Source organism: Lynx rufus, unplaced genomic scaffold, assembly GCF_022079265.1.
Source record: "Lynx rufus isolate CCGP_SWC_20201006 ecotype Redwood Valley unplaced genomic scaffold, mLynRuf1.p SCAF_10, whole genome shotgun sequence".
NCBI lineage: Eukaryota > Metazoa > Chordata > Mammalia > Carnivora > Felidae > Lynx > Lynx rufus.
Genome location: NW_025814824.1, coordinates 16,499,000 through 16,571,088, shown reverse-complemented (window position 1 = coordinate 16,571,088; position 72,089 = coordinate 16,499,000). Strand labels below are relative to the sequence as shown.

At 41.9% G+C, this 72,089-nt stretch overlaps 1 protein-coding gene across 1 annotated transcript; it reads right to left on the bottom strand.

The window, feature by feature from the left end:
• Positions 1–14,787: 14,787 nt before the first annotated feature.
• RORB (RAR related orphan receptor B) lies at positions 14,788–71,583 on the bottom strand. The gene is made up of 10 exons (XM_047096103.1): positions 71,561–71,583; positions 70,595–70,757; positions 65,189–65,330; positions 56,367–56,768; positions 36,821–36,942; positions 35,290–35,422; positions 31,651–31,758; positions 30,034–30,144; positions 26,996–27,108; positions 14,788–14,943 (listed from the first exon to the last, which is right to left on the bottom strand). The coding sequence occupies exons 1-10, from the start codon at positions 71,581–71,583 to the stop codon at positions 14,788–14,790; spliced, it is 1,473 nt and encodes a 490-aa protein (XP_046952059.1).
• Positions 71,584–72,089: the final 506 nt, after the last annotated feature.

Below are 72,089 nucleotides of genomic sequence, written 5' to 3'. Positions count from 1 at the left end.
TGGTATAATGCTTAGTGCATAGTAAGCACTCAATGTTTTTTTGAATGGTTGAGGGAAATAGACATGACTTTGGGATGTGAGGCCTGAGCTCAGCTTTTTTTCTGCTTAACTTCTATACGTTATTTTACTTTGTTTTGTTTTGTTGATCACAATGCCTTGCCTTTTGGCAGTTGTTATCCCTGACCTCTAGGGAAAAGCATAAAAATAGCTAATACAATCTATGTGAAAAACTAGTGTGGAAAAACAATTTGCTAGTTGTTTTGAGCAAATGTCTGGGCTCTTTCATTGAAGAGTTTATCTTTAAAGAGTATTTTACTGCACAGTCCATTGAGGGCAATTGGGCAAACGTTTGTTCTTGCCAGGGTGAAGGAGAATGTGTGAGTGAGGTAAAAGCTGGATATTGGACAGAACAGTCTAGATAGCACCCGGGACTCCTCTCCAAAATGTGAATTAGAAAGAGTAATCTGACTGCTACCTTGAATCTGTCTGGATAAGAGATTTAAAATCTAAGAAATAGAGAAGTATTTCCCATAGAGCGATGCCATTTAACTATCTGAGGGTTGAGTCTCCATGAGTTCATATAACATTACTTGTAGGAATGTAATTCTTAATTTCAGGGGGGGGGGGAACAGTATTTTGGAAAGGAGAATTTGGAGAGAGAAAACTTAAAACCCCCATCTCCTCACTAACCTGGAATAATCAATTTTAATTTAAAAAAATCAATAAGGATGAAATTTTATTGTAGTTGGATGATGTAGAATTAAGTTCTACACCAGGGGATTTTTTACAGGGGGATATTATTTTAATAATTAATATTTTTATGACTGGTTCCTCCAAGACTCAAAACATCTTAGGGCTCAGTTGCTTTAAGAACAAAACAAAAGCAACAGTTTCCATGTGTGTATCATGTTTTTATCTTGTCTAGTATGTGCACAGGGAGTTTCACTGTGTAATGAGCAAGAATTCCCTAATGATGTGGATGTGGGGCTTGTGGAGGGAGAGTTTCTGCAGACTGAGGGTCATGAGAATTACTATTTATTTGGGGAGAGTCTTTCCTGACTTTGCTTCCCCCACTTATCTACCCCCCAACCCTCAGTCAGCTCCATCCCACCTTAAAATGGCATTCCCCAACCCCCCAAGATGTCAGAGAGCTGCAGGGCTTCAGGTTTGTAAAGTGTGGTGAGGATGGAAAGTACCAAGGAGGAAGTTATTAACACATTCTAGATGATACTAAATAGTATCAGTATGGATCACAGCTCAGGTAAAACTTTCCTGCCACTTGGCAGATGGAAAGGATTGTTAATTCCTTTCTCCATCCTGCTGGTTAAATATTTTTAGCTGGCTGTGAGGAAGTATAAATTCTCGGTTCATGTTTGGATAGAGAAGTGGGACATTTCATATCTGGGAAAAGTACATGGAAGGATGACGGAGGGTTTGGGATTGGCCAGCCATATTTGAATCTCGGAATTCACACTTAATTCACTTACCTCTTAAATGCCTCCTATAGCATTCTTTAAACAACTTTATTTCTTCCCTCTACCCCGTTATTTTCTCATGCTGCTTCACCCTCTTTCCTTTGCATTATGAACAAGTTGTGTGATGTGTGGATTATTGGTTCACACAGGTGTTCAAGAAAAACCTTTATTTTCTTGAGATCAATTTTGAGTGTCATCTCATTGAGTGGGTGGGAAACTACAAAATATCATTGGAATGAACACTATATGAGAGGAAGTAACTTGTCTGTTTGTTCATTACTTCTTCCCTAGTTTTTATCAGCTGAATCGTGTCTCTTAAAAAACAAACCACAAAATATTTTGGCTTCTTAACCCCCGGTACCTCAGAATGTGATCCTTAGATATAGGGGCTTTATAGTGGTTATTGAGTTAAATTGAGCTCATTAGGGTGGTTCCCAATCCCATATGACATATAAAAAGGGGAAATTTGGACACAGATACATGCGCAGGGTGCATGCCAGGTGAAGGTGAAAGCAGAGATTGGGATGATGCTTCTATATGCCAAAGATTTCCAGAAAACCTGAGAGGTTAAGTGAGAGGCATGGAACAGATTCTTTCTCACAGCCCTCAGAGGAAACCAACCCTGCCGCCATGTTGATCTTGGATTTATAGCCTCCAGAACTGTGAGACAATACATCTCTGTCATTAAACCACCCAGTCTGTGGCACTTTATTACAGCAGCCCTAGTGAACTATTATTGTAACGATTGACACACTGGCTGGCCATGGTAGGTGCTTAATAAATAAGAGCTGAATGAATTAATAACTGGTGTTCCCCTCACAGGGGAGGTCTCTGCCAGGCCTAGAAATTGGGACTAAGTGCCTGTGTTCTAGTCAACATAATCACTGTGTATATCTTCATGATCCAAACCTCAAAGATGAACATTCTCGGGGCGCCTGGGTGGCGCAGTCGGTTAAGCGTCCGACTTCAGCCAGGTCACGATCTCGCGGTCCGTGAGTTCGAGCCCCGCGTCAGGCTCTGGGCTGATGGCTCGGAGCCTGGAGCCTGTTTCCGATTCTGTGTCTCCTTCTCTCTCTGCCCCTCCCCCGTTCATGCTCTGTCTCTCTCTGTCCCAAAAATAAATAAACGTTGAAAAAAAAATTAAAAAAAAAAAAAAAAGATGAACATTCTCTTCTTTGGTGCCCTGTGTGAGACAGAATCATCCTCCCTGGGACAGGGATGCAGGAGCCTGGGACTCAGCTTTCTACTTTGTAAAAATCCTTGAAGTAAGCAATTGAGAGCCTAAGGTGTGAGTTTGAACCCGAGGAGGGAAAATGGAAAAACACAGATGAATTTCTCAAGAACAGTCTTTCCACAATAGCCAGAAATTGTTCAATTCTTCACATAAAAGGTTTGGGATCAGGTCTTCTCTCCTGCGGGTCAATAGCACAAATCAATGTGTATTAAGTATGTCTTTTTATTGTGATGCTTTGACACTTGGGGCCTTGCTGCCCCTGCAAAGACTAAAGACTCCCCCCTCCCAGGGCTAACCAGTTCCTAGGATAGTGAATGATGCCCGGAAGTGATCCCTTCCAAATGTCTAGTGGCCAGTCGGAGCCCCTGCCCCAGCCACTTCTTTTACTGGGTTCTCACAATCTGCTTACTGTCCCCCCCACCCTAATTATCCAGGGGCCAGGTATGGAGGAGGACTAGAGACGGTTCCTATACCCCAGAGCCTGCTGAGATTATCCAGATCCAATGTTCTAAATTAGTCAATCCTAAACCTGCTCATCTTGCCTCATCAGTTCCTTGCCACGGAAACCACAAGAAAAGCTCTTTCCTGGTTTCTCCCCCATTCCTTCTGCCTTCTGACCAACCTGGTGCTTCCCCACATGGCATGGCATGGCATGGGTGCCCCCCTCTCTTGGGGACTTGGCAACAAACTCTTCAATGGTCACTATCTCCTGATCAGTTGGCCTCACTGTACCTGAATAATAATAAAACCTAGGTTTTAAAACACAGGTGTCTACAAAGGCCATGTTCTAAATGCACATATGACTACTACCATTGATATGGACAGAATCCCCAGTTGCCTTTCATGTCACTGATAAGCGTTACTGGTTGTTCTGAAGAGGTTCTTCAAATGAACAATACTTGTCGTTATGAGCAGGTTATGTTGTCAGAGATGTCTGGGATAACTGTGAATTTTTAGTGTGTGCAAAGGAAGACTGGGGGTCGGAAGTGAGAGATGTATTTTATTTAAGGCATTGATATGGTAAAGAGGCTTGGTCACACAGTGCTCGGCTTAGTCTCAATAAGCCAAACCAGCTTTTTTACTGGGGGTAAAAGATAGGACAAAGAAGGTTTTGTCTATTTTTTAAAATTATTATTATTTTTTTTAACGTTTATTCATTTTTGAGAGTCAGAGAGAGAGGGTGAGTGGGGAAGGGGCAGACACACACACACACACACACACACACACACACACACACATAACACACACATACACACAGAATCTGAAGCAGGCTCCAGGCTCTGAGCTGTCAGTGTGGAGCCTGACATGGGGCTCGAACTCACTGACCATGAGACTGTGACCGGAGGTGAAGTCGGACGCTTGACTAACTGAGCCACCCAGGTGCCCCTGCTTTTGTCTCACTATTAAGAAATTTATTAAATAATTAACAGTGTTTTTAAAACAAAACAAAACAAAACAAAAAAACCAGAATGGCAATGATGAATGAATGACGAGTGATAATGACTTCAAGAGTAGAGTTAAATAGAGAATAAATGACCATCTGTAGGAGTATCCTGTAGTTGTTTTTGTAGATAGTAGATTGGTCGTAATAAAATTGATCATTTATAGTTATTTGTATTATGTCTGTGTCCTCTTGTCTATCCACCTCTCTTGGACCCTAAGAGCAGAGTCTAATCTCTATCTGTCATGTTTCATGATTTGTTATTTCTGGTGAACAGTGCCCGGCATATAGTAGCGGAAATAAATATTTGTTGAATAAATGTTTGTTGCAGTACCTGGTAGGAAATGAAATGAGAGACTTTCTTGGATGCCTTTCACATTGGTGTCGGGACTGCTAAGTGTTTCTAAACCCTGGTTTCCTTTTCCCTCTGGCCATACAAGTGGACAACATTCCCCACAACCTTTACTGTTGTTAAGCCAGGGGCCTAAATCTGATTGGTGGAATGTGGGTAGACCAGGTCCATCCAAACCTACCGGGTAATCTCGAATGCTCTCTCTTGCTTTCCACATCTCCTGGCCACACACAAAGTAGCCAGTGACTAAGAAGACGTGTAAGATGAGATTTGGCTTACCACTTTGCTGCAACGGGAATGCATGATTACAACTGTAATAATTTCCATCTCTTAAAAAGCAGTAACTCCACTAAAATTTCTTACTTGTACAGTGAAATAGCTAAATAAGTGATCTGTTCTCCAGATTCTCTTTCTCTCTTTTTTTAAAATAATGTTTTATAATGTTTATTTATTTTTGAGAGAGAGAGAGAGAGAGAGAGAGCACAAGCAAGGGAGGGGCAGAGAGATAAAGGGAGACACAGAATCCGAAGCAGACTCCAGGCTCCGAGCTGTCAGCACGGAGCCTGACATGGGGCTTGAACCCACGAACCGCGAGACCATGACCCGAACTGAAGTCAGACGCTTAACCGACTGAGCCACCCAGGTGCCCCAGATTCTCTTCTTTTTGACTGAGACTTTGTGATTTGATCAGACCAGACTGGGGGATTTGAGAGGGGTATACCAAGCCCGGGCTATTATGTCCAATTTGTTTTACAAATTGGGCTCCCTGGTTTTTCTGTTTTTGTTTCTTTGTTTTTGTTTTTGTTTTTGTTTCTTGCACAGCTGAGTCTTCTGTGAAAATCTGGGAAGTTATGTCTAACCTCTAATAGCCACTCAGGCTCCTTCTCTTATTGCTTTTGGTTAAATCTTTCGAGAAAAGAGGGGAAAGAACATTCTTCTGGTGCCCTTTGCCGAGGGACTGCCATTTACACTTTCCCTGCTTATGGTAAAAAAAAAACATGTCTAAATGGGGTGCCTCTGCAAGGAGGTGATTTGCTCAAGGGTGAAACCAGTGACATGACAGCAAGTAGCTGGGAAGCTAAAATCACAAAAGGAAAATGGACTTCAATACATGCAGTGGACACATGTATTCAGTGCTTACACAATGCCATGCCCTGCTTCATGAACTCGGGAGATTGAAAGATCTGTGAGACATAGCTGTAAAAAATTTTTACAGTATCTTATTTTGTAGTAATAGTTATTCAACCAGTTATGCTTACCAAGGTCAAGTTCTGAAAACAGTGAGAGAAAACTTGTGTAGCCCGGTGGCTTGGTCATGTGAGACACCCCCTGCCTCCCACCCAAGTTGGCATTAGGGGTCCGCTTCACGTCGGCTTCTCTGATTGGGTCAGGCATCTGCTGCCATGTAGAGTATGGTGACAAACCCTGGCCACTGCTTTGCTCTCCCAAATGTCTCATGCACACTAGTGTGGTGTGACGATGGGGACATGTCACCAGTTCTTACTCTTAAGAGAATCTATGGATGGAACAAAGCTGTGCACACAAAAAATGGCTTACTTCATAATTTTTGATAATGCTATCAAAGGTTAGTAACTCATCCTGTGTGGTCCAACCGGAGTTGAAAAGGGTGAAGTTTCATTTTGTGTTTCACTGCTCCCTCGATCTAGGTTTCTGGAAAAAAAAAAAAAAGATGATTTTACAGTAAAGAGTTTTTTGGTCAATTGTTGGTGCCAATTGGCATGAGCCTGGGATAGATGGAGATAATATATGTGCTGTCTCCGACCAGTCATTTGAAGACCTGATCAGAAACCATGAGACAGACATGGTGCTCTAACAGAAAGATCGGGGAGGTTCTGTTTTTGTGTCCTCTGATCAGGGCCCCATGGAATCTGGAGGTCTGGAAAAGAGACGTTGCTTGAAACATGCTGCAAGGACTTCCACTGTTTCCAAAGACTGAAGTTGGGAGGAATGTTACCGAAGGCTCTCCAAGGCTCATCTTGTTGCGTGGGTCAGTGCCTTCAGTTTTAAAATCTGTTAAATCTTGCTTTAAGCTATTATTCTTGGAGCATTTCAGCTCTAGCGACGCCAACATGCAACAAACTCCAAGCACCTGAACAATCACCAGCCTCTCTCAGAATTGCCTTTTTCAGCATCTCCGAGAGTCTGTGATTATCCTCAATTACTTTCTACCACATCTCCGCATAAAACTCAGGGTGTTCATATGTCGGAGCATTGAATTTGGTGATGGAGCAGCGTGGTCTTGCTTTGTTAGAAAAAATCAGACCGAGAGACTTCATCATTAGTTATTATCTGAAAGCTTTCATCAGACATAGGGATTGTCACATTTATTGTAAACCTGCGGCAAGAGGTTCCAACAAAGTGTTTGTGGAGGCGTTGCTATGGCTTTGCTAGTTGGGGCTTTCTTTCATGAAAATTCTAGAAAAGGACGGCCACCGTCTTTGAGAGCTGCTGTTCTTATTTCTTTAAATTTCATTATTTATTTATTTATTTTTATTTTTGAGAGAGACGTGGGGGGAGAGAGAATGAGCAGGGGGCAGGGACAGAGGTGGGGGGAGAGAGAGAGAAACTTAAGCAGTCTCCATGCTCAGCATGGGCTCAATTCCATGACCTTGGGATCATGACCCGAACCAAAATCAAGAGTTGGACGCTCAACCGACTGGGCCACCCAGGTGGCCCGCTGCTGCTTTTATTTTAATTGTAACTTACAGTGAAGTGTGGGTCTTCTCTCAATGAGCACTTCTAACTCAGGCCAGGTCCATGACGGCAGAAGAATTGCCAGAAAGAAATTACCCATGATTTCTTGGAAAAGGGGCAACTCTGTAGGTGAGGGCCCATGGGATAATGTTTTGAGAGCCAAATTTGTCTTTTTCATTCCCTCCTTGTTCCCTGTCAGGGGAAAGAAAACGACTAGGCACGATTTTCATCTTTTTCTTCTTTTAATTTTGTTCAGCATTAAAGGAGGGAACTTCATAAACATTGATTGTCATTTACAGAAAACATTCAGAAATCATGTGTGCATTATCAGGGAATGCTAACAGTATTCAACTAATAATTTACAGGACATAAAATAAGGACAAAAACCTATTACATTCTAAAGTAATATAAAACTCTTTTTTTTTAATTGTTAGGGAGTGCTGTTTTATTCTAGTATATTTATAATAAAAAAAAAACCCAAAACAACAACTCAATGCTTACTTCCTAAATGACTCAGGCTGCAGTTTTACTCACGTACACAGAAATTAGGGCTTATATATTAAACAAGGAGAGAGAGATCAGAAAATTGTAGATTTTAAAACTATATGTCACTGGGTTTATTTGTGGTTTGCCTTTTGCCTCTATAGGCCAATAATAATAGTAATATACGGTAATAGTGTAATTAAGCTCCAGAAAAATCAATGGTGACTATGGGAGGCATTATTCTTTTTAAAAAAAGTACAATTAATATGCTTTTTAGAGTGAATGCTTTTATTTTTATGTATGTTTGGCAATGCAACTCTTGTGCATTGCCAGCAACGGTGTGCATGCTAACAAGAGATGTCAGGTGCACCTCACGGCCGCCCCTGAAGGTGCGATCCTGGTCGGTAGGTACAGCCGAGCCCCCGACAGTCCCCGGTTCCCCAACCGCTGGGGGACTTGGAGTTGTTCTTCACTTTAGACGTGCAGGTTGGAGCTAACATAAAAATTAAATTTCTGAATGTTGGAAGCATATGAAAATCATTTCTCTCAATCCTAAAAGCAGGGAAGCATTGTCAGGGATTTAAAAAATACTGGAAAGTCTCATTTAAATCTAAATATCTTTTTTTTTTTTTTTATTATAAATCGATCATCATAAAATACTAGCCTTTTAAAGTCCTATTTGGGATGCAGGAAAAGCATCAGGTTCATCGGACTTGCTCCTGCCTGTGTTGTTAGAGCTCATATCACCTTCGATCTTCCTCCCTCTTGGGCTCTCCCCTAACCCTCCCCCAGGTTCTTTACAACATTTATTTGGTGAAGGTCAGTTATGGCTTCAGCGAATGAGTGATCTGACCTCAGGCTACTAATACGAAATAAACGTGTATAAAAATATTTTGTTCATCAGAAAGCAGAGTTTGTGTTCCTTAAGCTAGTCCATGCAGAAAGGATTTGGACAAAGCCATTTGCTACAAGGAAAGATGACTTATTCAGGCAATGTGTTTTTTTGTTTTGTTTTGTTTTTGTTTTCTTTTTAACTTTCCTTTTTCACGTCGTCTAGTTCAGATAGCGTTTGCAGGTCTTAGAGGCCAATCTTCAGTACAAATTCTTTGGAGCACATCTAATCGACAGCCCTGTCCCTTTCTCAGCTGTATTACAAAAAGAAGTGTACACATGACACCAATGGCCCGTCAAGATGCTTAACCTGTTTACAACCAGTTTCTGAGAAGTACATAACACGCAGAAAGGAAGCAAGTACATATTTGCTCTTTGTTGGTTTTCCCCCTCTAAAAAAATTGTTACAAAGTCTTAAGCTTAAACAGAGACATAGAAAAATCAGTGTATTCACTGTCTCCAGTTATTTACAGCAAAAATTACAGAGACAGCATACATTGTATTAGACCTTCCACAAGCATATATTAAAAGTAATTACATTTGAAAAAATATTTTTATTTTTCCTCTACATTTCTACAATACATACTCAGTTTTCTGTGGGTGTGGTTTTCATTCTTGTGTGTGTGGTTCCTCGGGTGGAGGAGACAGGACTGTGCTTGGGTGTGGGGTCTGTAGCTTTTCAGACATACCTAACGTGTGTCACGACAGAGGCACGCAGATGTCCTCTGTCAGCTACCGCCAGGAGAGTACGGTTTCATACAGGGATCGCGCTGCCCAGCTGGGGTGTAGACACCCCGTGCCTCCCTCAACTGGGGGCTTTTTCAATTCTGGTAACCTTGTGCTTTAGTTTTGGCCATGAGAACAATCACTGAGCTGCTTCTTCTGACCCACTGGAGGTCGTGCTTACAGTCATGCAGGAGGCAAAGATTACTATGGCCAATTCACTTCGAAGGGATCTCAGCAGCTTAGGCAAAAAGTGCACAGACAGATGACCTCCATCTGTTGCATAGGAATCTGAGGTCCCGCACTTCAGAACACGGAGGGGACTACTTTATCACGACTATAGGATAAATTCTGCAGATACGACTAAGGGAAAAATGAAACTTGTCACAGATAGTGAAGCCACACATTTAAAGAGACACACCGAGACTCAAAAACGTAAAAGTCGTGCATTTGACGTTCAGAAAAAAGTGGCAAGAAATCTAACCACCTGGCTCTGTGAAGCTAAGAGTTTGGGCAAGGCAAATAGAAATGTCCTTTATATGCCATCGTTAAATGAATTGTCTTCATTTTTAGACTGCTGTGTTTTCAACGGAACTCTTACTATGTCCTCCGGTAGTGATAGTCAAATATGGAAACCAAATTGAGTATCAGTGGGCAAGAGTTCTGCCCCCCCCCCCCACTCTAATTCATTCTGAGTCCTGTCTGGCCAGACTTGCTGCCAGGAAACAGGCCCTTGGATTCAATTTTGTGCTAAACCAGAGGTTGCAAACTGTGAACCTTTTTCTGCACAGAGATGTATTTGTCTGTTCTGCATTAAGCTCTGAATCAACTGACATCACTTACAACTAGACATGTTATAAGATTCAGAAGCTTTAGCCACACTTGTGCTTTAGCTATCGGATGTCCCTTTTCAGATGGGGCATTTCCTTGCCAGCTGGCCATTGGACCGCTTGTGCTCATTTGCATCGGCTCCCTGGCCCTTTTAGGCTCTTGGATTTTTAACCCTTGCTTTAAGGGAACACGTGCCTCTGGTCCTGAGACCTGGCCCCTGCCTGCCCCTCCAAAAATAGGTGGTCAACTCTTGTCTAAAGGCCCATGTGGTTTCCCATATCAGGTTGCTGCTTTTATTAACAGCCGGAAACAGAAAATTAAATACTACTTCGTCTAAAGCAGATGGTGGGCTTTTTTGTCTTCTTTATACAGGGGGCTTTGTGCAAAGTTTCACTACAGATGCATACTTTCAAGTTATTGCTGTTCTAGTGAACGGTGGCTCTGTCAGGGCACAGGCATCCTTGCCTGAATTCACTGCCAATTGTAGTAACTTCATTGGAAGCGAAAGTGTATGGAGAAAAGAGAGCCAGGGAAAAGTTATTTCTTCTAATTTCCAATAGCAGTGGAATTTTTCCTTGCTTCTATAATAAATGGAAACAAAGAACATGGAACAGAACTGATATCATTTGCATCTGACTGATGTTTTTGAAAAAAGCTGGTTAAGTTTTAGGTTGTCCTTGGGACGGAAGAATCGCTTTTGCATTCAAGCCTGGTATGCTTGGGACTGTAGAGAGTGAGCGTGAGTTGACTAGCCATGTGCGTGGTTTTCTACAATTTAGCTTGACTGTTGTGAAGTTATGTGTCGAACAAGGCAGCTACGATGGGAAATGTACGGGTGTCTCCCCGGAATCTCTTATTCATGTCCAGAGTTGACTGTGATTTAGGGTGTCACAGATTGTGTCCAAGAAGTTGAATTACCCAAGAGACCACCACATTCTCTGTTTATGCCTACACTGTGGTCCTTTATTCCAGAGTCCTGAAGACCAGTATTTCAACAAGGGAAATCCAGAAAGGGTATGCTTGTAAGGGACACCTCTACTCTCAGCTTTCAGTCTCTGGGGAAAAAAGAGCCACAGAATAAGGGACACAAAGATGACCCAAGTCACGGACAGTAGGAGTTTGTGTGGCATATTAAACCAAATCTGGAATCCCTTCTTCTCTTACATTCCCTCCAGAATCACAGTGGAATTTGAATTCACACAGCTTTACCTCCCTTGTCAGATTCAGGTAATGCCACTCAGATTTCTTATTTTCCTTGCTCAGGACTTGTACAGGAAGCTTGGGGCTGCTGGGGAGAGACATATTCCTATTAACAGGGTAGCTGGATTATTTGGCTCTTAGCAGATTTCAGAAAATGAGACTAAGTTGTCCTTATTCATGTGCAACTTTTTAACAAGTCCAAACAGTTAACAACACAAAGTTACTGCCTACTGTTCTGAAAGCCTTGTCAGAGAGGTTCTCTCCCTGGCGTATTTAATTTGTGCCATTTACATTTTGTTGTCATTTTCCTGTTTTTTTTTTCCCTCCTTCTTTTTTTTTTTCTTTTTCTTTTTTTTTAATGAAACATCCCTGAGTGGTTACAGTGCAATATCTGTGCCAAGCAGTGATTGTCATTTACGAAGCAAGAAGTGAAGCGTACAGATCATGGGTTCTTTCTTCCAGTGCCCGTTTTACCATGAAGGTGTGGTGAACATTTGGGAGTCTTCGTAGGGAAGGGACAGAGATTGCATGTGGTAAGGAAAGGCGATCTTAGCAAAATTTCAAAACACCTCGAGATGTAGTCACAGGAGATGTTCAAAAAGGCAGCTTTTCAAGGTGTTTGTCGTTACCACTGAAAATGTGATTGGTGGTCTTTTAACGGACAGATTTGGCAACTGTGGCGAAAGATGGAAATCTCTTTTCTCAACCGAAGTGGGCTGAGCGTGTGTTCGTTTCCACTGTTTTGTTCTGGTTCGGTCGCTAGCTGTTTCCTGTCCCCTAGCTTCAAAAGGTTCATGCGGTCCCAGTGAAATGCTTGCACTAGTAGAAATGACAAACACATTCAAATCGAGTACCTCCTGAGGCAAATGTGGGGAGCAATCCTTTTCCTACATCACCCATGGGGCAGGGAGGAAAAAATTCTCAGCCACTTCATCAACAGAACCAATTTAAACCCTCTAAGGTAAATTGGAGGAAACAAACGATTCCCTTTGCAACTGAGCGGGAATTACAGGCGGACGATGGAAAACACTAGGCCAACAGAACAATGAAAACAAAGTTTGACATAAGTTCAAAGCTCAAAGGGAAACACCAAGCAGACACGTTGAGCATTGCCTATCACAAGCCAATCATAAAACATACATTGCATTTGGAAACGGCTTGGTTTAATTGAGCGCCTTCCATTACCCTGTTTTCCTAGCAATCAGTAAAGTAATCTTTCCATTAGAAGGAAATATGACTCTTGGAATTAATTCTTTATACAAAGAGCTAGCAGGAGTGACATTTACACCAAAAAGAACTGAGTCTCTACAGCCACATAATAAGCAGTCTGCAGCTGTCTTCTTAGACACCGAAGGTAATTTGGTTCAATGTAGTTAAATTAATTGAATATAACAGTAGTTGAGAAAGAGAGTCATTATTTTAAAGCCTTTTTGTTTTTCCCCATTGGTTTAGCATTCATCAATCATGAGGTGGGAAAAGGCTCTGTTTTCTAGAGAAAAGACTAGCACTACTGTCTGATCATCAACGAGGGGTTTTGTGGCCTTGCGGAGACAGCTCTCAAGACCACGTAACTTCAGGAGAGCGTCAGAGATTAAAAGGAACTCAAGGTTTCCACCGATGGAAACTTTACCGAGCAGGTGTGCGTGTGTGTGTTTGACGAGGAGAAAAGGGCGGGTCCTCGGGAGCTAGCTGCTGGGCTTTACTCACAGGAGAGCGTGAATGTCACTGTGTTACATGAGGCTCTGCTCCGGCTTCCTTTTTAAAAACTCTTAATTTTGGATCGGCTAAGACCAAAGGCATAGGGCCTCTGGAGCACAGGCAGAACAAGCTGCTTGGGATTTATGCTTTTCTGGTATTCAGTTTGCTTGGGGAGCAGGTGGAGAGGTGAGACTTATACTAGGAAGTCTTAATACTCCAAGCCTCATATCCCCTCTTGTATTCTGTTTTTGACAAGTTGCTAAAAGAAAGAATCCCAGGCCAGACGGATGATCTAATTGCAAACTGCATAGGAAATAGTTTGGGCTTTGGGGTGTATTAGTTCTACGGAATAACTCCGATGTGTTTTCGTTATCTGTCAAGTTCTTGCTCTGTATTTATAGTACAGCACTTTGGAGTTGAGAGAAATTAGAGGACCCCCCCCACCCCGCTAGAAGGACATATCAAATCCTGCCTCCCCTTTTATTGCTGCTTTTTCTAACAAATGTAGCAAAGAGAGTGAATATAAAGAACCAAGCTCTTTCTACCTCTTCGTTGCCAAAAAAAGCCCCCCAAAACAAAAAAAAACCTCAAAAAACAAAAAATATCAAACCCAGACACAACAGGTTAGAGAAAAAATGTCTACATGAAATGGCATCGGGGCCCTGGGTCCTGGTTTCCTCTGTGACTCTAATTTTATTAGAAAAAAATTGCTGGTGGTCAAACCTACAGACTGCATTTCTCTGGTGACAACACAGTGAGCACCAAAATCAGTTTCTTTACCCACTTGAAATCCAAAGGAAAAAAAAAAGTGTTTTATGTGTCCTGGTGAAAAATAGGAAATAGTGATTGTTTGGTCAAAAGAGTCCTGGACTCCACAACGTTATCTGTGGCCGAATTCTTAAAACAGGAAAATGGCTCCAAATATTCCCCCCACCCCCCCCCCCACCCGCCGATATTTACCATCCTGACAAGGCTTTGATGTCATTGATAGAAACAGAGTTCTTATACAGAGGCCGTGCATTATATTTATTCCTTTGTAGACGTTATCTCTGAATTGGTACCATCCTGCCATTGACGATAGTTGAAGATTCTGGCTGGGAAAACAAAATCCTGATTGTCTAACATAAAGGTAACATATAACACAGAAGGTAAATAATATAAGAGAGCCTGACTGAACCTCCTTTGTTAGTATGTATGGGATTTTAGGTCACAGTGCATGTGCATGTATAAGTAATAGTCATATATAATATTCTCAGATATTATATGCTTATTACATACATGCACAGCGCTTTCCAAGACAGCTACAAATTTACACATGCATCAGCTATCTAAAAACATAGAAATAGGTAAGCCTATTAAGTGGAATTTTCTTAAATTATATTTGAACAATTAACAGGAAAAGTAATCATGTAAAGTACCGCTCTGTTCTTGTACGTATCTACAATAAAATTCTATAAACAGTTGTCTCCCAAAACATACCCGAATAAAATAAAAAAAAAAAAAAGATAACACCCAGTGTCCTATATTTGTATATTTATGGTCATTTCAAAAACAAACAAATAAAAGAGCCCCACTCAGGTGCGTATTTACATTCTTCAAACTGTAGCGGTGAAAAATAATTCTATTAAGTGCAGGACATTCCTAATGTTGCAGTAGTGACATTTTTCTTAAGTCTTCATGAACACATTGCTTTTGTCTTAATGGTGACGCATTCCACGACTAGGAGACAGTTCTCTCGTTGCCTTCATTTGCAGACGGTGGCACAGTCAGGATTAAAGAGCTCCTTGTACAATGGAGGAAAGAGTGTATTCACTATGTCTGGATGTGATTGTTTAAATACCTGCAGCTTCTCCCCGTGCAAGTTGCAGACCGCCGTGATGGTTGGTATCTTGGCTATTAACTGCGGAGTCGGGAGACCAGGGTCGGGTGTTGTGGGGGGGGGGGGGGACGGGGAGTAGGGGGGTGGGGAGAAACAAAAGGGGAAGCTCATTAGTGCTCTGGCTTCTGAATCAGGGTCCTTCCTGGCCTGGGATGAAGGAAAATGGTTTTGGGAAAAGACGTTCACAAAGAAAGAAGGCTCACTTTGAGCTTCTCCTTCTCAACAAAACAAAACAAAACGGACCTCCTACCCCCCTCGGGAAAATAGAGAAGGCAAGCCAGCGGGGCCAAGCTTCCTGAGTCACTGCTCTTAAATAAAATGTGTATGGGAGGTAGTCGAGTTTAATCGATACGAGTGGGTGCTTTGCAGCCAGGCTGACTGAGTCAGAATCCTGGTTCCAAAATAGCTAAATGGCTGTTTGGCTGTGAAATACTCGGTCTCAGCTTTCTTATTTGTAAAATGGGCCTACTCATATTGTTGTGTGCACTGAGGTAATTCATATAAAAGTGGTAAGAACACTATAGGTGTGAAATGCAATTGGGACCTAATATTATCTATTATTTCCCAAAGATTTTTATGATATGAACACGAGATTCTCGGTTTTGGAAGGCGATGTTGTTAGGAAAGGTAGGACCTGAACTGTACAAGGCGCGATCCATAACTGTCAGGACTAGCCTGCCTGAATCTTTCTAGTTCTTTCCCACTGTAATGCATAGAATGAAACCTATATTTAATCAAGAGAGAGTTTCAGAGGTCACTGGCACTTGCTTCCTTGAGGCATTTAAAAAACTCGTGGGGGAATATCCACTTACCATTGGTAGGTTTTATTGTATATGTATCATGCAGGATGTGATTTTATTTTATTTTTTTTGAGTTCAAATACCCAGAAGACATTTAAAAATGTCCACAGTTTGCAAAATGCTATAACGTTCTTAGAAGATGAACAGCTCTAGCTTTTCACATATTTATAATTTAGGAACATGTAGAATTCATTATTTCATGTCAAAATTAGCTTAAAACCAAGTATCACTGTGATCAAATTACTGTTGGAATCAGATGTGTTCTCATATAGAGAACACTCTCAGAAAAGATAAGCCTGATAGTTTATATAGCTGACCATAGGAACACTTGAAAGTGACGATAAATATAAAATGAAATAAACCCCATCTAGTCATCAGTTAGGCTCATTGTGCCCCCTCCCCTATTCGGTAATAAGAAGCAATTTTCAGCCTTTGGAGTAAAAGAGCAAATAGATAATTAGTTACTTTGTGGCTCTTCAAAAATCAGAAATTTCCACATTCATTAACTTTCCTTTTAACAACTCATGACTATGTAACCACACTATGAGCAATTCAAAATACCATAAGGATTAGAGCTGTTGACATATTCTTAAAGGGATCTAGAACACATAAAGAAATCTGGGGTGCGGACTTTCCATTTCCAGGGCTATTTAACGATAGGGGTAGCAAGAAGAAATGTGAAATCTTTGTTTATGGAATGGATATTAAGTTTTAGACTGAGAATCCAGACTTTCTTTCCAACATTATGAGTTACTTAAACTCGTAGCAGGCACTCTGCTAGCTGTCAAAATGCTTAAGACAGTACGGTTCTCTGCTTACAGCCACCTTGTGAAGACAGATGTGAGTAACGTTACCACACAGTCGAAAGCAGACTGAAAACCTGCGGTGGGTGCCATGCAGGAATGATCTAGAAGTGGTAGGTAAAAGGACGTTCTGACTTCTTCTGTCAGGCCAGGGAAGGCCTCCCCGAGAAAGGGCCATTTAAGCTGAGCTCTGAAGTAAAAGCAAGAGCCAAACAGATGTTGGGGTCCATGATATGCCGCAGGGCCAGGCATAAAGATGGCCTCGTGCTTAGCGCACTGGAAGAATTGAGCAGTATGGGTGAGCAGGTCTGAGGGAAAAGCTGGAGAGATGGACGTGACCAGAATACGCAAGTCTATGTTAAGACGCTTCGGAAAGGTTTCGGGCAAGCAAGAAAGATGATAAGAATCACACGATCAAAGAGTCACTTTGGTTCCGGGGTGGAAAATGGTGTCTTTTCCGTATTTTCACAGGTAAAGATTATCCCAGTGTCCACATAGCTAAAGTCCCTTGGGAAATCATCCAAGCTCTCTCAACCAACTGGTTCACACAGACGGAGACTACAATTTGGAACACTTCTTATACATGACGGTCTCCCTGAAATAGCTATTGAATGCAGGGAGGTTTTGAAAGCTTTCTATAATCATCTGCAGTTGAACTGATGCTATGCAGAGCTCCTGAAACTTCCAGATGTGATTCTATAATGACTGCTAACCTTTACTCTGCATAAGAATCACTGGGGTGCTTCCTAAAAATGCAGATTCCTGGGATCTACCCCTAGGGACTCTATTTCAGTAAGTCTGGGTGGAGCTGAGACTCCACGTTTGAAACAAACATCTCCTGGGATACTGATGGACTCGGTCCATGGAATGGACATTAAAAGACACTATTATAGGGGCTTCTGGGGGACTCAGTCGGTTAAGCATCTGACTCTTGGTGTTGGCTGGCTCAGGTCATGATCTCACAGTTTCGTGAGTTCGAGCCCCGTGTGGGGCTCTGCTGGCAGCACGGGACCTGCTTGGGACTCTCTCTCTCCCTCCCTCTTTGCCCCTCCCCCACTTGCACTGTCTCTGTCTCTCTCAAAATAAATAAACTTAAAAAAAAAACTATTACAGAGGTTCAAATCATATAAATTTACAACTAATTTTCAAAATTGAAAAGTAAATTCTGTATCAAATTTGAAACAGTCCTGGGGGCCAAATGGAAAGTCAGCTCCTTTTCAGGAGGCAGAAACAGAATCATCATTCCCAGAGAAGGGGGGTTCCATTTACTTAGCTCTATTAGTTTGCTGGGGGGACTGGTAATGGGATTCCCTGAGTTCCCTATGACACACAAATACAACATAGAGAAGATTAGCCTAGTGATAAAACAAAAACAAAAACAAAAACAAAAGCTATGGGTTAGAAAGCCCAACTGTTGGGTTTGAATCGCGGACCTGCTGTTTACAGCTGTGTGATCTTGGGCAAGTCAGTTAACTTCTCAGCTTCCTTATCCGTCAGACAGTCCCTACCTCAGAGGATTGTTGTCAGGGTTACCTGGGTCAATACAAACTGTCTATAGCGGTGCCTGGCACATGGTGGCCATATACGTGTTAGGTGTTATGCTTCCGTTTCCACATAATGTTTCCTTCAAAGAGAGGAATAGTCAAGGCTATGCTCAATCAGGGGGCAAGAACCCAATGTAACCCTTAACTGAGCACCGAAAATGGAGTCACGTGTTAATGTATGGGGAAATCAGCCATTTACTTTTGTTGAAATGAAAAAGCAACATCATATGGATGATCATTTTTTTGGAGCAATTAAAGTAACTTGCTGATCTAATAAACTGTGATGTATAAAGTAGAAGCCTATAGAATTCTTTTTTTTAAATTTAATTAATTTTTTAAATTTACATCCAAGTTAGCACATAGTGCAACAATGATTTCAGGAGTAGATTCCTTAATGCCCCTTACCCATTTAGCCCATCCCCCCTCCCACAATCCCTCCAGTAACCCTCTGTAGCATCCTATATAATTCTTAAAACTTTTTTTTTTCCTTCAGTGAAGGGGAGATATGAGAAATTAGATGCATAAGAGGATGACCCTTCTGTAGTTGCTCATTTGCACTGGTAATATTTAGCCATGAGTTCGGCTTTGGAAAATGAATATGGACTCTTGCTTCCTTCCTGCTCCAAACTGGGGTTTAAGAAATGTCTGGTTCGGGTCCCAGTTCTTCCCTCTTTTATGGGATTTGGATCTTATCCCTGCCGTTCATCTGTATAATGGGCCGGGATGGTGAGGATAACTTTTTCTTAAGGGCAATGGGGCTGCTTGAGCAAAGAGCACCCTAACCTGCGTGCTCTTGGAAGAGGCTGTTTTAGAAGCCTCCAGTCAGCTGTGGAAATAGAAGTTCTGACAGACAGGGGCATCCATCACTCCGGAGGCGGGAAGGGCCAGGAGGCCACGTGGACACAGCAGCAGCACTTGTCAGAGCCCAGAAGGGCCTGGTGGAGGAAGCAGCAGGCAGTCACTTACTTGCTCATTAATATTATGTACCGCAGCTGGGGGACCCCCATTTCAAAGGGAGTTTAGAGCAGCCTCCGCAGCAGTTAATGGCTCAACAACTTTTTAAACAGCTGGGGAGGTGATCCAGAAGTATTTGGAGATGGAGGGGGTAGTCGATTTCAAATCGTCATGAAATGTCTTCATGTTTAATCCCCATAGCAGGAGTAGACAGAGGGTCTAGAAAAAGGCATTTTCACCCTCCTCTTTCTCTTATGACCAAGCATTTCCTATAAGATAAGGAAGCTTTAGCTTATACCTACAGGGGTTGACCAGAAGAAAAAGCGGCTGTTGGAGAAGGGCTAATAATCCTATGCTTCTTTCTAGGGAGTGGTTTTATGAGAAAACCCACAATTTTATAACGAGCACATTCGATATGGAAAATGGAACATGCAGAGGGTAAAACTAGTGATTTTGTTCATACGGGCTTCCCGGCCATTGCGATGCCCTCCAACCTGAAGCAGGAAGCCAACGATGGTTTGACCAAAGTGGAAGAAACTTCAAAATCACTGATAAACACAGGGCACATCAAGTGAGGCTAACTATATCTATTTCACTTGCTCACTCGCTTTTCTATATTTTTTATTTTGCTATTTCCTTATTTCTTTATGTTTAGCTAGACCTAGACACATGGATTAGAATTGGAATATCGGATTTGAAATATTCATCAGGTCATAAGCCTTCCCTGCCCCTCCTCACCCCATCCTTGGCATCCATGTGGAGCTGGCCAACTAAAGTGGCAGTGGACATTGATTCATCTGCGGTCGGAATCTGGAATTGGACCGAGAGCCAGCAGCTTACTTTCTAAATGTAGCAGAAACTTCCAGTAAGTGAAGAAGCTGAGAGCTAGCTGTATTTTACTACGCAGATCAGGGAAGCAGACTCAGCTGGTATTCAGGGAGGGGAGAGAAGAAGGAAGGCTTTCCGATTCCTCGTTCCAGGGCCACCCTGAATGGTGGCCGAGTTTTCATCCTTAGGTTCCACGAGATCTCTCTCCGTTATTTTATTTTTTTCTTTTTGCTTAAGCTAGTGTGAGTTGGTTCCTATTACTTGTTATCACAGACTTCTAATGAATGCACCAACTTCCAACTTGACGTGTGGGAAATTGCATCAAGACCTCTCTTTTCATTTACGGACCGTTAGTCTAATGGAGAACTCTGGGATGTCTGGGTGTTAGACATGTGGCGCACGCCAGCAAACTCTGGACGGCTAAAATGGACCAAAATAATCTGATCCTTCACAGGAATTCTGCAGGGGAACCGCTCAGGAACACCACCATGTGTCATCACCACTTTCTCCCTTGCATCTGGCACAGAGCACATGCTCCTAATAAACATACGCTGAGGTGGAAAACTACCCCAGAAGAAAGCTGTATTTCTTGAGTATGGATTCAGAATTTAAAATCTTGAGCGACGTGCTGAATTGCTTTCTATAGTTTTGCCTATGCTTGGGTTATTTTAAAGCATAAATACCATTGTGAGGAAGCCGGAGAAGCCGAAGTAGGCCTTCTGGGGTGCCCGGTTTCACCCGGGGAAGTGGTTATGTGGGTATGTTACCTTTGTGAGTGTTCACTGCGCTATCTACTTATCATTTAAGAGCTTTTCAGCATGTGTTATACTTTAAAAAGCATGGGAATTTTTTTTTTAAATTTTTTTTCTTAATGTGTTTATTTATTTTTGAGACAGAGAGAGACAGAGCATGAACGGGGGAGTGGCAGAGAGAGAGGGAGACACAGAATCAGAAGCAGGCTCCAGGCTCTGAGCCATCAGCACAGAGCCATCAGCACAGACTGGGAGATCGTGACCTGAGCGGAAGTTGGACGCTCAACCGACTGAGCCATCCAGGCACCCCCATGGGAATTTTTTTAACGTCTATTTATTTCTGAGAGAGAGAGAAAGAAAGAGCATGCACGGAGCAAGTGCACAAGCAGGGGAGGGGCAGAGACAGAGGGGGAGAGAGAATCCCAAGCAGGCTCCGCACTGTCAGTGCAGAGCCCCACATGGGACTCAATCCCACGAACCATGAGATCATGACCTGAGCTGAAATCAAGAGTTGGATGCTTAAGCGAGTGAGCCACCCAGGCGCCCCAGAAAGCACAGGAATTTTCAAGTGTGAAACAAAGCCCTAGCCAAATAGAAAGAGGAATGAGGAGGCTCATCATTTGGGTAGGGGCTCCCAATACTTGCTGGACAAACTGCTCTTTAAGATTAAAGTGACCCCAAGTCCCTAAAGCCACCTATTAAGAATTCTAGTATAACACCTAGTGTCTTCCAAGAAGAAAGCAGACTTTAGATAGCAACATTCCATTATTAGTCAGGACATAGTCTGTTTTGACCTCATTGAGAAAACAACGAAGGTCAATGTAAATGACGCTGTGCGGTTCTCATCCATCTCTCAGTCAGGATTTGCTCCATAGACTCTATCTGTGAATCAACATGGTTTTTTTTTTTTTTTCTTTCTAAATCTAAATCAGAAGCACACCATTAATGTGAGAGTGACCAGGAATGACTCCTTTCAGGTAAAATTTCAATTTGTTAGCATGTGAAATAGGGCTGTCTAAGCCTTCCATCTTGTAAGGTTTTATTTACTATCTTGGTTCTGTTATAACAGAAAGAGAGGCTTCCCTCTCTATGTTGACGGTACAGTTTTGCTGCTGTTATGCTAGAAAGGGCCTCAGGATTTAAGACATTAGTGTATCTGTTGGCTTGTACCTCTCCCAGCTCAACCCCTCACAGTTCTCTCTGGGAAGGCTAGAGCCTTCCAGATCTGAGAAAATGAACCTCAAAGAAACAGATTTGTCACCACATGGTGCAAACATTGTTCTTGTTCAGGACAATCTCTTTCCACAGTTTACCTGAGCTCTCTCCTGTGTTTTCATTAACATGGTGCAAACTTAGACGACTACCTTATGGATTGAAGGGTTGTGGTGGAACATCTTTCCTGGCACCAAAGGCTTAAAAAGAGTGGAAGAGAGAAAGCCACAGGGGCAGGTAAGAACTTTTTGGCCATCCAGGAATAGGAGGAAAGAGAGGAGTGAGAGACATTCTGAGCTTTAGCATAATAACTAGACTCCTCCATATTCTAGAAGAATTAGAAGTTCCGTTGGCACAGAGCTGTATGTTTAAAAACACCCAGAAGGGTGGCGTGGCCCATCTATAGGGCATGACAAGGCACGAGCAATTGAACACTGTTTGGAGAAGTGCATTGAAAGCATGGTCGTCGCTGACGTTGTGGTAAAATAAAATGGCACTCCCTCCAGTCCCTGCATATGGCAAGATGAGTGAGCTTGGGGGTCCGACTTGCCCTACGAGCTCTCCACGCCTTTCCATTGGATATGTGTTGTTACGGAGTTTGCTACTTGTAAACTTCTCAGTATAGCCTGGGGCAAGAACATACCTTCAGGAGGGCTGCGTGTCTTTACAGGAGTGCTAGGAAAAGTAAATATACTGCCTAATATCTCACGACTCTGATTATCCAGGAGACTCAACAGTAGGGGCTGAAGACTTTACCAAACAAGCCTCCAACTATGGCCTGACCCAGAGGCTGCACTTAGGGTAGGGCTGGGATGTGAGCAAGTCGTCCCGATCAAAGCCCTGCCTTTGGCCATGAGTGTGCTGCCACAACCTGGCCCGAACTAACTTGGCTCCTTTGTTTCCTTCACCCTCTGTCCTCTAGTCTGAGCAACAAAAATGGCAGATTTAGTGACTTGTCATAAAGGAAGCCCAGAGTCCAGAGAATGGAATTGTCACCAGTCTGCAGCTGAAATAGTCACTGCACCCTGGCAGTGGTCATGCTGGTCTCAGCTGAGCGGAGAAAGAACCACAGGAACAGGAACTCCCCCAGCACGCTCCTCTCCCAGGAAGTAAACACCTCAGACTGAGCCACCACAGCACCCAAAGCACAAGGTGATGGAGCCCCGGCTGAAGGCCTGACAGGAATGCTGAGCTCCGGCCGGGGGCTTCGAAAACACTGTGCTCTTTGCAGCTTTGGGGCCAGAATATCATCCTAAGCTAGATCACTGTAGCTTCAAGACTTTGAAGCTTTAAGACCTGGTGAGAGCAGTCTATTTCTTTATTAGCTGTAATGGTAGAATTACTAAAAAGTCCTTAAAATGAGCCCGTTGCACTGAGTATTAGAGGATGAATGAAGATGTCAGGAGCAAGCTTTGTTTTTCTCTCTTGGAGTCAAAGAACATTCTACAGAAGGGACCTTAATGACCAGCCAATCCAACCTACTCATTTCCTAGACAGGGAAAGTGAAACTCAGAGAACAGATGGGAGCTTAAAAATATATATGTTGTGGGGTTTTTTTTTTTCATTTCTTATTTTTATGAGCTTCGCGAAAGTGACCAGTGTCCTCTTGTTTCCTGGCTTTTGAAATCCAGGATGCAGACAGATCTAACCATCACTCATAGTTCAAACATACCTTGTACTTTCTTACCTCTTATCATTTCCCCATCACTTAGAATGCCAAACCCCATCTCCTCAGCCCTCCAACTTGCATTTTTTAAAAATGTTTATTTATTTATTTTGAGAGACACACAGAGAGAGGAAGCATGAGCAGGGGAGGGGCAGAGAGAGGGAGAATGAGAGCATCCCAAGTAGGCTCTGTGCTGTCGGCCAGCCCAGAGCCCAACATGGGGCTCCATCCCCCAAACTGTGAGATCATGACCTGAGCTGAAATCAAGAGCTGGGTGCTTAACCAACTGAGCCACCCAGGCGCCCCCAGCTTCCATTTTTTGAGTTTTCATCCATTCGTAATTAACTCAAAAACACCACTTCGAATAAAAATTTCCCTGCCGAAACAGAATTTCTTCCGTCCACAGCTACAACAATAGCACTGACATACTGTACCTATTATGGACGTGCAGCTTGCTTGCACTTAATACCACTCGGTCCTCACAATAACCACATGACCTTGACACTATCCTTAGTCACATTTTACAAATGAGGAAACTGAGGCACAGAGAAGTTAAGCCACTTTTGCAGGGTCACTCAGCTAGGAAATGGCTCTGATGGTTTATTATAAATATGCTACATACCATCACGATGCTGATAAGGAAAGGAAAATAAATTCTCCAAAAGGGTTTTTTTTTTTAAATATAAATAACTAAATCAACAAAATGATTACTATATTGGGATTGAAATTGTCTAGTGAGTGCATACAGAATTCCTGAATTCTCATACCGTCCCTAGGTCCAAGTTTGGTCAAAAGGATAAGGCACGGCTACTTGAACTTTCCTTTCAGGAAGTGAGCACGGCTGAAGTGTGGTGGAGACTGTTCTTTCAGGATGAAGCCCAGTGACTGTATCCGAGCCCTGCCTCTCTCACCTGATGTCCGTTACATTCCTTCAGGGGCAAACTGGTCGGCACTATAAAAAGTCTTTGCACATCACCCAGAAGGCAGATGTACCCCGACTACCGCAGACTTGAATACCACAGTCGGGTATGCGCACATTTTTCTAGAGATGGGTTTCATGATGTTTGCCAGGCTCCCCAAGGGGTCTATAAATAACAAATATTAAGAACGGTTGGCACTGTTACAGAGGCACTGTAGAGGCCGAAGAGTTCCATGGTTATGAAGGCAGAAGGAGAATTTCTGCAAAGATGAGAATTTGTGGTAGGATAGACAAATAAAATGATTTCTCTTAGCGGGCACGATGAGAGGGCGTGCCTATACATGGATAGCACAGGGTCCTCACAGGGTTAAAGCAGTCAGGAACCTGAGACACTTACCCATCCCTCCTGCCACCCCCAGCCCTTGACAGCTGAGGAATCTGAGACTTAGACAAATAGAATGACTCAGCCAAAGCCACAAAGTTCAGGACTGGGATAAACTAGAATCCAGCGCTCATTCTGTTTCATGGTCCCTCCACCTCAGCTGGTGGTCCCTCCTTAGTTTCATGGTCCCTCCACAGAGCATCCTATTAAAATGTTGACTTACAAGGAGGGGCCACACAAACCCCTCTACCTACACATGACCTGTGGAAGCAATGCTTTGTCATCTGGCTCCAGTGAACTTTATACAAGAACTAATCCTCTCCTAACTCTTTCTCTGCTCCCCAGTTTTACAACACTTTATAAGAATAGGACTGAACTGTGTACTTCTCCCCTGAAAGATGGCGAGTGGAGAGGGGAGGTGACCCACAGTCAGTGTTTTATTTTTATTTTTTGTTGCCATTAAATATCTTTCATGCTTCAGTTTCTGTCTCCTTTCTATAGCAAATGCCTCCGACTGCCACCCTTAGAACACCAGGAGGTAGAAGATGGTGTAAGCGTGAGAATTTATGCACTGTAATATCTTAAACCTCAAAACATCTGTACAAAAGCAAAAAATGATAATCCTCATTATCCTCACATCAGGGCCTTAATTTTAAGACGGCAAATATGGGGAGGTCTTTGGGACATCCAAAATGCAGGAAACATCCCCTTCCATTAAGTGGCCAGATGTATTTATGGTATATTCTGCAGAGCGATTATAGAAACAGATGCATATATTTCTATAACCATCTTTTCTGCCCAGGAGATCTGCAAGCATGTGGAAGGTTTGCCTTAGACCCAAAGAAAACTGAGGTGCAGAGACCAGGTGATTTGTCCTTGCTCACATAAGAAGTAGAAAGTTCTACCAAAGATAACTATCACTCTTCACTGTAAAATGAGGTGTTCATTTTAATAAAAATGTCACCATAAAGAAACAGCATATTTGATTCATAGAGGTTTTTTTTTTAAAGGAGCCTCTGTATGTGTGAAGTCATATCTGATAATATCTCAGAGAGAGTCTTCCCCCTTTTTTAAAAATAAAGAACTTTAAGAGCAAAGTGGGAGGGTTTTAATGTTTATAAATATAGACTAGGATTCCTATCATCTTTAACCAAGAATATGCCCCATTTCCTAGTTGCTTACCGGCTAAAAAAGTCCAGTTCTTAAGAAATCAAAGATACTTTATGATCTAAAATAATGCTGAGTATCAATCATGAGAATATACTTCCTCTTATGAGGATTCTACTCCGATAAACATCTCTTCTTAAAGATCACTATTGTTAATTAAGCTGAACCGAGAAATTGATGGCATTTTGCCCCTGGGATTCTTCACCATTTTGAACGGACCCCAGGGCATATCTTGTGTGAAAAGATTAGAACTGAAGGAAAACGTACAAGTAATCAGTCTAGTGTTCTACTCTGGGAAGGACTCTGACTTACAAGACACCTGAGAGGAAACCAAGCGGTATCTATTCGACTATGACCAATGTCAGGGAGCTCACAACCTCACCATGGTGTACCCCTCTGGTCAGCAATTTTAATCATTAAAAAAAATTTTTTTTAATGTTTATTTATTTTTGAGAGAGAGATAGAGCGTGAGAGGGGGAGGGGCAGAGAGACTGGGAGATGCAGAATCCGAAGCAGGCTCCAGGCTCTGAGCTGTCAGCACAGAGCCCGACGTGGGGCTCGAACTCACGAACCGCAAGATCATGATCTGAGCCAAAGTTGGCCGCTTAACCGACTGAGCCACCCAGGCGCCCCTCTTATCATTTTATAGTTCTCTTATTTTGAATAAATATCTACTTGCTCTTAACTTTGGCCCGCATCTGACTTCTGAAGTGACACAAAGTCTCCTCCTTCATCACATGTCAATTTTGAAGGCTTGATTCCCTGCTTCATGCTTTTGTTCTTCAGATAAAACGCTCTAGGTTTCTTTGCTTGTCTTCCTATGCCTGGGGTTCAGATCCATCAGTATCATCCTTTCCTAAGAAAGTCATTCTCCTCTCAATCTATTATAATTTACTAGTCTCCCTTTTAAAATGGCCACCTCAACATTTATGCACCTTTGGTAACTTCCAGAAATTGTTGCTGCTGATAAATGCCTTTGCTTTATAACTAGCCCTTTTTGGCCACGGTGCTTTGAGTGGCCACAGCTCTACGATCTGAGGACGTACCTTTGCCAAGGTCTCGTCATCCAGGTGATTCTTCTGAATCACATGTTGAAGTGCAAAATAAATTTTTTCCTGAAGCTTCTGGACCTTCCTTGGTTCTATCAGCCAGGCTCGGTCTGACAAAGGAAAAGAATTAGGTAAGAAGGGAGGGGATGTAACCTTTTATCTACATATATAAGTGCTTAGTTTCTGTTTACATAACCGCACATATTTTATAAGAAATACCCTGATGACAGTAATGTCAGATACATTGACACAGGAAATGAGGATGGAAGTAGTTAGAACCCAATGGTTCCAATAAGCACCAGTATTTTTTTTTTTTTTTATTGCCTGTGACCATTTACATCTCTCACTCTTTTTGGGGGACATATCCTTAGATTCTTTCAAAGTAGAAGTCAGTGACTTATGAAGAAAATGAATTATAGAAGTAAGAAAATCTGCACAGGACTGTTTTTTGTATTCAGGATTCCCCTTCCCTTTTTAAACTATAATTCCCCTTCCGTTTTTAAACTATGCTATAATTCATAGAATCTGCATGTATCAGTTTCAAAAATTTAATCCCCCAAATTTAACTAAGCTGTTTTTCTACATGGAATTTTAAAATGGTGGATAAAATAATCCCTCCTTTCCTTCCTTCCATCCTACCTTCTTTTCTTTTTTCCTTCCAACATCCCTCTCTTCATTCCCTCCCACCCCCTCCCTCCTCCCTTCCTTTCTTCCAAGAAGCTTTATATGCCATGGTGACAAAATTCAGCCCAACATCAATGCCTCAGGTTGGCGCTTCAATGAAGAGACATCTAGAGTCTCCAAATGATGAACAAATACTCATGGAAAAGAACTTGGAAATGATCCATCTGAACACAGTTCAGGTCAGGCAAGAAACTCGATTCTGTAATCCTAGACAGGGTAAGGACAAGTCTAGCCAACAGTTAAGCAAACCCTTACGTAAGTGAGCACAAAAGCCTTCAGTGACAATTGTCAATCAGAATAAATTAAGTTTCCTTCCCTCTCCCTTCCCTAAACTATCTGGAGCTGAACAGAGCGTGGCTATTAGGGTAAGAACTGGGGGAAGGGTGGGGTCTGGCATGAGATAGAGCAGGACATCTATCTGTCTTTCCTCTCTTTTTGAATGTGACACTAGGCCAGGGTGGCAGACGAGGTATTTGAGAGTTTCAGAAGGCTCTGAGTGTGGGTCTGCTACAAGGACTGGAAGATTTTCCACTAGGTAGAGTAAGAAATGTCCTGTTTCCAAACCCAGCAGAATTTGATGGCTATAGTATGTTCTGTTTGGAAAAAGGCTTATAATTCAGCTGAGTTCTGACCTATAAACAACAGGCTTGCCTTACATCTCGGGCAATTATCTTCATGGATTATTTAGGCTTGATATACCATGTCTTAAGTATTTGCTGCTAGGAATTTACTGGCTTATTACAAACGTACCTAATAAGGACAGTGAACTTTGGCAACACGTTCTTTGAGCAAGCAGGAACCCGAATGAAGCCTCCTCCCTCATCTTAGAACCACAGGCTTAGAATGAATCTAATGCTGAACTATATTCCATAAAAACAGTCAAATGCAATAAGAAAGTGGTAGCAAGGAAAATTATTTGGCATGTGGTTGCTATCAGATATAAATCTTTCTTGTCACTTCTCCCATTTATCTTTGTGCTTCTAGGCCTGGGAAACTTGGTCAGGTTCAAAAAAAAAAAAAAAGAAAAGAAAAAAAGTAAAACCAAAAGAGGCCTAGAGGAACAGCTTGATTGTAGACAGAGCCACAAAAGAAACTGTTAGTGATAACATGCCAAGTGATAATTTCCATTTTTGATAATGTGGTTAAATAAAAAACAGAAGCACATTAAAAAAAAAACCTTCATAAGACTTAAAAATAAATAGATAAAGCCTCACTGATAGGAAGGGTAGAGGCTGGGGTTATTGGTAGATATCACTAGAATGACACGTCAATGTACCGTCACCGGTGAGATTAATTTCTTCCAGCCCCACTGAAAACCATGTTAAGGTATCAGAAGGAATCTCGTCTCTAAGGTGGATTTTATAGAAAGAATGAGGCTCTTGGCCATAAAAATTATTAGGAATGGGTTCCAACAGAGAACTGTAAATGGCACTGCCGTCTCCTCACCGAATTCTAACTGAGCAGACAGCTGAGAGACTGAGTTCTCCTTCTGGCTGAACGAGCCACGTATTCATTAGCAATCTATACATTTTCGAGCTGGCATATACTTTTAAGCAGCATTTCAATTGCTACGATTCTGTGTGGCCTATAACCGTCACCCCTTACCTTCTCTGAAAATTTTGGTATTTTATTGCATTTTAGAGCTAGGTAGAAATGATCTTCATTATAATGAGGTCAAACCCTATTTATAGGCGAGGAAACTGCGGGTCTGGGACATCGAGCATTTAGGGTCTCACAGATAAATGATGACAGATCCCCGTTCTGGAATGTCCACTGGCACATCAGAGACTCTTCCTTTTCCAGTCTTTAGAGGGAGTCATTTTCCCCCTCTGTTGTCCGTACCTCCTTTTAAAGCCCCTAATATCACTAATTTAGGTGGAGAAGCCAACACAAGAGGTATTTAAAGAGGAGAAGGTGTTCGTTTTATTTACTTTTGTCCTCATGCTGGATCTCTCATTTAAATACATTTCTACTAAGTCTCACTTTTCTTCCTGGGCATTTTTTTTTTTTTTTTTGCGATGTCTTTTATTCTCAAAATCAAAATAGGACTTAGCTGTAACTCAGGCCGCCGTGTGTCCTCATTTATCTGTTAAGAAATGCTTTCGCTTCTCTGAATCTGGAGTGACCCTTAGCACACATCCTACTCTTGCTTGTGGGGCAAAATCGGTCATTTTAATTAATTTAAGGCTACTTTCCTTTGAGTGGTCCATAAATATCACAAGCTTGTCAAAGTAAACACAGTTCTTTTAAATTTCTGCTGACTACCTAGGTTTAGTGGGGATAATCCGCATTAAAGATAGGACTTTTTTTTTTTTTTTTTTTTTTTAAGACAGAGCCTCAGACCTCCTTACCTGGAGATATCAGAACAGCAGATGAGAACAAAGCAATCTCCTCCTCAGTCAGCTGCAAGGAACACAAATTCTTTGCAAAGTCAAATGCTTCATTCACTAGGTCATCAGAACCTGTAAGAGAAAGCGGATTGAGAACACTTGAATGGAATGGGGCAATAGTAAGAAAGTCCCATAGTCGAAAAGTTACTCAAGGACTTGCACATGAGGCAACAATATTTCCAAGTTCCTAATAATTATAGAATGAGGAAATTGGGAAACGTCTTGATCAAGTACGGAGTGTTGACGTCACCAATGAGGGGCTGACAGAAATGGTGTATGCTCATTGCCATGTTCCCCTGGGAAGATATAAACTAAATCTAATCTTGTAATGTTGAGATGAGCTCCAACTAGAAAAAATTTAATACATTATTTCGGGATCCTTTGGTATAGAGACAGCATTCACAGAAAACCTAAAACATGATGTATGAGGGGCCAAGGGCTGTCAGTCTTAGTGGCACTTGAACCTGGCAATTTAGAACGCCGAGAGGCCTCAAACTGAGATGTTAAAAACATCTTATAGATGGAAGATGAGGTACCTTTCAATTTGGTAACTTCCCTGGAAATCTTACGGAGGGGGCAGGTATTCACTGCTTTCTGCTTTCTGATGGATGCTTCAGGTCAGTCGCTTAGCAATTGTGAATTTTGGCATAATAATGCTTCATCCCTACACTGATCCTTGGTAAATGTTTATTTTATGAAGCTGGAAATACAGCCAAGTTGCCTGCCAAGACTTTTCCTCCTTTCTTGAAAGTCTAGCCTTGTAGATGACATGGATGTGTATCAACTGCAGAAGGGAAACGCTGCCTGTCGGATGGACTTGCTGTTAGCTACCATATCAGCTAACAGCACAAAAGGTGAAAGGGCACTGGCCTTCCGTGATGCCCGTGGGCCGGGTACGGAACAAGTGGCACCGTCATCGTGAAAACCTTTCCTGGCATCGGCCCATCTGCTAACGTTCTTCTTATCTGCACCGTGTACTGATGACTGGATGTGAATGGTACACGACACTCCCGAAGATTGACTCTGCCCGTGCCCACCCACAGGAAAGGTCTGGGGATCATTTGGGGCAGGTTGGCACCCACTCTATCTGTGCTTCCAGAGCTGCATGACTTAACAGGAAGAATGTCAGTGCTCTTAGCGAGAAGCCAGTGAAGAAGCTCTTCTTTTAATTAAATATCTTAACTAATGATTATCGATTTACATAAGAAACTTAAGAGATCACCCATGGACCACCAGAGGTCTACCTAATATACTCTGTGGGGCAGTAAGCTACAAGGAAAATACAAATTGATCCTTCAAAGAATGATCTAGAACACATCTCAGCTCTTCATTGATTTCTGAATGAGGTGTGGTCGATCTCAATGGGGTCTGTGGTTCTCTCCTGCCTTTCATATTAGGATGCACGATTGTGCATCTCACAGGTTGGATAAAATATTGGAGGCTCACCTGGTCCAGACCTTATCAAATGAGATACCAGTTCACATTAAAGAATCAAGGCATCTCATTTACCCACTTCGATCTGAGTGGAGAAACTGAAGGCAGCTAAGAAAATTATGTCACCACCAAAGGTAAACTTACCTAAGGCCTTGAACATCTGCATTCCTCCATATTTTCCTTCAAACAGAACAGTGTTGTTTAATGGGTTGAAGGCACGGCACATTCTCACTAAAACCACTTCCAGGCAACCTATGTATAAAAAAAAAAAAAAGAAAGAAAATAGGTATATATGTGCAATAGTAAAGCAATTCTTACTGTATTTAGGTCAACAGACTTAAAAAACATACCCATGCAGATGCACAGACACACACATTCAGAAACGCATCAAGATTTCTTCCCAAGTAAAAGATAACTATATTAGAAAGAAACCTCTCGACATGCTTACGTGAGGAATTAAAGATAAAATATACCTTAAAGGTGGCTAAAATGCAGGGCAGCAACAACACGTGTTGGGGAAGCATACATAGTTTTTGTTTTTTGTTTTCTGGACTAGTATTAAAGGTATTTTCCACTCATGAATTCACAAGGAGCTTTGCAGTTTGTTAACTTTTGTAAAAGTTTTGCTGTTGGGAAAACTTGCTCTCTGTTTCAGTTTTAAACATCCTCCATGTATATTTCAGCACAGGATGACTTTATACAGGAACCCCTTGAGGGTGTTTCTTGAGGGCACCATTTACATCTGATGTCTTGGAAATGAAGTTTTCTTGGTCAAATGAGTTTTGGCAAAATACTGAATATTATCTCACTTCAGAGAGTTATAATCCACATTCACAGATCGAAGGCTTGGGAAAGTCCCAACATGAAGGAACTTGTTCAACCTCAATGGGCCCAGCATTTCTCTGAGTTCACTGTTAGCCCGGTGAGGGCGGGACCTTTGTCCGAAGCCACAGGTAGTGGTGCTTATTTTATTCACTAGTATAGCTCCAGGACCTCGAAAAGTTCCTGGCACGTAAATAAATAAATATTTAGTGAGTGAATTAGTTTGCCACCTTTGTTTTTCCCTCTGAACATTTATTGATGCTCTGAGGAACCAGCGCTGTGCAGTTTCTCCACATTATGGACAAATGGGCTTTTGCCCCAAAGTGTGTTGGAAGGTGACGGCCAGACTCAGAAACCACAAATTTGCAGGAGAGCATGATACGGGTGCTTTGGTTACATCCGTGGTGTTCCCAAGGGACCCGTGGTGCCTTTCTTATGCTGCCACTTAATATTTATGTCTCTGTCTTCTTTTTTTTGATCTGCTGATTTCTCCTTGCTTTCCCTTATATGCCACCTAGCACAGGGGCTTACACATAGAAGGGGACTTGTCAATATTAATTAAAACAGTGTTTTTCCGACAAAAACAATAATAGGTACCGTTTATTGAGTATTTATAGGGTGGAAGTCACTTTCCTTGGCCCCTTACATTATTTTATTTGCTCCTTACAATACCATTTCAGGTGAATTTTTAAATGTTTATTTATTTGTTGAGAGAGAGAGAGAGAGAGGATCTGAAGCAAGCTCCACACTGACAGCAGCGAGCCCGACGTGGGGCTCGAACTCATGAACCGTGAAATCATGCTCTGAGCTGAAGTCAGATGCCTAACCGACTGAGCCACCCAGGTGCCTCCTGGGTGACTTTTATTAGCCCTTTCTTATAGGTGAGTTATAGGAGGCTTAAGGAGGTTACGTACTCTGCCTTTTATACTAGAGTCAACATTTTTACAGCAGCAGGGATGTTAAACGATTATATGGTGCAGTGGTTCTCCAATGTCAGTCTATGGACTGGTTATATCTGAGACTTGGCTGGAAAGACAGTGAAGTGGGCTCTGGGTTCTCTTCTAGGAGATTCAGACCCACGAGCCTCGGATGATGCCTCCGACTCAGAGCAGTCAATATTCTCCTCTGATGCTGCTGATGCAATTGTAAGTTTGGAATTCATTATTTCTGGTCCGTCTCTTCATTTTGCAAATGAGGAATCTGCCATCTACAGAGGTTAGCTCAAGGTCACGTATCAAATGTGGCAGATTTTTTTTTTTTTCCCAAGGAGAGCTGCAAAAATATGTTCCATCCCACATGCTTTTTAAGAGCCTTACCACTCCCCCATCAAGAAGGATCTATGTTCAGGGCGCCTGGGTGGCTCAGTCGGTTAAGCGTCCGACTCTTGGTTTCGGCCCAGGTCATGATCTCACGGCTTGTGAGTTTGAGCCCTGCATCGGGCTCGGTGCTGATGGTGCAGAGCCTGCTTGGGATTCTCTCTCCCTCCTTCTCTCACTGCCTCTCCCCTGCTTGCTCTCTCTCTCTCTCTCTCTCAAAATAAATAAATAAACTTAAAAAAAAAAAAAGGGTAGATCCAGTTCATCTACCCTTGAGCCCAGGTGAGCCGTCATGGCTGCCTTGACCAATAGAGTGGGGTGGAAATAGCACTGCATGACTTTTAAAGGTAAGCCAGAAAAATGCGATGCACTGTGGCCTTGTTCTCTTGGCGTGCTAGCTTTTGAAACCTCACAACCATGCTATGAGAAAGTCCAAGGGGCCCATGGAGACACTGACATGGAGAGGAACTGGGGCCTGTGGCTCAGAGCCTTGGCCAAACTCGGGATCGTCAATCAGCACACAGTGCCAGCCGTGTGAGGGAGACAATTTAAAAGCGGATCCTCCTGCCTTCTGTCAAGTCCCTCAGTGAACACCACATGGAACATTCCTTGCTGAGCCCTGCTCACATTGTAGCTTTGGGAGCAAAATAAATGATTACTGTCATCTTAACTAAGTTTTGGGGTTGTTTTTAGCCAGCAATAGATAACTGATAGGTCAAGTTCATGTTTGGGTCAAGGTCTGCATCAACTTTAATCACGTGGTGAGGAAGCAGCAGCGACTTATACCCTATTTGGCCCAAGTTCAAATGCCAGCTTTGCCATACGTTGGCTTTGTGATATTGAACACAGCCCTTCACTTCTCTGAATCTCCCCCTCCTTCTGTAAGATGGAAATAATACTGGTGTCACGAGACTAAACGAGCTGTCATGGGCAAACATTAACATACGCAGGTGGGTTATCACACGCACACGTATACATGTTATGCTTAGCACTCTGGCCCAGGTCCATGAGGGTTAACAAACACCATGGCGGCTCTTATTTTCTACTTTCAAAGCTGGGGGTCAGAGAAAGAAAATTTGTTTCCTGTTTGGGTAATACCATCCGTGAGGTCAGTCATGTGAGGAATTTCTTGAGCTCCTTCCTAAGTGTGCGTGTGTCACAGAGCATGTGTTGGAAGAAGGGGAGGGAAGGATTAGAGCTCAGGGAGTTTCTCCAGGTCTATACTGGCTGCAGGCTATCCTCATTAAAATGATTGGAGATGACCACAGAGGCAGAGCTCTGCTAGCCTGGATTCCCCCCCCACCCCAACAGAAGGCAAGTAGTGCATTTTAGAGCCAGCTCAGCAATTCAGCCACCTTGACACGCTAATTACTTGCACTGCCTGTCAAGCTGGGTATCTCAACCTCTGCAATTAATAGCTCCACTTTCAATAAGCAAAATTGTGTTTGACTTCAAAGGGGAACTGAATGAGTATCAGGGCATTTTTATTACTGAGAGTTTCCTTTGGGAGTTGGCTGACAGTGTGGGTGGTAAAAATGAACTACATACTGGAAGGAAGATTTTTCTACAGCCAACACTGAGCAAAGGGTTGACCACCTCCTGGGCTAAAACAGGTGCCCCACCCATGAATCTTCTCCTCGCTTACCTGACTTCAGAAGTAGAATCTGATCATTTTGACAGAGCTCCATGAAGCCCGTTATCCGCTTTGCAAACTCTACCACGTACTGGATGGCGTGAGTGATCTGGATGGCGCATTGCTGCCATAGTGCTTCCCTGGACTTCAAGAGACGAGACACACAACGTACATGGAGCAAAAGCAACGTGGAGAGTCAATGCAACATTCAGGGTTTCCCTCCTGGAGCTCACCCGTCACTTGGGGCCCAAGGTGGGACTCTACCCCATTCCTTCCAAAGAGGAAGACAGTATTTTCGAACAGACTGTTTTGCCCTGTTTGAGCCTTGCTACGGCACAAATGTCAATGTACTGAGACCGAAATAATGGAAACACTGCAATAATATGTAAAGATAGATATGTACAGTTTCTTTACTCTCTTTCTCCTCCTTCTGCTCACCTAAACAAACTCAGGCTCTTAGTCCGTTTTGTGAAAACAAACTTCTGCACTGAGGACTAGTGATTTCATTCCCAGGCTTCTGTACGGTCACTTTTATGTGTGCCTAGCAGACACACAGTGTCTGTAAGATTTTTACGTTGTGTTCTTTTCCCAGAACTTACGGAGGTTGCTTTTTTGGTATAAAAAGAATTTCACGGGAAAAGACCTCAAATCAAATCACTCTCAAGTAATATAGAATCTCAGAAATGTATTTTGATCCTGGGGTTATTTTCTTCGGAACTGGAAACATAAATCCAAGTGTATTGATTCTGCTTTTTATTGACCATAACAATACCTATGCTTTTGTTTCCTTATTTACATAAAAGGGGTAAGATATGATTGTTCCCGTGGAGAAAAATCAGTATTTTGTAATCATATGTTCAGATATAGACACACTTATATATTTTATTTAAAATAAAATGATAATACCAGTCATTTACTAGTAGATCTTGTAACTGTGGCTATCAACCCCACAGGAAAGTAACGTGAATATATAACAGCAGCAAATTCCTTCTCTTAAAAACTTCTCTAATGGACAAAGTAGCAATCAAAAGAATAATGGTAATAAGATGAGGTGAGTTGTCTTTTTTTTTTTTTTCCTTTGGCCCTTTTAAACACGTAGGGCAAGAGAAACATTAAAGGTGCTTTATTGCATATCTTTGTAGTATAGATTTACAACTATTATTACTGCTATAGTTTCTCAATCGTGTCTCTTCCTTGCCTGGCCCCAGGAAGCCACCGTGAAAAGGTTCTAAAGTCATCTGATGTGGGCACAGTCTCCCTGGTCACTTAAATAGGGCAGTGGTGTTTTTTTTTTTTTTTTAATTGGGGCGGTTTTGCCTTCCAGGGAACATTTGGAGACACCTGCTTGTGACAACTGTGTGTGTGAGGGGGTTGCTACTGGCATCTAGTGGGTAGAGACGAGGGATGATGCTAACCATCCTACAGCGTGCAGGACAAGTCCCTACACAAAGGCTTATCCAGCCCCAAATGTCAATAACGCTGAGTGAGAAGCCGGAAATAGAGACATCACAGGGAGAAACATTGTCATAGTTTCCCAGAGTACCTTGCTCTGATAGGCTTTAATTTCCTCGTAGGTGTGGGTCTGCCATGCCAGCTGGTGCAGCTCCTCCGTGGTGTACTGACACGTCTCCAGGTGGGACTTAATGATGTTCTGTGCAATTCGATCTGTGGGAAAGAATGTCAGTTTGAGGGCTCGTGAATACATTCTCGCTCTGCAAAGAAACAAGCGCTTCACGTTTACCACCGGAATACCTTTGGAGACCCTTCAGTTGTACTCGACTGTCTTTAACACTACTTACTCTCTATCTAACAATCTCCAAACTGTTGTCCTTTTTTTTTCCTCCCAATTTTCAGTCTTTTAATCAAAATTTACTGCCTTTACTTCCCCCTTTTGGTCACAAATCTGAGGGCTTATGAGTTGTAGAGTGTTCAAATAATTATTTTAAAAATAAATACAAACGACCATGTTTCCTACTCTGTGGCCTAAAATTCCACTAACGGTCTTGACATGTATGGTCCAAAGACTTTAAAATATCTTTAGAATCACTAGAGCTTTTCTTTAAAAAGGTTAAAAAGAGAAAAGGATTACATTCACAAAAAAGCAGGAACAAACACAATCAAGTCTTTGGGGGCTGTTTACCTCAAATGAGTTGTATTTGGTATTAAACTTTCAATATTGAACATTCTGGATTTGGAGGTATGGAAATTGAGCAACAGAACCAGACACGGCAGATTTCTCAAAAATCTGCAGCGAGTTCCCTGAAGTTAGATACAGCTGTGAGGAGGTTCCCTCAAAATCCCCCCAGCTCTTTGAAGAAGGTGACATCTTGGGAAACCAAAGGACACAGGGATTCTGTCTGGGGGGCCTGAGTAGAAAGGAAGATGACCACATTGTCTGCCTGATAACTGTTCTTGGCTAATAGAGAAATAGATTTTTTCTAGTGTTTTAGGTCATGCCATTTCAAATGCAATTTCTGTTCTTTCTAAATAGCCATATTTCATTTCTCCAGGATAACTCTCAAAGCAGTGCTTGTAAGTACCTTCCTTTTACCTCGCTAAGCTTCTGGTATATGTGGTATGAAATATATTGAGCTTTGGTGATGTAGAGAATAAAAAAATGGAAGCTTGCACCTCTAATGAACTTTCCAAAAATAAAAAATCTTGTAGAGCGCACTGCCTGGCATATTACAAACACTGAATAAATGGTACTCATAATTATCATTATTAGGACATTCTGTAGAATTTGTCATCAGGGAAGCAATGCGATGACTCCAATTGGCACAAAACAGAGGTATTTAATTTTGGAGTCAGTGCTACTGAAGGAAGCCATTTCAATGTTTACTAGAGTTTCTCAATCAGAACCATCAAGTGCTAGATGTAGAAGATGCTACAAAATGCTAACTTAGGATTATAGTCATGCTCTATTGGGTTCCTCATTTAGCATTTCTAGACTTTCATCGCTTATCATATTCTAAAATCCTTTCTTTAAAAAATCCTATATGCAAATTTTATTGAATATCCTCCTATGTTGTTAAAAAAAAAAGGGCAGGAATTACTTTATACATCATATTAAAATAGATGTCATGGTTCATCATTTTTCAATTTCACTTGGGCAGTCTAATTACTTAGAAGCTAAAAAAAAACATATCTATTTCTCAGTCAGTATATAATGAAAACATAAGATTTCTATGGCTTTCTAGTTTTCAAACCTTTATCTTCTTGGTGTAGTCTGTTTTCATCTTCAAAGATATGCTGATTTGTCAGTAATTTACAGGCTTCAGGGTTTATAAGCAAAACTACAGCTGCCACTCAAAATTGCATTATGAAAAACTCTTTATCTGTTCCTTTATGGCATCTCCTGGGAACTACTGGCCAAGGTTTAAAAATTCTCTAGCCTTCTGCCACGAAAGCTTGGGGGTGTAGGGCATAAGGAGGAAGGAGTGGGCATAATAAATACATGGACAGGTTAAGGCAAAATTGGAAGTTAAATCCACACACAGGCTTTAGGACTCAGCTCAGATGTCCATTTCTGGTGAAGGTTTCCCTCCTCCCCTGGCCCTTTGGTAGAGGGGTCGGCGGCTGTTACACTTGATTCTACCTCCAGAGCTCTTATTCCGCTCAGACTTGCACTGTGGTTATTTGTTTGGATCTGTTTGTTTCTTACCCTTCGAGGTTGTATGAATTCTTCAAGAGCTGGACTGTAGAGCCCAGCACAAGTGACTTCATATACTCGTTCAACAAATATTTTTTGAAAGGCTATTATGAACCAGGTTATAAAGTATAGATTTTTTTTTAAAAAAGGATGTTGTCTCTTTTTTTAAAAGGATCTTACAATATCATGTATCATATCATATCATATCATATTGTATCATCATATCATATCATATCATATCATATCATATCATATCATGTCCTATCATATCATGATATAATAAATGCCCTTGAGTTATTGAGGGAGCTCAAATAAGAATGTATCTAACTCAGTCTGGAGGAGGCTGGAATATAACCACAGAGAAGATGCCTGTTGATCTGGGTCTGAGGAGAGGTTTGTCACATGGAGAAGAGATAGGTATACCTCAGGTAGAGGGAGTGATATTACAAAGGTACAGATAGAAAGCTAGTTAGGAGCTAGATAATTTCTCATATTACATGTCATGTCCTTACAGTCCTTACCTTTTACAACCAATTTCCCTCTTACTGAGGGAATGAGGGAGTGACTTTAGATCCATTTTTATAGAGCTAGCAAGTGGTGTTTTGAAATCAGGTTGTCTTTCCCGGCAAGAACACTATCGTGCTTACGGCACAGAGTGCATGGAGAGATGGGGAGAAATGAGACCAGGCAAGGAAATTGTCACTAGAGATCCGACAGCTGAGTAAGGCACGCCGAGGAATCTGGATTTTAACTTTAGGCAACGGGGAGCTAGTAGAAGCTGTGAAGCAGGAGAACGACACGGTCAGTTTTTTGTCTTACAAAGGTGACCTTGGCCATGGCAGAAAGATGAAGTGGCATTAGGGAGTATGTGAGATTAATCAGGGTTGGTGATCATTCAAGCAAGATACGAGGAGGTTCTGGATTCAAGACAGTTCTGAAATATTATGTACAGGACCAGAAGATGTGGCTGAGAGGGGGTGGAGAGAACATTAAATATGGAAGGTGCTCAACCAATGTTGAGTTAATAAAGGTAATATTGAAAATGTCCATCTATCCATCCGTCCATCCATCCACCCACCCACCCACTCTTCCATTTTCTGCTTTATTTCACAAGGATTTTAGAAAGCTTATACTGATCCTTTGTTCAAAAATCTTTTTTTATTTTTTAATTTATTTTGAGAGAGAGAGAGTGTGCGTGCAAGCACGGGTGGGACAGAGAGAGAGAGGGAGAAAGAGAATCCCAAGCAGGCTCTGTACTGTATTACGTAACTTGCTCTGTACCGTCACCGTGAGATCTTTTTTTTTTTTTTTAACGTTTATTTATTTTTGAGAGAGAGACAGAGTGTGAGTGGGGGAGGAGCAGAGAGAGAGAGGGAGACACAGAATCCGAGGCAGGCTCTAGGCTCTGAGCTGTCAGCACAGAGCCCGATGCGGGGCTCGAAATCACGAACCGTGAGATCATGACCTGAGTTGAAGTCGGACGCTTATCGACTGAGCCACCCAGGTGCCCCTCGAACCGTGACATCTTAAAGCCTAAGCACGCACGATGGCTTTGAGGTCAAACATCGAACGTGCGCTATTATTTCCCCTGCCCTTGTGGCGAGAAATAGAAGGCAAATCTCTGTTTGACATAAGATTTATAACTATCAGCGACAGTAAAGACACAGTAGTGGCAGCTGCAGGACAGCCCTTCCCCACTTTGTTCCATGGGTCTGCCATGCAGAGGCAAGCCACATGCAAAACCTGACGGCCCTCTCAAGGCTCAGGTCAATAAAACACAGGGTAAAGCTAGACTTGGTCCCACGGGAGCAGGGCCCGAGGGCGCGTTCTGTCGATGAGAAAGATGCATGGCCATTAGAGGAGATGGTCTGCCTGGACTGAGAGTCTGTGGTTGTGAAAAGGGGAGAAGGATTTAAGAGGAAGGGGACAAAGGGAGAGACAAAGAACACAGTATACAAAGTTCCTGCTAGGAGCCAAAGGAACTTTCAAGAGTCCTTGCCTGGAAAAACAGAAAAGGTAATAGTAAACGCAGTCCTCTCCAGGGACCGACCACATGAGAAGCCCAGACAAAGAGACTGAGGTAAAAGAGTAGAGGACAGAGAATCTTTCTGGGCAATCGCACACCCTTCATCCGTTTCCCGGACTTGGATTGCAGTTGCTTGTTGGGGCCCAGTTCTCGTCGGATTCTTTAACCAGCGTGGGCCCTGGATGGCACATGTTAAAGACAGAGCCCGCCCGCACGGTGCTGGGATGAGGGGTTCGACAGCAGTATGGCGCAGGTGACTGGGAAAGGGGAAAGTTTCCCGCCCTGAGAAGCAATGTCCATGAACTCTACCCTCTGCTCTTCCTGATATCAGGGATGAGGCTAGATATTTCGAAAGTGGATAGGAACACGCAGCTACATTTTCTCAGGAGTTAAGATTGTATATGTGTTCTGTACATGTTCAGTGAGATAGTGGTTTGTCTCGCTCACTGAGAGTACGCAAGCTGCTTTGCTAGTTTATAAAACGATGTCAAGGAATGAGAAAAAAACAATTTTATATGCTCAGTCACTTCTTTTCGATCCTGGTGAGGTGAAATGCAAACATAGATGCTGGCAAGGAAAAACTAGGTGTGTAATTACAGGTTAATATCAAGTCTATGATCCTTATTTTCTGTTTATAAATTGTATGAAAAAATGGCTTGCTCTCACTTTCTCTCTACCCCTGCCACCGCCCCCCCCCATAAAATGGCTGTTTGTTTTTTGACTTTGACCCTGCTACTTTTCTTGAAGGAAGGCTTGTTGGCACAAAAGACTTATAAGCGACTAATAGAGTTGGTAACTTCACATATTAAGTAATTTTCTTTATGAGATAGAAATAACAACATCTGAGTCAAGTGTAGGAGTCATCCTAGAAATCTTTAAAATAACTGTTATAGGGAAATGTTTATGGCACAGATTTTGGTACACGTATCTCCAAACTCACTGAGTTGCATATTTAATAATAGGAACAGATTTTTGTATGCCAATTGTCCCCCAATAAAGTAACCGATATAAAAAAATAAAATAATAAAGAAAGTAACAGATATAAGCAAATTACCATCGTTGATGAAAAAATTCTAAAAAAAATATTTTTAAAATTGTCACACTTCTCTGGAACTCTTAGGGGTAATCTTAAATCCACTTATGATGTGGGCGATAAGAAGAGAAAAATTAAAATTTTGCAGAGAAAGCTGGAATAAAATTGACGGTAATTCTCAGTGGTGTGTGCAAAAATTACAGAACCCTGGGGCTGGAGCTAACCTCTTTCTTCCATTTCCAAATGGACTGTATCTAAATAATTCCAGAAGTGAGTTGGCTCCCTAGTCTCTGTGCGCACCTCTCCCCCATCCACATCAATCTTCATCATGATCTGTTGAATAAATCAAAAAAGTAGGAAGGAAGTCTTTCCTTAAAGCATTTAGAGATGGTTGAGATGCATATGATAAAGTTCACAAAGGTAAAGGGAGTTTTAAAGATCAATCATAACATTGGAGCTCTTGGGTGGCTCAGTCCATTAAGTGTCTGACTTTGGCTCAGGTCATGATCTCGAGTCCGTGAGTTTGAGCCCCAAGTCGGGCTCTGTGATGACAGCTCAGAGCCTGGAGCCTGCTTCAGATTCTGTTTCCCTCTCTCTGCCCCTCCCCTGCTCACATTCTGTCTCTCTCTCTCTCAAAAATAAATAAACATTAAACAAAATTAAAACATTAAAAAAAAAAAAAAGAAAGGGGTGCCTGGGTGCCTCAGTCGGTTAAGCGTCCGACTTCGGCTCGGGTCATGATCTCACAGTTCACAAGTTTGAGCTGTATGTCAGGCTCTGTGCGGATCACTTGGAGCCTGCTTCAGATTCTGTGTCTCCCTCTCTCTGCCCCTCTCCCACTTGCATGTGCGCTTGCTCTCTCTCTCTCAAAAGTAAAATAAACATTAAAAAAATTTTAAAAAGCTAATCATAGCACAATGCCAAAAATAATATTTGGAAGTAACCCTTAAAGAAATACACGAAAAATAGTTTTTCATATATACTGCTCCGCACAGCAAAGCAGTTTGGAAACAAGTCGTCCAAATTAATTAATTCTCTGCAGAAAAAAAGGCTACGTGTGTCTATTTCAGCGAGAAATACATAAACTGACAAGCAAGGTGACAATTTCTTGTTTATAACTGTGATGCTACAAAATGAGGACCAGCTTGCAGCTTTTAAAATAGCAAGTGACCTTCTGCAACTCTGATTTCAACCACTCAGCGGGTTTTTTTCCACCAAAGGGGCTTATTTTAGCCCTCACTAGACATTTCAGCAAACGGTGCTCTCCAAAGGCTGCAGCATCTCTGACACGGATTACACAGGTGGTTTCATTAGAATCCCACATCCTGGGAGCGGGGAAAGTTGAGTATATCTTTAAAAACTGCTGCTTTCAGTGTTATTACCAAGAGCACCGTGGCCCAACTGTACCAAGGCGAGAAAGCTGAGACTCCACGCTATATATAGGACTAGAGGGGGTTGCATCTGAACTTCCTAATTTTTTCTCCTCCCCCTCCTTTTTTTTTTTTTTTATGAGAAAGTACAGCTTCTTCTTGGTGAACTATACCCTCTATTCATTTTCTTCCACAAGAGATTTCTTTTAAACTTGGAAGTATCCTCCCTAAAATACTGTATCTCAGCCTCCATCAAAATGATTAATGAATTTTTAATTTATCACTTGCCTTAAGGATCTAGAGAACCACTCAATTCTCTGTTTCGTTTGTACTACTAGTGTGAAAGTGGAATTCTTAGGGGATTTACTTTGAATGAATGCCAGGATATCTCTACGGACTTGCTCAAGGCGAGTTTTAAGTGCCTGTGTTAGGTTTTTGGGATATCACGATTCCTCAGAATCCACACTCCGAGGCAGTGACTATAATATATTAGAACAACTGGTTGAAAAGTGAAACATTTAACCAAGCGTGCATTTTGCTTTTTGACCATAGACCGCTAGTTTTGTACATTTTCTGTCATTAAATAGAACAAGTGTACTGGTTAGGATGCACTAGGAGACAGTGTCAGAGAGGACAATGTCAATTTTAAGACCTTTCTGGTTTTTCTCATCTCTACTTAGTGATTATTGTTTTTCTAGCATAAATAGAATTGTGCTGTCAGCATAAAAACATCAACAACCTTTAAGCTTAATTAAAACAGCCACCTATTAGTGACGCATAGCCTCGACAGGAAAGTAGTATATTTTTAGCATTTAAGTTTCTCAAATTCTTTTAAGAAGGAGCTGGGGCATAAATAACCCACAGTCCCTTTGTTGGCTCACTTTCACCGTCTAACCACCATTACTCCCTCACCAGTGAATTAAGAGAGCTTCTGGTCTCCTTTTCATACAAATTCTATTGCCAATTATTTTATCAAAAACTGGTATAACAGATTTGTACTTCATGTGGACTGAAACCAAAATGTTCGTAGAGTTCTTCAGAAAAAAATACATTAGCAAAATAAGAGATGATGTCCTTAACTATAAAAAATGATGAAAAGGTGATCCACACAGTTCAACAAAATAGGAACATAGAGAAAAACAATGAAAAAATCAGATAAGTAATAGTAATATCTGAGCAAAGACTGAATGAATGGATGGTTAATAAAATGGCTAATATTTTCTCAAATTTCGGGAGGCTCAGGTAAGAGCATTTTAATAGAAGGAAAGGAAGCACAATCTAAAGCATAAAGAAAAACTGAAAGAATTTATCCAGCATTTGTGTTAAAACCAAATGAAAAAAGCATCACAAGCAGCAAAAGAAATGAACCATCAAGGGGCGGCTTTCTTAATAATTTAATAATGGAAAGGTGTTTGGAATCGCCAAGTGTTTTGTTTTATTGCGATGGTATATGTCTAACTTGGGGGGAAATTATAGTTTCTTTTCTTCAAACTAGCTGATAAAATTGATAAAGAGTCTATTATGAAAACATTACATTTCAAAGTTAACTTTCACAGTGAAAGATCTCCTTCAAAGAACAATCAGAAGACATCAACTTACTTCAATGTCCTAGAGTTGATGAGTTCTAAGGGAGCTGTCTTGTAAAACAGCAGAAGCCAATATGGACCCCTTTAGACTTCTCCTTTGTGCCCTTTGGGACGTCACTTAATATCTTAGAGTCTTAGTGTCTTTGGGTTTGATTTTCTATCTACAGAAGGATTTAGCAGCAGAGACATCTTCTAAGGGCTGTGTGAAGCATGGCGACTTGAGTCTGAGGGGCTACGTGGGAATTTCTCTTTGTTTTGATTCATAAGGGGAAGTCTTTCAGAGTTACAGACAGTGAGGGTACAGCTCACAGTCTGAAAAGCATTTGAAGAGTCTCAGATGGAACAAACAAGAACAAGGTAAGTCAGAGCCCATTAAAATCCTTCCCTGCTCTCTTGAAAAAAACTGCACCTCCATACCCTACCCAAAGGACAATTAGTGGGTCACAAATGATGAAAACCTAATTATGAAAACTGCTCAGGGCCATCATTAGGATTGACTTTTTCTATTTGGATTTTGTTGGCATACGGATTGACCGTTAGGTAATTAATTTTAAAGTTTATTTATTTATTTTTGAGAGAGAGAGAATCCCAAGCAGGCTCCGCACTGTCAGCACGGAGCCCAACGCAAGCCTCCAACTCGCTAACTGTGAGATCATGACCTGAGCCAAAATCAAATCAAGAATTGGATGCTTGGCGGGGGGGCACCTGGGTGGCTCAGTCGGTTAAGCATCTGACTTCAGCTCAGGTCATGCTCTCACGGTCCGTGAGTTCGAGCCCTGTGTTGGGCTCTGTGCTGTCAGTTCAGAGCCTGCAGCTTGCTTCGGCCCCCACTCACAATCTGTCTCTCTCTATCAAAAAAATGAATAAATGTTAAAAAATAAAAAATAAAAAATTTAAGAGTTGGATGCTTGGGGCGCGTAGGTGGCTCAGTCGGTTAAGCATCCAACTTTGGCTCAGGTCATGATCAAACTCAGGTTTGTGAGTTTGAGCCCTGAGTTTGGGCTCTGTGCTGACAGCTCAGAGCCTGGAGCCTGCTTTGGATTCTGTGTCTCCCTCTCTCTCTGCCCCTCCCCTCCTCTCACTCTCTCTCTTTCTCTCTCTCTCTCAAAATAAATAAATAAATATTAGAAAAAAAAAAAAGAGTTGGACGCTTAACTGACTGAGCCACCCAGGTGCCCTGGATTGACCGTTAATTTCCTCCTCCTCCCCTTTAGTCAATGTACTTCTGACCTTAAGGAAAAACTAATTCAGAGGAAATCTTTGGAGGTAACTTTTACATTTTCAAACATTTAATCTAAAATTTTAAAAGTAACTTGATTACTTAAATAAGGCCTTTAATTGACTAGTGTTTTAAAATAAGTTTTTTCTAAGTCATCTAGCACCAAATCGTCCTACGACAAACCTGTCTGAAAACCACAGAGCAGTTCCACAATGAGTCTTACAAATGTGACTCAAATTTAAAGAGCAAAATTTTTTCTCCTCAGCGTTGAAGGCATTTTGTCACAGGAAAAAGTTTATATCCTAAAATAAAAGCAAAGCAATAATAAAGTAAAACAAACAAACAAAAAGTCTTTCCAGCTTGGAACACTTCCAACAGATCTCCCCACATTTGTGAACATCACAGAGGTAAATCCTGTACCTGTTGAGCAGGAGAGCCTCTGAAGTTGGTTGTATCTTCTGCCAACAAAACCCGAGTGTATTCACCTCCAGTCACCTGGCCATCAAATGCCATGTCTGTGTTCCATGGCCCATGTGGAACACATGGTTAACCTTAACCAGTTCTTCCCAAAATAGGTGCTTGAGACTATGGTGAAAGTGGTACATATCCACTCCAGTCAGTGGAAAAGCAACTCAGGGCTCTCACCAAGAGCCAGTGTCAAAGCTCTCAATGACCTGAAACGCTCTTCTGACATGGGGGCTATTTCAGAGGCTACCTTATAAGCATAGACATTTCCTCCCTCCACAAGCCATAGGCAGAATCTCTCTCTCCTTTCCTCTTCCTTACTGTGGAATATTTCATATCTACTATGGCTTTTGAAATTGAGTATATAAAGTGGAATTGGTTTTCTGGCAGCTTCTCAATATTTATTGATTGACTGATTGATTGGCTGGTGGATTTTAGAGTTTTCTTATGATGTTCTGAATTCTGAATCAAAAATTAATCCCAAACTCATATCTCTAGGAAAAGTCCACTGAGGAAGATCAATTTTGCGCACTTTTGTAAAAAAAAATTTAATGTTTGTTTATTTTTGAGAGACAGAGAGACACAGAGTGTGAGCAGGGGAGGGGCGGAGAGAGAGGGAGACACAGAATCTGAAGCAGGCTCCAGGCTCTGAGCTGTCAGCACAGAGCCTGACGTGGGGCTCGAACCCACCAACTGTGAAATCATGACCTGAGCTGAAGTCGGACGCTTGACCGAGTGAGCCACCCAGGCGCCTCAATTTTGCACATTTTCAACTGAAATTCGAAAAGGTGAGTTGGAATAATTACCTCACCTAGCGAATGCTAGCACATTAGGAAAGCTGTATTAGTGGGGGTACAAGCATGTAGGGACTAATATGCATTCATGTACAAATACCTGAATTGCATGTATGTCTTTGTATTGCTTATAATGTAAGCCATATTTATATTTCTTTATAGAGCCTTGCTGGTCACAAAGTACTTTTGTATCCATTATGCCATTTACTCCAGTTGTGGAGAATTGCTGCACTGAGCATGATACTAAAGTGGGTGCAACATATCAGTGGGTGATTTTAGATCATCTTTGTGAGGTTATTGAAGAAAATCTAGAAGGATATGGATTTGAATGACCCTAGAAAAGAACTATAGTTCCCTGATCCTAGGACACTCTAGAATAATGCATGGCTACAGACTGGTCAATACAATAGTGTGACCACGGTAGAGATCCCAGAAATGTGACATATGGAGTTGATTAGCCCAGTCCCCATACTCAGGAAATTTCTTTTAAGATAGAAAGCAGGATTCCAGAAATAGCAGCCTCTCCTGTAGGTGGCAAAGAACAAAGGGGTGTTAAAATTTCAGAGGAGTCGAGTAAGACCTGACCAAGGTGATCTGGCTAGGTCTGGCTAGGACAGGTGGATTTACCTTGAAGCTATGTCTGTACAGCATTTCATCCTTTACGTTGAATGTACCTAAACTTGGGGCATTTGGAGATTGGTTGCCACCTTCTTTTTCAGCTGCCTCTGGTTATCCTTGATGCTCATTTTAATCTGGTTTCTTGTTTTTGTTTTGTTTTGTTTTTTCAGGAGCAGGAATGGAGAGAAGACGCTGGTACATAGTTCTGGTTTGACTGTGGTTATTAACTGCGTCACAGACAGGGTCATCCCACCCCCTAAGGTCTTCCTCCCTGTGAAGGAGGCAGGGCTGGCCATGGTCTCAGGCTAGGGTTTGAGCTTCTCTCAGGACAGTCTAGTTGCCAGCAAGCCCCCCTCTCCACCACCCTACCCTTCTCTTTGGGAAGTGGCTGTAACAAAGGGAATGTCTATACATAGGATCAAAGCTCCCACCACAAGGTGGGAGAGTCATAGTTTTTCAAAGTCATTATATGCAATCCACCTGATTTTTCAGATGAAGAGACGGAGCCTCAGAAAGCTGAACCAAGTTTGAACAAAGTCACATGGCGAGCATGTAGAGTAAGGACTCTCAATTTCAATGTGGTCTCTAAACTACCTGCAAAGGGCCTGTGGTTGGGGAAGGGAGCAAGAAGTATTAGAGAACAGTGAAAGCTCACAAGGTGTCTTCTCCAAAAGCAAGACAGGAAAAACAAACAACACTGCATTTTCCTTTTCCCCTATTGCTCGAATCATTTTTCTCATTTACTCTATTTTTATCCATTTCAATGACTAAGCAGACAGTTGTTCTGGAATCGCGTGCCTACCTGTCTTTGCTACCAGTGCCATGAGAGGGACGAGGGAAATATGTAGCTAGAGTTAAATTCTATTCCCTGTACCATATCTGAATGAGTAGTTAAATATGCATAGAGAAATGTATATTTATTAAATATACATGTGAATATGCATACATAGATTTAAGCAGTTATAGAAGATTGATCTGTAGAAGCATGTGTCATTAAAGGTGCTGCCTTAAGACCATAGCACCTGCTTGGTGTTAATAAGTAACGATTAAAACAGCAATCTTGATAGAATCCCCCAAATAAAACACACTAGCGATATTCACTCTGTCTCTGTGTAGACTTCATAGAATAAAGTGGTAGTGGAAGGGACTATATCACTTTCATACTCCTCTCTTTTTGTACTCTCCTCTATTAATACTCAGCATCTGGAACAGGTAACTTTTTTCAAAAAAGAGGTTTACGTCTAGTTTTGATGCTTAAAATTTCAGGCTCCATAAATAGAACACACAAGAAAGATGAAACTAAATCCACATTTAAGATTATATAGGCGAGACCAAGGAGTTCATATTTCTTTGCCTTTATCTGGACAGAAAATTACTAAATACAACAGCCAACTCAGGTAACGTGTGTAAAAGGCAGTTTATCCCCTTAGTCTCACAGCTTCCTTGATGGATTTCCCCTACTGTTTTTAAAAGCATATTTGCAGGGCACCTGGGTGGCTTGGTCTGTTAAACATCTGACTCTTAGTTTCAGCTCAGGTCACAATCTCAAGGTTTGTGAGTTCGAGCCCCACATGGGCCTGTCAGCACAGAGCCTGCTTGGGATTCTCTCTCTCCCTGTCCCTCTCTCTCCCTTTCCCTCTCTCTCTGTCCCTCCCTTACTCACTTGCTCTCTTTCTCTCTCAAAATAAATAAATAAACTTACCCACAAATGTATGGCCACCTAATCTTTGACAAAGCAGGAAAGAATATTCAATGGGGTAAAGAGAGTCTCTTCAGCAACTGGTGCTGGGAAAACTGGACAGTGACATGCGTAAGAATGAACTGGGATCACTTTCTTATACCATACACAAAAATAAACTCAAAATGGATGAAAGACCTAAATGTAAGACAGGAAGCCATCAAAATCCTCGAGGAGAAAGCAGGCAAAAACCTTTTTGATCTTGGCCGCAGCAACTTCTTACTCAACACCTCTCCAGAGGCAAGGGAACCAAAAGCAAAAATGAACTATTGGGACCTCATCAAAATAAAAAGCTTCTGCACAGCGAAGGAAACAATCAGCAAAACTAAAAGGCAACCAACGGAATGGGAGAAGGTACTTGCAAACGACATGTCAGATAAAGGGTTCGTATCCAAAATTTATAAAGAACTTACCAAACTCAACACCCAAAAAACAAATAATCCAGTGAAGAAATGGGCAAAAGACACGAATAGACACTTCTCCAAAGTAGACATCCAGATGGCCAACCGACACATGAAAAAATACTGAACACCACTCATCATCAGGGAAATACAACACAAAACCACAATGAGATACCACCTCACACCTGTCAGAATGGCTAACATGAACAACTCAGGCAACAGCAGATGTTGGTGAGGATGAGGAGAAAGAGGAACACTTTTGCACGGCTGGTGGGAATGCACACTGGTGCAGCAGCCACTCTGGAAAACAGTATGGAGGTTCCTCAAAAAATCAGAACTACCCTATGACCCAGCAATTGCAATACTAGGTATTTATCCGAGGGATACGGGTATGCTGTTTTGAAGGGGCACATGCACCCCAATGTTCATAGCAGCACTATCAACAATAGCCAAAGTAGGCAAAGAGCCCACATGTCCATCGATGGATAAATGGATTAGAAGGTGTGGTATATATATATATACAATGGAGTATTACTCGATAATCAAAAAGAATGAAATCTGGCCATTTGCAACTATGTGGATGGAACTGGAGGGTATTATGCTGAGTGCATTTAGTCAGAGAAAGACAAATATCATATGACTTCTTTCATATGAGGACTTTAAGATACAAAACAGATGAACATAAGGGAAGGGAAGCAAAAATAATACGAAAATAGGGAGGGGGACAAAACATAAGAGATATGGAGAACATAAGAGATATGGAGAACAAAAGAGATATGGAGAACAAACGGAGGGTTAGTGGAGGGGTTGTGGGAGGGGGGATGGGCTAAATGGGTAAGGGGCACTGAGGAACCTACTTCTGAAATCATTGTTGCACTATATACTAACTAATTTGGATGTAAATTAAAACAAGCAAACAAATCAACAAACTTAAAAAAATTAAAAAGAAATGAAAGCATTTGTTTGGTTATTTGGACTATCTTATTGTCTAGCTCCTCACAGATACATTATCAATCATCTTTGAACTTAAATGGGCTTTTGTTAAGAGTATTAGTCCTGCGGAATCCCCCAGCCCATCTGAGAGCGACGGCGGGGAGGGCATACAAGAGTCTCCCCTTTATTCTTTGCTTGCTTGCCGGGTACTCCTTCCCCAGCATCCCCTCCCTACCACCAACCACTGCAAAATTTTACCCAAGATAGAACACATCCTCATGCCAGCTTGCAGTGAAATTCCAGCTAAACCCAGTTAATACTCCTGCCTAAATATTCATTTGCAGCTTACTTTTGTCCCTGCGTTACTTCATCGCTTTTTCTCCGATGGGATTTTGAGAAACCCAAGGGTATAATTCTTGACATGTTTCATATTTTTGTTTGTTTATCCACATTTTGTTTTGTCTTACCAAGACCATGGGAAGAAGCCATCTCTGATAAGAGATATGGCTTGGGGCAAGCCATACCCCCCTCTTCCTCACCTCCAGGAGGGTTTGTGGTAACATCATGCCCAGGACTTACAGTAAAGGACGCACTGAATTGCAATGATTTTTCTTCATGTCCACGTCGTAGCCGGTGAGGGCAGGAGCCACGGTCTGCTGGTTGTGAGTGCCTGGCACATTTCAAAAATATGTTTTTGAAAGAACGCCTGGCAGTCTGAGGTAGTAACCTACGTTGGAATTTAAGCTTTACCACTTAACTCACTCTGTTCAAGGAAAATCCCCTAATTTCTTCATCTGCACAATGGAATGATTTCGTCACTACCCATTTGAAGGCATTGCTATGAGGTTCAAAATGGCTAACATGCATTTTCTACACTTCTCTCCTTACATTGAGTCTTAGGTCCTTAACCTAAGAAGTCTGTAGTTTCTTTGGTACATTTTTAGAAAGACAAGTTTGGATTTTCTGGGGGGATATTCCTGACTCTGATGATATTCCTTAAGCTTACTTTTTGGGATCTGCCTGCTTTTGCTTATACACTTGTTTGATGCTTTTTATAAAATATTTATTCATTTATTTTGAGAGAGAGAGTGGGGGGGAGGGAAAGAGAGAGAGGGAGAGAGAGAATCCCAAGCAGGCTCTACACCATCATTCTAGATCCTGACGTGGGGCTCAATCTCACCAAATGTGAGAACTCGACCTGAGCCCAAATCAAGAGTCGGACGCTTAACCAACTGAGCCACCCAGGCACCCCTGTTTGATGGTTCATAAACATGTATTTTTATTAAACAATTCCAAGCTGTAAGGCCATATTCTACATGAACTAGTCCTAAAACTGGTTTTACAGCTGTTTTTATGATAATTCAATATCAGAATAGTGTCCTGCTTGTACACAGTTCACTGTTCCTTCAGAAACCAGAGGAAGCAGACCAGGGCTTCTAACAGCCAGGCACGATGTTCAGAAATCCTGTAGCGCCCTTACAGCCTTCAATTCACCCAGTCAAAAATGTGGCTAAAATCAGATTGTCTCTTTTGTCTGCATAGGGTTTGTTCTGTGACAGCTTGTCACCAGCTAGATTAGTATAGATGCTCATTAATCAAGTCAGGTCAGGGGAATCTGAATGGCTCAGTCGGTTAAGCGTCTGACTTCAGCTCGGGTCATGATCTTACAGTTCACGGGTTCGAGCCTCTCATTAGGCTCTGTGCTGACAGCTCAGAGCCCGGAGCCTGCTTTAGATTCTGTGTCTCCCTCTCTCTCTCTGCCCCTCCCCCGCTTGAGGGTCTCTCTGTGTCTCTCTCAAAATGAAAATCAACATTAAAAAAAATCAAGTCAGGTCAGAAGGTCAGCTTTCCCACTCTGAGAACTCCTTTGCAGCACTTAGAAGAGCAACAGGCAGGGGCGCCTGGGTGGCGCAGTCGGTTGAGCGTCCGACTTCAGCCAGGTCACGATCTCGCGGTCCGTGAGTTCGAGCCCCGCGTCGGGCTCTGGGCTGATGGCTCAGAGCCTGGAGCCTGTTTCCGATTCTGTGTCTCCCTCTCTCTGCCCCTCCCCCGTTCATGCTCTGTCTCTCTCTGTCGCAAAAATAAATAAACGTTGAAAAAAAAAATTTAAAAAAAAAAGAAGAGCAACAGGCAGGCAACAAACACCAAGCATGTTTTGCTATGGGAATGCCAACTAACTTGCGAGGGGCTCCCTTTGTCTGGTGGGAGGACATATAATATGATGGTCCAAAGAATCGCATTTGATGTTCTCAGACCTGAGCTCGTATGTTTATTATTCTTTTTTTTTAAAGTTTTGTAACTTCTGAGCCTTTTTTTCCATCTGTAAAATGGACATAAACATACTTCCATAATAGGCATAATACAATTGTTATGAAAATTAAATATAGGACGTTGGTCAGCACAATGTAGGTGCTCAATAAAAGGTAACTATATTGTCTGTAACAGCTGGTAATGTTATTAATTATCGTGAGATGAATAAAATTGCAATACCATTTCTATTATAATAAGGCGAATGCTTGATTGGTACCGTCCTAAGAACTTAGGAATATTAACTCACTTCATCAACACACACTGGTGGGACTACTATTGTTCCAGGTTTACAACTGAGACTCAAAGAGGCTATTAGGTAACTTGCTCATGGGAAAGGGCACACCCGGTTTTGAACTCAGGCAAAATTCAGCTCTAGAATCATACCACCACCCCACACTACCGATGCCTTTCTGTCCAGCGATGCTGTTGCGGACTTAATGTTTTCGTGAAATGAGTGGCAGTTTTCTGGATGGTGCAGGAAAGAACAGTGTATCCCATTACTGCCGCTCGTCAAAGGTACCTACTTTTGATACCCATGGCAGGAGTTTGTGTCCACTAGATGGCGTTGTTGTGTTAACGAAACGAGAACCAAGTCAACACTTTGGCTTAGGAGCCTGCTAAATTTGAGACCAGCCACGACAATCTAATTCCATGCCTGACAGCCTGATGGAAGAAACCTCCAAACTTGACAGCATATCCAGAGAACTCTAAAGACTAGTGGTACCGAGAACTAGTTAGGAAAAATCTATGCTGGCTTTTTTCTGAGCATCGAAGTTTGTAGAAAATCTGGAGGCGTTTTGAAACCATGTAGTCCAAATACATCAGTTCATAAATAAACAGACTGAGGGCCAGAGAGGAAGTGTTACTTGGAGAAGGGTACCCAGACTTGACGGCTTTGGCTGTAGTTCTCTTTCCCTAATACTTCCAACTGATTCTAAATCACAGAGAAACTGCTTTCTGAATTCTTGGAAGACTTTCTAAGTCTTCGTACGGGGCAGAAGACTGCCCGACGATGACGAGTTTTTGCCTCATTATGTTTTATACAGATGTTCAAAATCAGTAGCAGACTCAGACACTTAGCTATTAAGGAAAAAATGGAACCTATTTCTTTTTCTTTTTAACATGTCTCTTGGAAATTGAGTGAGCCCACCTTAAAAGACTGTCCCTATTGGTTGACAGTGCAGTTCGTGGATATTAAACCCCAGAGCGGGTAACAGGGTAATAGATAAGCAAAAGGACTCTGGAATCAGACTGTCCTGGTGGACCCGAAGGACCCTGGGAAGGTCATGAGACATCTCTAAGCCTCTGTGTCCACATCTGTAAAATGGGAATCCTACTTTTACTTATAAGGTGTTTGTAAAAATTAAATGTATGTGAAGTGCCTGTGACATTGTTAAAAAACAAGGTTAAAGGGAGCAATAATAATGAATAATGAACTTTTGTTGCGATAGCGGATGTTCTGTTTTCTGTGTCTCTCAGTTGTGAATGTCTTTACAGGGGCTTTGTCAATCACCTCTTCAGTCACGGTCACGTGCTAAAATGCTGAACGAGAGAAATAACGTTTCAGGTTGTATAACTGTGTAACATCACTTCTTCCTCACCCAGATGGCAGAAGTAGCCAGGATACATATGGCGTGTGCTTCATTATGTGTTCACGTCAACTTTATTTAAAACACTCGTAGGCTCCGGGCTCCTACTCACAGTTTAGACAGAGAAGGTGACTGGCATCCAAATAATAACAGCTAAGAGCAATTGAACACTTGCCGAGTGTCCAACATCCCTCTGCTTTGTGAGTATGAACTCATTTAATTCTTACTTACAACCGTGTGATCTAGGAACTAACACTTTTCTCTTTTTAAAGAGGAGGAAGCCGGGATCCAGCAACTCATCCCAGCTGAAAGAAGCCAGAGTCAGCATTTGAACTCAGGTGGCCTGGGTCTTAAGGACTCTGCTCGGCCAGGATGAGGTCAGGATGAGAGGGGGAGGTTGCTCCAAGGTTCCCGAGACCGAGCTCGCTCCCCACCCCCCAGCCCCCAAATACCACAATGAAGCCTGATAGAGACATGCAGCCTCGGTACCCAGGAGGCTGTGTTAAACCATCAATATTTTTATGGCAGTTAGTTGATGAGCTCAACTGGTTAAACATTTAATAGACTCCTGAGCTTAACAGGGTAAAACAAAGTTGTAACAGGTTGGGAGAGCGCATACCTAGGGACAGGGCACTCTTGAGGACCACGCCTTAAGGGATCAAAGCTCACTGCAGCCAAAGGAGGGTCAGGTTGCTGAAGCAAGCATGCCATCGTGCCTGTGACTAGCCCTGTTCGCTGTAACTCATTTGTTGCTCGTATGTTCCGTGACATTCCAGACTACCCTCTTTTCACTGCCAGTGATTCAGACTCTATTCCCATGTAGAATTCATGAATTCAGATTTACAAGAGGCTTAGCCATCTTTCTGGTCTACCCCTCTGCCTTTGAAAAGAAGCAAACTGAGGTCCCATTTGCTTACGGTTTGTCCCCAGTTATCTTAGAGCAAGAATCGGAGCCCCGCTCGTTCAGTTATCACATACCCGTTCTACATCCCTTCCCTATTTTATTTTAAATAGTATCACTCAGAATTCTTGCTGAAATTCCCGTGTTTATGCCAAATTGAGCCCAAATCCAACAGATAGGTTCTGTTCTTTACAGATAGCGTCTTTCCGTTTTCAATTTCTTCTCTCCTCCTTTGCTTGACATAAACTTTTATGGGGCTGGAGAACAATGCCATTTATTACAACGCACTTTTTAAATCAGACAGTCTTATTATTATCATTTTTTTTTTTTCTTTAGAAGCCACGAATGCAAGTCATTGACTCTACACCTGAGAAAATGCCCGGCCTAAACAAGACCATGGCAGCTTCAAAGCGCGATTGCCAACAGCGAGGTGGGGGAGGAGACCGCCACTTACCGATTTCAGTCATCGTTATCCCGGGTGCTAGCTGCCCGTTGTTGAAAGAGCTATAGGTAAACAAGTTGGGTACGGAGGTGAGGTCATAGATAGGTTCTTGCTTTATCTGTTTGATTCCAGTCATGTCAAGTCCTGACTGATCAGGGGACGGCTGGCCGGAATCCACGCTGTAATAGCCCTCGGACTTGGGCAGGTCGATGACGTGTCCGTTGGCGTAGGCGCCGCCGGCCTCGTTGCTCAGGTTGCCCAGGCCGTTGCTGATGCTGCCGCTGTAGACCCTGGCGAGGGCTTCCGCCTCCCCGCTCTGCTGCTGCCGCTGCTCCTGCAGCCGCTGCTGGTGCTTCTGCACCTCGGCGTACAGGCTGTCCCTCTGCTTCTTGGACATCCTCCCGAACTTCACAGCTGCGTTGGAGAGACAAGCAGAAGAGGGCACTTGGGGTTATCATTCCCGATCCATCCGAGGGGTCACGGACGGTTGTCCCCTCAGCATCCAGCGCACAAAATCCCAGCACCATAGCGGAAGGCTCCACGCGTTCGCACCCCACATTTGGTGAAAGGCTACGTTCAGGGGTGTTGTGCTGGTGTATGAGCAGAGCGAGAGCTAACCGTGAGCTAGGAAGGAATGCCAGGACTTAAGTTTATTTCTGATGGCCATGAAGTTAGAAGGCATATTTCCTGGTTCTTTCTTGCGTGTGGGGGCAAATACACAAACCAAAAACTACAAATAGTACCTGCTGTTAAAATGTCAACCAACATTCAATATTAGCTTCCCCTACTAAGCATTAGGGTTCCTAGATTGTTGGATAGGGCCCTATTATTTCACCATTTTCATTTTTTTTAAATCTCTGGACATGCCTCACCTTTTTATTATAAATGTTTATTTATTTATTTTTGAGTGAGAGACCGAGAGAGAGAGAGGGAAACACAAGCGGGGGAGGAACAGAGAGAGAGGGAGACACAGAATCCGAAGCAGGCTCCAGGCTCCGAGCTGTCGGCACAGAGCCCGATGAGGGGCTCGAACTCACGAACTGAGAGATCATGACCTGAGCCGAAGTTGGACGCTTAACGGACTGAGCCACCCAGGCACCCCCTCACTATTTTCTACACAGCATGTTGGGTAAGACCAACGCTGTGGGGCAGGGTGATAAACGCAATTTTAAGTAAGTATTTGTCTTCAGCTGGCTTTTGGGATCCAATTCAAAGAATATTTGGAAAACAGCAATCTTGTTAAGTCCAATACTCAGCAAGGAAGCCCACAGCTACCCCTCCTTTCTTGTTCTACCAGCCCCAAGTTTTATATTGCCCTTCTCTTCTGGCAAAATCCTTAGCCATCGTGAGGAAAAAGGAGGAAAAGTCTCTAAGAGGTCACAGAGTAATCTGAGGATGCTTTGATCTGAATTCATTGTTTCTTAACTGGTAGAGTTTGACCTCCTGATTTGTTATGGATATCGACATTTTCCCTCACAAACTGTCAACTCCCAGTTTAGGCTGTGAATATTTTAAGTGAGAGGCCACCTTGTCTGCATCATCAAACACTATGTCCTGCAGTTCATGTTAACGGTGGGGACTACGGCAAACTTGGAGGCTCCTGAGTTTCTATTTTCTTTTCTTTTGTGACAGTGTTCTCATCACCTGTTGGTATTTGGAAGCCCAGGGAATGTAGAAAGAAGGAAGTGGAGGGTAGGAACAGGTCCAGTTCCTGGATTCAGTTAGTCGGGTTCGTGAGAATGATTTCTGAAAATAACTACATGGTGAAGTGCTTAAGGACTCTCCAGCACAGAGGGCCCACAGAAGAGATTCCTACTGTGTTAGAGCCACCCCCCTCCCCGCTGGCCGTGTTCCATCAGTGCTCGTCTTCTCCTTCTGTTGGCTGCAGAGTTATCAAATTTTATCTGAGCATCGGCTGTTCAGAATGGAGACCACATTTCCCAGCCTCCCTCACTGCCAGGTGCAGCTATGAGATTAAATTCTGGATAAGAGGAGGTAAATAGAAATGCTGCAGATACTTCTCAGTGTTGGGGCTCACTGTTTTCTTCTTTCCTGCCTGCTGGATTGTGGATATGAGGACTGGATTTGTAGCAGCCCAAACTTCCTGTTTTTCCTTAATCCTCAGTAAAAAAAAAAAAAAAAAAAAAAAATGTTCAGGCAGGCATTCTGACGCTGCCTAAATAGAAAAACAAAGGGGTGATTTATCCAGTAAGTTTTCTGAGTGAAGACAATTCATCTGTTTAATTCAGACCAAACTCCCCTTTCTACCTCTACTGTCATTTTAATAGTGTCTCGAATCATTTAGATCATTGTGTTTAACTTTGTTGGTAGAGATACTATCTTTATTAGGTTCTGTTTCTCAGAGACACATGGATTTGCTTATTAATTGCGGTGATATTTCCAGTTTGTCCATGGGGCAAATCCTAAAGTAAATTTTAGGGAAAGCATTCCTTTGTACCTTTATATTATAACTTTACAAATATTATATATATTATGTAATATAATAATTTTTAAATAAATAAATTTATAAATAAATAAATATAAATTCTCTGGGGAAAAAACTTTTTATATCAGAAAAAAAATAAATCATGATAACTTTTGATTCAGGAAGGACTCCCCCCCCCCCCCCCCAGCAAGATATGAATGCGACATTCTTTATTTGCTAACCTGTCTTTTGCATTCAGGTAGGTTCAGAACAGCAATTTGTTACAGAACTCCTGAGGATGATACAAAATTTCTATCTATTGGTAGATTAAGATTTTGGTGGAAGTAGATTACTTTCTGAGTTACTTTAGTAGAAGAGCTTTTGCATTTGTTTGTTTAAAATCTATTAGAGAGCAAAGACTGAGAAGAGGAGGCTCTTCTATCATGGAGACATAAATGCAGTGCCTCCTTTTAAAACCCTTTCCATTTAAACCTTGCTTTAGATTTCCATGCACTCTATAGTTAGGTGAAATATACTTGTGGTAGATTGATTTCATTAATGACCCTGATTCCTCTTAACTATTTCTATGACCTTCCTGGTGTAAATATGCAATGCCCTTTCATTCCAGGCAGGCACCCTGCCTCACCACTTGCCTCAGGGTCACGTTGATGAGGGAGCTTAAGGCAAGCTGACAGGCGACACCCCCCCCCCCCCAACCCCTACCCCCAGGTGGGATATGTGTGATATTCCTCAGGCACTCCTGGCTGCCCAAGAACAAAGGAAAGGGGGAAAAAATGATAGAGATCATAGTCCTGAAGGACCTAAAGGTCTCCATCACCCCTCCAGAGTGATTGTGGGAAATAAAGGCTGAAGGAAATGGCATATAGAACTCCATTTCCTTATGGCCTGCAGCGCATTGATAAATACTTGAGGCAGGCAGAGTAAAATGTTTCTCCAGGAACTAACTCCTTACTGTCTTCATGTTAATGCTTTGCTAGAGGGAAAACAACTTTAGCTTGACAACAGCTCAGCCTCCAGTAACCTGTGAGTCTTTAGCATATGAAAATCTCTCTGGAAACTTCCCGGGACTTTACCTCCCCCAACCCCACAGTATATAACCAGTCTCTCCTGGTTCCTTGGCAGCTCTTCCTGCCCACGGGTCCTGTCCCCATGCTTCAATAAAATCACTTTTTTTGCACCAAAAGACATCTTCAAGAATTCTTTCTTGGTTGTCGGCTCTGGACCCCATGAGCCCCACTGTCACCCCACAAAAACCTCATCAATGTGACCTGCTTTGGGCCAGTGAGATACTGACATATGTGATACAAACAGAAGCTACAAAAGTTCTTAGGTGACTGAATCTCTTACCACAAAAAGGATGTGCCTGCACTAGCTTGCTAGACGATAAGGTCTTTGCAGAGAAGGCCATCTACCCTCAGCAGAGGCACAGACTGACCTCTAGCTGGCAGCTGATGAATGAGCGAACCCAGTTAAGACTCTACATTTAATAATTTTAGGTCCAGAAATCTGCTGTTGACCATAGATCTCATAATCCAGGCAAACAACGTCAAATCAGTAGGCTGTCAAGACCTCTGTCCTGGTAAACATCTGAAAACCCAATGGTGAATAGTGATGCCTTTTCCAAGGTATTGACTTATCAGGTCACTGAGCAAACTGAAATATTTTCAGAGACGACCTAAAGCTCCACTACATTTTGGAACTAACAGACTTCATTCTAAATAAAGAACTTTGTTGGCAATTACTCTAATATTATTTTAGAATAGATTTTTCCATTCATGTCAGAAACAGTGATGTCCTAGTGGTTTTGTGCCCCTTTCCTATCATAAAAGTAATGGCATATTTGGGGAAAACAGTTACGGTATATGGAACAAATAAATCTACCCAACTTTCCTGACATGTATAGAATCCCTTTGTCACTATCTGTAAAAACATGTGTTGTATTCATAGGGGTATTTTTTAACAAAGGCTGTATTACTGTTCTACTTTCAAGGATTAGCATTCTTCTTACCACTACCCATTAATCAGAATGGCACATGTTTTAAGTGTTTGCCCCTCTCAGACTTGAATCATTCTGTTAATGATTTTCACTTGAGTATAGAGAAGGCCCCTTGTTAAACTGCTAGCTCTCAAAGAAACTTGCACGATTCTGTATACATTGCAAGTGCCTTATAAATATTCAGTGATGGTGGTATTTACTCATGATATGCTCTTATCACTCACTCTGATCTCATACTAGCAAAGAACGATTTTATGCAAAGTATCGGGGATCTTTTCATTTTTATTTGGATTGTGGCATTCTAAGTGGAATGGAAGTTTTTGGAGTAACTGTAAAACAAAGTCATTGCTTCTTTGAAGATTTCTGCTTACCAACACACGACAACTAGATATATGCTGTTGGTTTCAAGAGAGCCCAGTTGTAGAACTATCATCTGTGACTTTCTGTAGTCATTTTGGAAATTATCGTATCTCACAATTTTCTGGCTGTAAAGTTCACCATGCTCATATCTTGTTGCTTCCCAAGTAAACTGGTCTTAATTTAACTTTTTTCAGTTTCAAGGATGTGCCTTTTTTTTTTATAGTGCTCCAAGCTTTGTAGAAAAGATCAGATTCAATCTACCCAACCTTACTCCTAATTTCAAAACATTCTCTCACATCCCTCTCCTTTTCCAATAGAACTTCCTGTGATGATCGAATGTCATCTATGCTTTCCAAAATGGTAGCCACAGGCACATGGGGCTATTGAGCGCTTGAAATACAGCTAGTGTGACTGAAGAAGTGAATTTTAAGTTGTATTTAATTCTAATTAATTTAAATTTAAATAGTGACATGTGGCTACCATTCTGGATATCGGACAATGCTGTTCTGGATAAATAGAAACCTAATTTGTGAAATCTGTCCTCGTAAGGTAGCTACTTACATATCATTAGGAGGATGCCTATTCAATTATTGCAATGTGAGTATCATGTTTTCTCTTTGGGGCTCAGTATCTTCCTACGGACACCAAACATTTTTCTGGTTTTTATTTGTTTGTTTGTAGTAGTACGATTGGAAACAGTTTATCTGAAAGATTCCTGCAACTAACATTTATGAAGCTTCCAGTTAAAAAGAAAAGTAAATATGATGGTGGAGAATATGTGATGGGCATATACATGCTATCAGCTCTCACACATAAATACATGCATGTCTTCACCTTTAAAAATTTTTTTTAAGTAGTCTTCACGCCCAGTGAGGAGCCCAACGCGGGGCTTGAACTCATGACCCTGAGATCATGACCTGAGCTGAAATCAAGAATCGGACGCTTAACCAACTGAGCTGCTCAGGTGTCCCGGTTTCACCTTTTTATACACATAAACACACACGTATATATTCCAAGTGGATTTGATTTTTGATTCTCTGCCCAAACTAAATTTGAACAAATCTGTTACTGCTGAATTTTTTTGTCCACTCATCTATGTGCCATGGCTAATAAACCATGATCAAAGTGGAAATTCAGGACAGAATGAAAGTCCAGGGATTTTAAAAGTTATATCAAGCTATCTACAAGTAGCCATCCATGGTTTTTCAGTGGCCACGTAGGTGAAATAAACATTCTTGGTGCCATGCATCCCTGACAGAAAACAAATGCGATTATCAAAATGAAGATGCCACTTTGTGTCTGAAGGAACGTGGGCAAGGTGTATGTGGAAAGAAGCTAGGTATGAGGGCATCTGAACTTGGCTACTAGCACCACTATGAAAGCACTTTGAAAATACCTGCTCAACCAGTAGAAGGTAAATATAATCAATTAATGGCAGGGGAAGTCCCAGCTCTCATTGCTGGGTCCTCACTACAAATAGGTAATCACCAATAAGTTCAGGGATTTTTAAGCCATCAATACCACAGGCCAGACATTACATATCAAACAGGAGATAAAACCTATTCAGCTACCCTGGTATTAGTAGAATTTATTTGGTATAAAGGAAATACTCTTTGTAATCAAGGTTCAGATGAAACTTCCTCTTGTGTAACAGGAAGAATTGTTCTCCCTTAGGAAGAATCCTTTTTTTTTTCCTTCTGCTGGAACCTCTTATCCTTATTTCCAACCACCGCTCCTACCCTGGAGCATTTCTCCTTGTCATTAGTTTTACATAAGACACAGTCAGGAGGTATTTTGGAGGATGTCCCTGGCATCCTCAGAATGGTCTCTGGATCTAAAACCAAGACGGATCATTATCCTGAATCTCCAGTATCTTCAGACACTGTATTGCTTTTACTCGCAAGTTTATATGCTACACTACATTTCTTCCCCCTTGAGAAAAGATCGTGGCTCTGTCCATTAAATGACCCTCCCTCCCAACACACTTTTTTTTTTTTTTTGCCATGGTATTCAAACAATCTCCTAGATTTTGTAGACATTGGACCATAAGCCCATCTCTTGTCTATGATTCTGTTCACCAGCACAGACCAAAGATCTGCCCTTCCAAAAGAGACACTTCCTTTTATTGTAGGAAGAAGTAACAAAGAAAAATAACCAATGGCTCAATCTGTTTGCACAATTAGTGGAGTTTTTCATATACTGTCAATTAATATGCTGCCTCCATATAGCAGAAACAAAGTACAAAATCATCAACTAAAGTTCCCGTAGAATTGCACTAAATAAGTGCTTAAAACCACTAAATCCCTACCTTCCACTTTCTTCACTTTAGTTATGTGAAAGTACACACCCTAGGAGTATATTTACATGGCTAGCAAGTCTAGAAAAGCAAATAAACACAAAGTCAGGTAGTTAATAGAAAAGCTTGGAAACATATCTCTGCAGTTTTAGAAGCTACCTCTAAACTGAAGGGCTCAAGGTCAAATTCTTTTTATTTTCTGGATCCAATTTGCCTCATAGGTATACTTTTATGCAATACAAGTTTAGGTGGGATGGGAAGTAGAAAAAAAGGTAAACTTTTATGATATAAGTATTTGGAGAATGCAAGCTAAGAAGTAAGCAGTTTTTAGGTTTAGATATCAAGACTTATGCAGAACAGATTCTATCCAAATGAGTAAAAGGCTCACATTTAATTTAATAACTCATAAAACTCCCTATATACCAAGAAATGGTGTATGCCAATTATCCCTATTTCTTTAAGATCTGGAAGTCTCCCTCTCTCCCTCCATCTCTCTGTCCCTCCCTCCTTTCTTCCTATCTTCCTTCCTTCCTTCCTTCCTCCCTTCCTTCCTTCCTTCCTTTTGTCCACACTACCTTGAACTTCATTAGAAGAATGTGACCAGGAGTAGAGAATCTACAATGATTCACATAAAGAGAATAAGTACCAGGGGAACTGTCTGTCTCAGGCTCTAGGTAAAAGAGAATGCCATGGTTCATTCAACAAACATTTAGGTGCCTGCCCTTAACCAGATCCTGAGGATACAGTGAGAACAAGACAGAAGTGCCCTCAGGACTCAGGGTGGCTCACAATCTGATACAGAAGTGCTGTAGCCGGTGTCGGGCGTGAGAGGGTGGGGGTAGGGTGGGAGATAATGAGTTTAGACGAGTGCTTAAAAATGGAAGCAACACTAGATAAAATTCTTTGTGTGTGTTTATTTGTCTTCTTTAATTAATCTAAGAAAATCAGTGGGGGGCCCAGCTCACCCATTTGGGTCATATTCTGAGAAGGACACCAGTTACACAGCCCTTTTAAGGCTTGGACTTATGTAATGGCTTTTGAAATTTTCATGATGCTTTAGAAAGTCCATGGCCAATAATAGTAGGGCTTCTGGGCTTCCTATGGAAGTAGGTTCTGCTGCTTAATATCTCCACACACCAAGCAACTCAGGTACTAGTCAGACTCACCCAGTGACAAAATGGTCCTGGTTTGCCTGGCATGTTCCCTGGTTTTAGCTCTGAAAAATCTCACATCCTAGGAACCACTCATGCACATGCAAACTTTTGAACCTAGGCCAATGTGGCTTTCACCTAACCTTATTAGCACAGCTTGCTCCATGAGCTCCAGCAAAGTCTTTCCTGTATTCCTATTTCATGGGCAATATGAAATTTTTAGAAGTTCTACCAGCACATCGTTTTCTTGTCTTTTTATCTCCAATTCCCTTTGTCTAAAATCCTTCCAATGGCTTAAATAGACTCCAGCAAAGCATCCATGTGAAAGCCTTTAATTTTTTTACCAATGTTTATTTATTTTTGAGGGGGGGGTGCGGTGGGGGGAGAATATGTCAGAAAGGGAGGGGCAAAGAGAGAGGGAGACACAGAATCTGAAGCAGGCTCCAGGCTCTGAGCTGTCAGCACAGCTTGAATTCATGAACCACAAGACCAAAACCTGAGCTGAGGTCAGATGCTTAACCAACGGAGCCACCCAAGCGCCCCACGTGAAAACCTTTAAGTAAGAACCTGGAAGGCATGTCTTACCATCTCTCGACATCCCGAGGGCAAGACACTTCTGCAGTCGGCAGTGTTGGCAACGGTTTCTGTTGGTTCTGTCGATTAAACAGTTTCTCTGCCTTGGGCAGGAGTAAGAGGCATTGTTTTGTTGGCTCCTCCTGAAGAATCCCTAGAAGAAAAGAGAATGGGAGGGAGATATTATTTATAAGAAGGAAAACGGAGATAATTAACATACATGTTTGAGACAATTAACATACACATTTGCTATATTTTCTACCGTGAATGTAATGGAGTTTAATAAAAAAAAACAACAACTTTTTTTGGAGACTTCTCCTTGGATATCTTACAGATGATTTGCCTGGGGGAAAATATGTACCATCTACAGAGATAGGAAGGCATCTTTCATTCATTCATTTAATCAGTGTTTACTAAAGACATTTGTGTGCTGTGTTCTTTGCAAAGAAAAACAGGACAGGGTTCCGGGCATCAAAGGAATGGCAGAGGACAGTGTCACTGCTAAGCCAAATATGACAAAACTTGAGGAGGAAAATAACACAGGCTTATGTCAAGTGCTGTGGGGGACATTGGTCACAAGAGCCGTACTGAGGAGGGTGGGTTCAGCATGTGCCAATATCTTCCCGGTTTCTAAGAAGCATTTTACCCATTTGAAAAACTTTAAATATGCCCAGAAGGCATCTGCAAGGTTGTTTTTTTTAAACCAGTGATGTGCCTTATAATTAACCATATTTTTAAATAAAGCAAATATGGTATATATAAACTGTTCAATAAGAATAAGCAATAAATAGACTATAGAGATGTAGGAGGTTTTCGTGCAAGTTAGGTTTCTTTCTGGTACACAGTTAACTGCCATGAACCATACGTTACCATTCTAAATAAATCCATAACTGAGTTAATTATTAAAAAAAATTTCTTTGGGGTGGCTAGGTGGCTCAGTTGGTTGTCTGACTTCGGCTCAGGTCATGATCTCGTGATTTGTGAGTTCGAGCCCCACATCAGGCTCTGCACTGACAGTGAAGGGCCTGCTTGGGATTCTCTCTCTCTCCTCACTCTCTGCTCTTCCCCCACTCCTGCTTTCTCTCTCTCTCTCAAAATAAATAAACTTAAAACAAATTTTTTTAATTAAAAAATTCTTTGGATACCATGCGCCTTAGCTATCTTACAGAAAACCCTAAAGGTGGGGCAGGGGGCTCCTGGGTGGCTCAATCAGTTACGCATCCAACTTTAGCTCAAGGCACGATCTCGAAGTTTGTGGGTTCGAGCCCCACGTCACGCTCTGTGTTGACAGTTCGGAGCCTGGATCCTGCTTCAGATTCTGTGTCTCCCTCCCTCTCTGCCCTCCCCTTCTCATGCTCTGTCTCTCTCTCTCTTTCTGAAAAAATAAACATTAAAAAAATTAAAGAAAACGTTAAAAAAAAGAAAAGAAAACCCTAAAGAGGAAAATCTGGGTTTCCTCGATTATCAGCAGGAGGACAGAGCAGGGCTGGGACTAGGGTGTGGCTAGTCAGGCACCCATCTTGGCCGCAAAATTTAAGGATTGCCAAAAAACCTGTCAATCAGGATAAGTAATATTTTAACACAATATATTAGGAATCAACATTAATGCAAAACACCCCAAAAAGTTTAAAGAGGATCAAGATCATCGATTTTCCTTTAGTTTTGGGCTCTCCTAGACATGGCCTGTCACTATAAAGAGAGCTTGCCACTCTTTTCTTTTTTTTAAGTTTATTTATTTTGAGAAAGACAGAGATGGTGTGAGTGGGGGAGGGGCAGAGAGAGGAAGAGAGAGAATCCCAAGCAGGCTCTGCACTGCCAGCACAGAGCTGGATTCAGGGCTTGAACTCAAGAAACTGCGAGATCATGACCTGAGCCAAAACCAAAAGTCGACGCTTAGCCGACTGAGTCACCCAGGTGCCCTGTGAGCTTGCCACTCTTATGAAGAACTCCGGAAATGGGTAACTCGGAAATGGGACAAGAGAGAAAAAAATGCCAACTGGTTTTGTGTTGTAAGCCCCAAGCCATTCAAAACAAGGACTAGTTTGGTCCCCACGGACCAGTGGTGGCAGGATGAGATACCCAACTGTCCAGTGTGAATGAATTCACAGAGCCCTTTCAAACAGAGATCCCATCCAAGCTGCCAGGGATTGAAAGGACGTACTCCATATACAAACGGTCTCTGACTTCAATGGTTCAATTTACGATTTTTCGACATTACAGATGGTCTGAAAGCAATACACATTCAGTAGAAATCATACTTCGAATTTTCAATCTGGATCTTTTCCCAGGCTAGTGAGAGACAGCACGATGCTCTTTTGTGACGCTGGGCAGGGCTGCGGCCACAGCTTCCAATCAGCCCAGCGATTGTGGGGGTCAACGAACGATAGCGCTCACAGCCATTCTGGTTTTCATGTTCTGTACAGTATTCAATAAATTACATAAGACATTCCATGCTTTATTATACAAGGGGCTTTGTGTTAGGCGATTTTGCCCAATTGTAGGCTAAAGCAAGTGTTCTGAGCACATTTAAGGTGGGCTAGGCGAAGCTATGATGTCCACTGGGTTAAGTGTATTAAATGCATTTTTGACTTAAGATAGGTTCAGCTCACAGTGAGTTTATAGGGACATGACCCCATGTAAGTCAAGGAAGATCTGTGCCAGCAAAGGTGTCAGAAAGCGAAACTTTGGCCCATCAGTCTTGGTGAGAGATGACTTGGGAATTTACATTTTAAGAAAGAATTGGTGGTTTTTTATCTTCGGATACTCCAGTGCCACTTAGCAAAAGAGCTGACAGAGAAGACTTCTAAAGTCACAGCTACAGGCCTAATTTAAGGCCAATTTGACATTAATTACGAGGCATTTCTTGCTTATCTGTTGCTCATTATTGCAAATGAGGTTTTTGGCACGAAAAAGAGATTCTGTTTCAAATGTTATTGAATGAATAGGAATTTGAATTAAGTGCGCAAGCTGAACTGATGTTATTTAAAATGGGTTGTTCATGTTGACTCAGAATGGTATTATGAAAATTCAGAGGTTGATACCGAATGCGCTGACACTGACATCTTATTCTAAACGGAATTTCTTGAGTTTTCCAGTTGGTGAAAAACACAGCATATTTACAAATGTGGGTTCTTCCATGAAATAAAAAAAAAAAGTAGTGCCCTGTAAAATGTCATTTTGACTAAAACTTCAGAGTATGCTTCAAAATAGCAGCATAATTTCTTTGATTGTGTTTCCTGCTTTAAATAGAAAAGATGGCCGTACCCTACACACTTGTTTTAGCTGTTGGTCTATGGAATATATTTGTAAGGTTAGTTAAACCTTCTGTGTAAAATGTTTTGCTTTTAACAGGAACATACCTTCCTATTTTGAAATCGGGCATTTTCCAAATAGAGCTTTCACAATGACACAAATCTCCACTTTGACACTGATCTAAAAATATATATGCTTGGTGGGTACTTAATAAACTAGACCAGAGGCCTTAAAAAAAGCTACTAAACCAACACAGTAGTGGAAATGCTTTCTCTGGAGGGTTTGGATTCCGAAATTATTAGCATTTATGAAGAAAACTATTTGCCTACCTCCTTGAGGTAGTAATAGCTTACTCTAAGGAGGGTAAAAAATTGCTGATTAGGAATTTTGCTTTATTGTGTCTTCTGGTGAGTTGAAAACTTTGCATCAAGGTGGATAACATGCAGTTCTTAATCATAGATCCGCAGAGCAAACAGAGGAATACAAGGAATATCTCAGGATGTTCAAATATAGATTATCACTAATCACCTTCGAGGTCAGGATGTCGATGGGCGAGTTACATTCACGTTATTCTCCCTTCTCTGTGTCCTCTTCCCACTTTAGTTTCATTTCTTTCTTTTCCTTTTCTTTGCTTCAGTTTCAATTTCAGAATTCATACTTTTTGAGACCATTATGAAGACCTTGTCAAGTGTTCTCATAGCATGACTACTGGAGAGTTATGGTATGTTTTGTCTCATGTATGTTTGACTCTGTGAGGATTAAGATTAGTCCTTAGAATCTGTGATCGTGTTACATCTCTTTCAGGCTACTTATTTGTTTTTTTTTAATTAAAAAAATGTTTTAAGTAATCTCTACACCCAATGTGGGACTTGAACTCACAACGCATGCTCTATGGACTGAGTCAGCCAGTGCCCACAGTCTACTGATATTAAATTCTTTCTGCTTGCATCTTTTTAAAAAAAATTTAAAAGTTTTAATTATTTATTAGAGATACAGAGAAAACACAAGTGGGGCAGGGGCAGAGAGAGAGGGAGACACAGAATCGGAAGCAGGCTCCAGGCTCTGAGCTGTCAGCACAGAGCCCAACGCGAGGCTCGAACTCACAAACTGTAATCATGACCTGAGCTGAAGTCAGACGCTTAACCGACTGAGCCACTCAGGCGCCTGCCCTGCTTGCATCTTTGATCAAAAATATGATTGTTTTCATCAATAACTTCGCCAACATATCACTTTTCACTCCCAGATTACACTGCATTTTGTTCCGGTGACACGTTGCCCTTTAAAATTAGGTGTGGAATTGTTTCTTATTTCCCCCTTGACACTTAGTCTCTCTTGTTTTTCCTTCTAAGGAAGAATTTTAAACACTTACTGTGAAGTTTCAAGTTTCCCTTATTTCAGATTAAGTCTCTGTTAACTGCTATTTTCAACTTCGTATTTTAAGAGCATCTTGCTCATAGGAATTAGGTTGTTTTTGGAAGGATTGGTTCAATGTCCTTGGAGGGGAACGCTGGACCAAGAATGAAAAATCCTGTGTTTTTGGCCATACTTTTTCACTAACTAGATCAGTGATGTTGGCCAAATGACATAATCTTGTTTATACTTCATTATCTCATTGAAAATGAGGAGGTTGGGGCAGATAATTTTTAATTACTTCAGAGATTATCTGGTATCCTTCTAACATTCCACGACTCTACTTCTTCTTTTCTGGAATGTGAGAATAAAGGATGAACATATGCATATTGCAACTGTTACCTTGAACTTCTTTTGTAAGCAGATAAGGAAACATAGGCCGTTGGCTTGCCATCTTTAACCTTTGGTTGTTTCATACAGTAATAAATGCCCTTGAGTTTACTGAAGGCAGTACAGTTAAAAGAGAGCAGGAGGTAGTATTTATATCTCTGTAAATGTGAATAACTCAAGCTCTTAAATAACAATCCATTTTCCAGTCGCGGTTGACCAGTTAGACGATCACAAAAAGCTGAAAGGCCAAGAACGGGAAGCCAACCCACCCACACACCAAGCAGAGATTCCCGAGTGTCAGCAGAAAGCACAAGAATCCTTTAGCAGGCCCTCTTTAAAAAGATGTCACCACGCGCACGGTGACATACACGGATGCCTGGGGCAAACACAGACGCTGTTGGCAGTGTCCTGTCAAAGTCCCCCTACCTTGCAGCCTTCGCACGTGATGACTCCGTAGTGGATCCCGGAGGACTTATCGCCACAAATTTTGCATGGTATCACTTCAATTTGTGCTGCAAGGGGAAAACAGACATTTTGAGCTTCTTCCTTTTGCTTGCCTGGCTCCCTCCCCACCTCCCCCTGGCACGACCTGAGTGTTGGAAGACCCTGGCGTGGGCTCACCCACCACTATTGGCCCGGCTTCCTGAATCTTCTTCTAAGTGAAAAGGTATCTGTCCATATACCAAGGTTTGCTTTGTTTTTCGAAAACTACAAAATATAACCAGGGACCGGAAGTCTTCTAAACTCTTACTTCACTGCTTTCTCCTTTTTATTTATTTATTTTTTTTAAATGTTTGTTTTATTTATTGTTGAGAGAGAGAGAAAGAGAAAGAGACAGAGTGAGAGGCTGAGGGGGAGTGGAAGAGATAGAGAGAGGGAGAAAGAGAATCCCAAGCAGGCTCTGCACTGTCCGTGCAGAGCCTGATGTGGGGCTCGAACTCACAAACCATGAGATCATGACCTGAGCCGAAACCAAGAGTCGCACGCTCAACCGACTCAGCCACCCAAGCACCCCTGCTTTCTCCTTTTTAAACCTGACCCGGTTATTGGGGCGCCTGGGTGGCTCAGTCAGTTAAGTGTCCGACTCTTGATTTAAGCTCAGGTCATGATCTCACGGTTCGTGAGTTTGAGCCCCGCATCGGACTCTGCACTGACAGCTCAGAGCCTGGAGCCTGCTTGGGATCCTGTCTCTCTCCTTCTCTCTCTCTCTCTGCCCCTACCCTACTTGCACATGCTCTTGCTCTCTCTCTCTCTCTCTCAAAATAGACAAGTAAACTTAAAAATTAAAAAAAAAAAAAGCACATTCAAAAAATAAACCTGACCTGGTTATTAATTAGACTAAAAAAATCCCTTGAACCAGTGGCTTCGGTTTTCTTATTTTGCACTTCAAACATCAAGTCACTGAGAGTTATCATGCTGCCTTATTTCAACAGTATTTTAAATAAGTAAACAAAGCAAAGCTGAAATGGAAGGGTGTGATTTTATAAATAACGTGGCTGGATGTTTACTTCGAGTACGTCAGTGGTGACAATATTTATTGAGCACACTCCATACGTCCGCTAAAATAATAAAAGTTGTTGACACAAGATATATTAGTGACACAGATTATTTCATTCATAAAAAAATTAATGCATGGAAAAACCAGGAGAAAATGATAGAAAATGTGGCTCCTATGACTTCAATACGAAGAAAATAATTTCGTGGAGATGAAGACATTAGGGTTGATTCCGAAGACTGTTGGGCTGAAGTGAAAGGAAAAGGCTGTTTCTGCAAGCAGAATGGAATGAAGGACGTCTGGAATGACTGTGGCTCGTGATCGTTGAGACAAACACCTCGGCTCCACTGGAGACGTGGGCCATATGGTTGGGTAGAGGGAGGGATAAGAGATTATGGAGCTCCTGGGAGTTAGGCAGAGGAATTT

Coding starts and splice junctions, on each gene's coding strand:
- RORB (XM_047096103.1), bottom strand. CDS start 71,583: ATGATAACTCTCAGTGACTTGAT. Junction 65,331..70,594: donor TCACGTGCGAAGGCTGCAAG/GTAGGGGGACTT, acceptor CTTTTCTTCTAG/GGATTCTTCAGGAGGAGCCA. Junction 31,759..35,289: donor GATTCTACTTCTGAAGTCAG/GTAAGCGAGGAG, acceptor TTTTATACATAG/GTTGCCTGGAAGTGGTTTTA.